General features: G+C 38.4%; 2 protein-coding genes and 1 long non-coding RNA gene across 7 annotated transcripts in view; 1 reads left to right on the forward strand and 2 right to left on the reverse strand.

Moving 5' to 3' along the window:
• Positions 1-6,892: 6,892 nt before the first annotated feature.
• On the reverse strand, positions 6,893-40,648 carry gabrg2 (gamma-aminobutyric acid type A receptor subunit gamma2). 4 transcript variants are annotated; one of them, XM_008332458.3, is made up of 10 exons: positions 40,092-40,648; positions 34,219-34,355; positions 30,864-30,931; positions 28,585-28,805; positions 27,109-27,191; positions 24,379-24,516; positions 15,359-15,511; positions 13,787-13,992; positions 12,202-12,225; positions 6,893-9,740 (listed from the first exon to the last, which is right to left on the reverse strand). In XM_008332458.3, the coding sequence occupies exons 1-10, from the start codon at positions 40,205-40,207 to the stop codon at positions 9,462-9,464; spliced, it is 1,425 nt and encodes a 474-aa protein (XP_008330680.1). In that variant the 5' UTR covers positions 40,208-40,648; the 3' UTR covers positions 6,893-9,461. The 4 variants fall into 4 exon arrangements, with proteins under 4 accessions (XP_008330680.1, XP_008330679.1, XP_008330681.1 ...); XM_008332457.3 differs by having other exon boundaries at positions 6,893-9,743; XM_008332459.3 differs by lacking the exon at positions 12,202-12,225.
• Positions 40,649-56,372: 15,724 nt separating this feature from the next.
• gabra1 (gamma-aminobutyric acid type A receptor subunit alpha1) overlaps positions 56,373-72,089 on the reverse strand; it is a 22,911-nt gene continuing 7,194 nt past the window's right edge. Inside the window, exons 5-10 of the mRNA XM_008332460.3 lie at positions 71,227-71,458; positions 70,503-70,585; positions 68,742-68,885; positions 67,801-67,953; positions 60,107-60,309; positions 56,373-59,398 (exon numbers count right to left, since the gene is read on the reverse strand). Coding sequence (XP_008330682.1) covers positions 59,078-59,398; positions 60,107-60,309; positions 67,801-67,953; positions 68,742-68,885; positions 70,503-70,585; positions 71,227-71,458 — 1,136 coding nt within the window. The 3' untranslated portion in view covers positions 56,373-59,077. The remainder of the gene's footprint in view (positions 59,399-60,106; positions 60,310-67,800; positions 67,954-68,741; positions 68,886-70,502; positions 70,586-71,226; positions 71,459-72,089) is intronic.
• Positions 63,517-72,089, forward strand: part of LOC103394956 (uncharacterized) — a 28,581-nt gene continuing 20,008 nt past the window's right edge. The window contains exons 1-3 of one of the 2 annotated variants that reach the window (XR_523213.3): positions 63,517-63,602; positions 67,776-67,882; positions 68,706-68,910. This is a non-coding gene — a long non-coding RNA (uncharacterized LOC103394956). Of the gene's footprint in view, positions 63,607-67,775; positions 67,883-68,705; positions 68,911-72,089 lie in introns of both variants that reach the window. The other variant, XR_001761627.2, reaches the window with a different exon arrangement.

A 72,089-nucleotide genomic window follows, 5' to 3' on the forward strand; every position in this document is an offset into this window, starting at 1 on the left:
CACGAGGGCCAGTTCAATGCCCTTTTCAATTGTGCGTTATTGCTTTATGTCCCATGCCTTCAGTGCAATGCATGCTTGAATGCGTTCTTTATGAAAATATTTTTCCTACGTTGCAAAGGGATGAGTCACAAGGCCAGTTCTCATTGATATGCACCAATGTTGCCACCCCAGATGATGGCTTCATTGTTCCTGTAGCAGTTTCTCTGTGTTTCATATTAATAATTCAGTGTTGAGCATCCAGTTTTAACTGAAAGGGAAAAAAAAAAAAAATCATTGAACCATAATGTTAAATAAAACAGTGTTTAGATGTGGCAGCCACTCTGGTCACGTTGCTGTTGATAAAAGGAAAAAGATACTGAACAGCTTTACTGTGTGTGTACCATTTTCAAACTGCATATTAAATTAGAAAGAAGCAAAACTCATGTCATCTCAAACGCTGACTTTGTTCTTTAAGTTGCACCAAAAGGGCGAAAGTCACTGCACACCTTCCAGTTCTGTCTCAGTTCAGTGGATGTTGAGCTGACTCAGATGTTTTCCAGGTAGCTTCAGGGCACAGGTGACCCTGAGAGATTTGTGTTTGACAAATATTGTAAAATAACAGTATATGACACCTCCTGGACTAAATATGTACAACGTCTATAGTTCGCGACTGTCTGTTTGTTAAGACCAGTTCAACAGGTTATACTGTATTATTATTATTATTATTATTATTATTATTTTTATTTTTTTTTTATGTTTAGAGTAGCAATCAGCAATTACCAATACTGATACTTGCAGATTTAAATTTCTTTCAGTGGAGAGAAAAGTAAAATGTTATTTAGGGTAAAATGTTCATTCTCATAACAAATAATTATGAAACATTTAAAACACAAACAGTACTCAGTTATAGGGTTTTCTCTCCTTTTTATAAGATATTGTGTCAAATCTGGAAAAAAAAAGTCTTCCCTGCTATGTGCTGTATATCCAGTGTCTCATCATCTGGAGAAAATGTCAGCTGAGATTTTCCTCATCGCACAGTCTGGTTGACAACGTGTCTGGATAATAGATGGATATGTCTGTGCTGTTCTGATGTCTCCTCTCACGCTGATAGTAACTCAGTTCTTTGTGGGTTTTAAGCGGTCACAGCCGACTGAGATGTTAGGCCACACTGGTGACCTACTTCCTAACATGGATCCGAGGAGAGTGTCCAAATAAGGTCAACTTTCTCAGTCCAAGAGAAAAGATAGAGCCAGGTCAGTGGCTGCAGAAACATGGAGAAGAGCTGTTGGTGCCAGAGGCAGGAGATTGATTCTCCTGAAGAGAACACACTCTGAGCCTCCTTCCTACTGTACAAACAAATACTGTACACTAGCATTCCATTCCACTCTATGTACCCTATTCTATATCGTTGTATTTATAAATTCATGTTATAGGCCTGATCTCACTAGATTTAGTTTTCAGTGACTCACATTTTTAAAGTCTTCTCCTTGAGAGGTTATGTCCAGTTTTGTAAACCAGTATTCCAAAAAAGGAATATTACATGATTAAATGAGTGGAACCTTTAAATCTTATGGATGTCTGCCCTAAACCTGGTGACATCACTGAAGTGACATAGTTGATGATGGACCTCCACCCAAATTGACAACGTATTGTAGAATCAACAGAATAATGTCCACTGCAAGTATAACTGTAGTATGAGGTACAGTAGCTAAATTTCCCAAAGGCTTTTCACACATTGTGGTCAAATAGCAGTAAAAAAAATCCATTATTTTTTTCCCAAGGATTTCACTCTATATTTGTGCGTGCTTGAAGACCACTCTTGAGTCTAGGCTAAAATCATGCAGTTCCTATTTGCTTTTGTGTCCAGCAGTAATCAAAGCATTTACTCTCAGCTACGATTACCTTAGTTACTTTGAAGCCACTGGAACAAAGCTGGAGTTACAGCAGAAAAGAGCTCTGCATGTATTCAGATGTGAGCCATTTGTTGCCCTTTTACATCTGCTGAATAATGCTCCCAGAGGGGTGGCTGTAAATGCTGGAGGCAATTTCACCTTTTATGTCTCCAGATCTTACATCCACACAAGACACCAAACCATGATGACACAGTGTTGGCGTCCACTGTGAGCTATATACAAGGAGGAAAGGGGACAACAATTTTACCATTTGTCATTACATGACTTTTTGTGGAGACACACAGAGTTGGATAAAACTGAGCCGAACCTAAAACAGCATGTCTGAAGGAAATGGATGAGGCCTTAGGGGTCGTTAGCCGCGCTTAACTGTGGAGCAGCTGTGGATTTAGACATGTTTTTAAGAGGAGAGGAAAACACTTTTGGAGGAGACACTGTGTGATTGGTCATTTAAAGACCACTATTTAGAGTGAACACGTTTAAGGACAGGTAAATACTGAGTAGTGTTGTGTTGTAGTGTTTGGTACAGACACCTGTAGAGATTGATGAGGCAGGAATTAAAACTGTATTAAAGATTACTTACTAAGAATGAAAACCGTGTTGATGCTTTTAAGCAGTATTTCCATTGGTCTATTCACAATCAGATATGCTGCTGTGTGAAACAAGTACTTAAAATACATCTGAAGTTGATACAAAGTGAAGAAAATTTAGCCTTTTGTTAGCATGAGCCACCGTAGCTGCCCCTGCTCCTCTAGGCTGGATAAGAGATTGAAGATACAGATTAGATCGTTCTGCAGTCAGGTGACAAACAAATTAGATCGTTCTGCAGTCAGGTGACAAAACCAGGAGACATCGTATTGGTCCCACATTTATTGCATTGATACATACTGCAACATTGGGTATCTGGTACTGCTACCAGTCTGATACTCTCGTTTCTATTTTACTAATTGTCCATACTATAATAACACTCATCAGAAAAACACCAGGTTCAAACTGTGCTCCAAATACTTTGCTCCTAACTTGACTTGAAGAAGTAAAGTAAATATATATAAAACTGCTGCTGTGTTACATTTCAACTTTGTACTCACTTACTGCAGCTTCAAACAGCATTTTTCGCTCGGTCAGACAGACTCAGCTGTATAATTCAAATATTCAAATAAAACATTTCAAGTGAAACTTTGTGCAAAGGTTTAAATCTGAGAAGAATAACAAATAAAATGGAATAAGAAGAGCCACGTGAAGTAAGAGACATCAAACTGCATTGTCTCAGTGTGACAGTATCACAGCAAAATATCAAAAATAGTCTTTTGGTGAGTTTTTGACTTATGGATTGGTTGGTTAAAAGTTTTGGCCCATAATGATATTGGATATTTATTAGTACTTAGCATTATGCAAAAATGTCACTTATTGTATACAGTATCAGTTGCTGATAGAAAGAATAATAAATACATCCCATCAGTTGTTGTTTGTTGTTCCATGTTTTGTTACTGCTCTTTTCCACATTAGTGCATACTGTTGGAGCTCGATTATTTATAAACATACATTGTATTCTGTTAGGGAAGAAATTCATTTTATTATCTACCAAGTAGCTGTGAGTAAATGTGTCCTTGAAGGAAACGGTGGCCTCAGAGTGAGAACTGAGGAGATGGACTAAAAAACGTTTTGAAGTATTGCAGATGCCGTGCAGGTTGTGCACTCGACGACTCTTGTGTCTTTGATTACACGAGGTAAGAAGGTTAGGCGTGTAAGTCAGAGGAGAAAGAAGTAGGACGCGTTCTTGCAGTTTGGGATCTGACTTTCTTTTAAGGGCATGTCTGGGGAACAGGGAACCTGCATTAGGGTCAATGGATTATTTGATTGGACTCAAGTAAATGCCTGAAGTTTTTTCAAATAAATAACAGGTGTCAGATGATGATGGCTGTGTGGCCTCGAGGGTCCATGTCCCGGGGGCCATTATTGGTCCTTGATCAGGTTTGGACTCGAACTATAAGGTCTGTGTATATACAACATACATATATATAACTGCACTCATTGTTGAGATACAGCACATAACCACAATTTATTGCACTAGTTCAGATTTGTATCTTTTTAATATTGTGCAGTACACAGTGTTTTGTAGAGTGGAAGTTCATATTTCAGTATTTGAACTTAAATCTATGACTCTTTTAACTTGCTAAAAGAGTCAAGTTTTAACTTAGCATTCGATGCACAAGTTGCAGTACAAAATAATTCCCTTGGCCCTGAACTTAAAATATGACTGTGTCAGTAACTTTGTCAGTAAGAAACCCTAGAACACAGTACCCAGCAGTGAGACAAGGGAACGGCTGGGGGGAAAACAAGGATAAAGACAGTAAATGAACATGGATTACTGGAGGAAAATGTTGTTTTAAGTTTAACAGAAACAGTCGACTGGACATGAATTATTAAAGAGCGCTTTAAAACAAATGTTCCTTTACCTTCCTGCTAAAAACAACACCCGAGGCTAACAGCTAACCTACTTACTTAACTACTTTTTTATTCATTTATTTATATTTTTCTTTACAAATCAGTTTGTTATATTAAATAGGAGAGACTTCAGCTTGAGTTTACTGTGTAAGATTATATCATATTCCATTTCCAATCATATGTACCTACGTAATAATAATAAAAAAGGCTGGCTTCACGCTGTTTCCTATTAGAAAAGAGTTTATTTTGTATACTCTGTACTCTGCTCACGTCCTGTCGAGGTTAAGGCTATTTTGAAAGAAATGCAACTCCTTTTGGCAGCTGTCAAAAGTGTAATAGTGAAAGTTAAGCCTGAGATATATGAAGGTGATGACTTTAGAGCTAGTGCATGTCAGGAAGATTGTTATTTGGGATGCAGCTCAGTCCTTGGTCTCTCCTCTACCTTTTGCTGCAGGGTGTGATGCTCAGTCCAGTAGTTACAGCAACTATTTTTTCCAGATTATGGCAAATATTATGTGAGAGGAGGTTGGTGAAATTAGCCATGGGCTCACGCTAATGTCAACAACTCCAAGAATAAAAAACAACAACAAAAAAAGCAGTTCAAATCAGTTCATAACTTCCGTTCCTGATTAATTTAAACTGCCATCAATGTCACAAAGGTGACAGAAGTGAAGAGTAACTGCACTGCAGAACAGCATGGGAGCCTAGAGTGCCCAGCACCGAGCATCAAGGGTCATTTAACTTAAGATGCCCATAAAACATGTGCTTCACTGAGGTTCAACTTCCTGTTAAATGAACCTTATCTAGAAAAAGACACCGTGCAAGGTTGTCAGACTGTACAGGAGGAGAAAGTGACGACGACGTGTGGGTCCAAAATCAGATAAGGTAGCAGCATATAATCCGTATTTCATGTGGCTCAATCCTCACTTCATTTCACCAGAATTTTCCAAAAACTTTGATAAAAGTCCAAGAACAATCAGTCAGGGTACTTTGTGTAAATGTTAGTCTGGACCCTCGGCCGTATGTGTTTAATTTAGATCCTGTTTGTCATCTCTCTGTGATGATTGTGGATTAACTTAAGGCCTGGGTAATTCATTTTTGTTTGTCTCCACTCAAAGATGTTACACAAACACTGCCTGTTCTCCCAGTCACTGAGCCAGGGCTCACACATGGACTCAGTCACAGTCGTGTTCATAAACATGCCTCTACAATCAGAATATAAATGAATCGAATTAACTATTAGAGAATTAATTTTATATCAATAGAGTCGCTGAATAACGAGAGTTCTAGTAAAAGGATGAAGGTGACCAGGCCCTGACCCAGTGGTCGGATGGTGTGATCACCTGGGTCAAGGTGTGAACGTGGGTTCGTACATTTGGCGTTTGTTAAAAATCCTTGTACGTTGTACTGAGACATCAGTAACATGAGGAACAGCATTGTTGTTCCATGTATTACTGTTCCCTCTCTTCTCTGGGTTCTAATGGTTTTGGTGAAAGCCCAATTAGGACGAGTCTTACAGTTAGCGCTCCCCTGACGGGTAATTGTTCCTTCACCTGAACCTCCTCCTGTGATAGACTGTGCTCAGCTCTGTGGCTCAGAGTCCTAATCCTCCAGTGGATGATGGGATCAAATAACACTGGTCACAGTATACACAGTATGTGTTTGGGAGTAAACGTGTGACTGTTGAAGATCTATTTTTTTCTTATTTTTTTAGCACAAATGATATACTGTAATGAAACAACTTTCATTTCGAGGTGTTTTTATGGTAGTCATAGTGAAAGTCTGTTTCCTGGAAACAATGTTAAAAAACAAAGTTGTTTCCCAATTACAAATCATCTTAACATCTCTGTTTTAAGTCTGTTTAAAAAACAAAGTTCTTTCCCAATTACAAATCATCTTAACATCTTAAATCAACATTAATACCTGACAAATGTGGAGTCCTGTTCTCACACACACACACACAGTACTGCAGTTTTCTCAACAGAATGAAGTGTCTCAGTTTGTGGTTTACTCAGACTTAATAATACTTTGTTGCTGCTCTGCTGTGTTCATTTTTATTTAATGAATACATTCCGCATGAAGAAGAGTTTGCTGTTGTTTCCTATTTTCTGAAGCGACTGGTTTAAAATAGGATTCTTTGATTACAGCACAGCCATCCAACTTCTTAAATACCCTGAACATTAAACATAAAAAAGAAAGAGAAAATTCAGTGTGAGTCTTTGCAACCCACACAGACTGCCACAGGAGGCGCCATTAGGTATGTTATTCCTCTGGGGCTTGAACCCAGAACCTTCTGTGTGTAAGGCAGATGTGATAATTGCTACATTTTATTTCCACTCAAAACAAAAAATCATAATTCAAAACAATAACAATATACATACAGGTAAATCAACCATTTTATTGTAAAATTCCACAGCTATGTGCAATTATTCTTTTTATGAAAATTATTTTTTCCAGTACATAGGGTAGAATATATTTTATGCTGACCCTTAACAGAAATGACCAGAGACCCTTTATATACACCCAATATTTCAATGTAAACACAAAGGAAACGACACATATGAAATCTGTTTATTTTCTTGATTACCTGTTGCTAAGTGTTGTAGTTACAGTATGCAGTGATTTTAATTCTGTTTGACAAAATACATAACAATAAAAATATCTGCATGTGCTCTTCACATAACGGTCTCCATCCACGGCCCACACACCCAAATAAAAACACTTTGTCAAAAATAAGTTGGATTCAGATCTACAGTATGTCAAAGCGAGCAAGGATGGAACAATGCTTCCATTCTGAACAGCGTCCCCAGACAAAGGCCTGATCTGCATGCACGCTTACCCAGGAAAAACCTCTTCCGTTTGCCTAAATACATATGCATTTACAGTAGAGCGCAGAAAACGTGAATATAATAAACAGATAATAGATCAACTTGAAAAACCATCATGAATAAAACATGTTTATATGTTTGTTCTCTGCAGAGTCTTTGCATGACATGCTTTGTGAATAGATATGCTCATGTAGAGAGTCAGGTCAGTTCTTCATAAGTTTCTTTTTTTTTTTCCTTCAAATACCGCCCCAGCATTTGAACAACTGTCCTGATGCTGTTTGATGCTTAAGTTGAAGAGAAACAAATTCATTTATTAACATGTGAAAACCAACGTCTGGATGGACGTGACTGTAGCAAACATTCAACTTTTGGACATTCTTCTTTTTTTTTTTCTTTGAGCATCTTTTCTATCGACTGAACATTTCAACAAGATGTAGTCGCTTCCTGGTGAATCTGTGAGCTACTACACACTGATGAGGCCCTGTACACTCTGCTATTGACAAGTTACAGACCCTACAGTTCGCATGTGTTCACATTTAAGACAGGCTGAGACTGAGAGGTGGCTGCTGGGAGCCACGACAGGAACACATGTAAACACAGAGAAGAAAAAGCTGCAGGGAACAGTGGCTCATGTGACAAATACTTTTATAATCACTGATGGTTAATTCATGACAGAAAATATTAGCGACCGGTATTTACTGATTTGGTTGAAGGGAAAGTCGTGGGAGTCAAAAACTGCCACTAAGACGTAAACATTTTCATCTTTATATATTTTTTTTGTAGTTGTTTTTTCTTTCTTGATATTATCAAAGGCTGTTACTCGAAAGCAACGCGTCACGTTGCACCTCACTAGCTGGACAGACGTAACAGTTCCACAGGCAGTTTGTGAGAGTAGTGTACATTGACCACAACATAGAAATCACAAGATAAATATATATTTCTTTAAAACTTCACTGACACGTCCAACAGAAACATACTTGGCAAAAAAGACAGTATTTCATGGTTCTTTAAAGGGGCGATGTAAACATGAAGTACACGTTTCAGAGAATAAATAGAACGTGGATAAATAAATAAACCAATAAATATCATAAATAAATAAATAAATAAACGCATACGTACACGTTACCCCTAAGTATTCTACATCAGTCCAGTATGATAAGATTAGTCTAGTATACTGTATGATCATAAACTCTAACTAGGCTGAAATTACAAAATATAATCCTTTTTACAAAACCTCAAAGGTGTGACAGATGTTTTTACTAATTTATATACAAAAAAACAACAAAAATGACTCTACCATTCATTCTTTATGAATTTACAAATGATATTTGACCACGGACTCCATTTGTTTCATGAGATAATGTGAATATTTACGCTGTGTAAAACAAGTTTGAATTTGGATTTGCTTGTCGTCGTACAGTAGGTGCTGTCGAGTTTGTCTTGTTGATGTTTCATTTCTGGAAATGAAATCGTAAGGATATGGGGAAAATTAAAGGAGGTTTCTATTTGTTACGGTGCAGAATAATGGCTGCAAAATAAATGTTTTCTCAACATTTAAAGCAAATACAAATGACATTTTTCAAATTTCGTTCCTACGTGATAACCAGCGGTGCCTGCGCGACAGTAGAAGATCATTAAGCATGTTTGTTCAGATTTAAATGTGCATGCAGTAGATGTGAAGCACAACATAATAGGAAAAATATATACAGTGTTTATACAATGGAGTGTTGTATCTAAACAGAATCACTGTTGTCTGACCACACACAAAGTTTTGGGGTGTAATTGTGCTAAAATGTCATCCAAAAAAAAAAAAAAAAAAAATTTCTAACACTGCTGCATTAAAGTGCTTTAGGTACTGAGTTCAATGTTGCCCGGTGACAGTTTGCTGATTGTTATATTTCTTTTACGTCTGAAATATTTACTTTCACTGATTAAACTGAAAATGCTTATTTGTTCCAAAGAATAATAAAAACCTTAAGACAACCCCCCCCCCCAAAAAAAAACAAACAAAATGACAACAAAAGTTGCAGTCAGTGTTGTACAAACACACCTCCAGACCCACAAACTGTCCACGGACGTCTAGGTAATAATAATAATAATGCTACAACATTTGCATGTCTGTTAAAGTTATCAAATATAATGATTAATATGTGAAGAGATTCTGAGCAGATCTTTAAAGGAAATTCCTTCAAACAAACTAAGTGCATCAGTCGGCCTCCTCCTCCGTTAAATGTCTTTCGCTGGCCCAGAGCATAGAGAATGTAATGAAGTGTTTGGTAAGGCTGGACACACGCAGGGTCTACAGATAGAGATAGGACACCCAGTAAACTAGGTTAAAGAGACCAAAAGCAGTTGGGAAGAAGATGCGGGCGTACGAGTCTATCTTTGCAACGCGGATGTGCAACCGTCCGTGCCGCCAGGCTCCGGAGCGACAGTCCTCGAAGCAGCAGAAGAAGCTGGTGCAGTCCTTCCCGTCCAGACACTCGTAGCCGTACTCCTCGTCTCGCTCCTGCATGTGTGTGGCGTTGTTCATTTGAATGGCGGTGGCCGAGCGTGGACGGATGTCAACCGTGGGTGTCTGCTTTTAACAGGACAAAATTATACAGTTAGCCTCAGAGACACAAAAACCAATGAGTTTCTATTAACACAGCAGGGCGCCTCTTTGAGCTACACTTATCTTTCTTACCTGGCTTTCAGACACTTTAAATGTCAAAACCAACAGGTCAGACCAAACTGAAACCAGCTGCAGTTGTATTTTCCATCATGTATACTATCAATCAATGTGTGTCCATCAAAACAATCTAATGTATGTTGACTTGAGAGTACACAAGTTTGAAGTACAGAAGTATTACTTGAACAAAGCCCAGAGAGAGTTTGCACCAAAAACATACACCGTAGCCCGGCCCAGAGAGAGTTTTCCATGGTAATAAAGTTAGCACCATCATCATCATCATCATTAGTAGTGTACTGAGGTCAAAGTCCAAATTACCATCAACATTTATCTATATAGTAAAATGAACAAATCCCACAAAGTCTCTACATCTTTAAGCCAAGTTTACTGTTTCCGCCTGATTTGTACTTTTTGGTTTTGCACCAAAAACATACACCGTAGCCCATCACTTCTTCACTGAATCTTTGTAGCTGAAAGAGCTTTCGGCTGCATCAAAATTTCTTTTTCAAGACTTTATTGTGTAGAGGAGAAGCTTTGCATCAATTTCTGCAGACAGGCCACCCACTTCTCTTAAATGGATTAGAAAAACAATAGAACTATGTTCTGTGCAAATCTCTGGAGTATTTCCCATGTTATTCTGACTTGAAAATTGAGAAAATTAATTAAAGATAGGCATTTATATTGCATTTTAAGGAAGTGAACCAACTTTCTGAAAATAGCGTTTGTTGGTTTTAATCAAAAATGTATAAAAGCTCTATTTCTAGTACGTGCTGAAAGTGGATTACAATGTATCCACAAGCCATGGAGGAGCTTTGAAACGTCTATAGCCTGGTATTTCTGTCACTGCATGGGCTGAAATAAACCTTCCTTTCAAACCGTGTGCACCACTGCAGGGCATGTGCCGTTGTATTTGTGAAGGCGTCTGAAATGGGACAGTGACGAGTGTGTGAACGTGATACTAAAAGGAGAAAATTAGCATTCAAATCGACAATATTCTCCAGGTTTTATCACACACTGCCATGTCACCTTTACAATAATTGGAATTCCGTCTGTTCGGCAGGTTAAAATTGCCTCCATACTGTCTTTTTAGTACAATGGGAAACTTCTTGACCTTGCTGATAAACAGGAGTAGAGCTAATGCATACTACTGAGTTCAAGAGATTAACAAATGTTAAGATGATGAAAATTGTTTGTAAAGCGACACATTTTTCCAGACTGCTGTGACTTTCATGCAGATACAAAAACACCTTCTGTCTTGTATCTGGTTCAGGTGCAACTTTCTGCAAAAATAGGTCTTAGCCTTTGCATATCAAAAAACATAACTAAATAGTTTCCAGTATCTTCCTCACGTCACGGTCCGTCTGCCTTTGAAAATGACACATGACCACATACAAAGCAACACACAAGTTAGTTTCAGCTTTTGCATCGTCGTTGTTGGACAGTTTGTTGAGTTGTTGAGGCAGACCAGGGTTACGGCTCAAATAAGAGGTCGGTCGCTCTGCAGTGCGGTGAAAGCTAAAGCAGAGGAAGCTGTAACAGCTTCCTGCCACACGGGCTGGTCAAGCTCAGTGGTGCTCAGTCAGTGTTAGCAAAAAAGGAAAAGGAAAGTGGCAAAGACAACGTTAACTGGCTGAACGTAGACAACCTCCCAGAGAAGACATGTTTGGAATCAAAGTGCATCTGACCCAGAAATAGATTATCGATGCTAACAATATTGACATGTGTACCGTGGCTCTCATCCAGCGCTCCCCTCTGGATGCTTTTTGAACATTTACAGATTAGCATGAGGTAATCCTCTGGACGGAACTCCAAATCTAATTAGACTTAAACAGTGCAGGGGTTGTCTATTTCAGTCTGTTAAGGCTCTGCTGACTCGGCAGAAAGCGTCAGGTTTGGAAGCCCAGCAAACACAGAGGTATAGATTTACTGGCACAAAAAAAGGGGGGGAAAGAAGAGGATGCTTTTGCAGCAGCTGCTGGATCACGGAGGTTGCAACAACAACAACAACAACAACAAAAAGTGAAACAGGACAGAGGGAGCCAGAAAGAATCCACACAGGGTCCAGGACTTTTCCATTATTCTGGACAGGAGAGGCTCAGGATGCTTCTTTAATTTTTTAAAAACTGTGAAAAATATATCTGGCTGGCTGCCTCCGCACTGTGCACTGCAGAGTGGCCATTTTTCTTTTTTCTTTACAGTCATCTCAGATGCCTAGTTAGTCGCTGTAGAGGACAGAGAGGAGAGGAAATCATAAGGACAGAGAAGAGAGAGGCTTCTGCTTTAGAACAGGCAGAAAGCAGAGAGTTGAGCTGGAGGCTCGAGGGGCCAAAATGCAGCAGACACATGCAGTCAGACACAGGCAATATACCTTTGAGGAAAAGAGCCGCAGGAGCTTTTGTCCAGACAGGAAACAAAGAATATGAAGAATTGAGAGAGAGGAAAAAAAACAACGACAAAAAAAAAAAAAAAAGAACAAATAAATAATGCAGAGAAACATCAATAAAGGACTAAAGGAGTTAACACAGAACTAAGGTGTAACAAGTTACAAGGACTTTAACTGTTAACTTTACATGAGAAAACATCTATAGTAGAGAAGCAGACGAAACACACAGGGGAGACGCATTAAGGAATATTTACGCATTTTTTAAGGTATATATTCTGTGATTCTTATCATTCTCGTCAGGAAATATCAAAAAACAAACATTGCACATGATTTAAATAATGACTTTATAAAGTTAGATCAAGAGTTTATAAGGTTTATAAAAAACGATTAATATACTGCTGATAATGATCATGAAACCATAAACTCTTAATTTGAAGACGTACACAAAATACACTTAAATCAACACACAAGCAAAAAATAAACCTTGGTTTTTCCATAACTTTTTTGTATTAGAATATATATATATATATTAATAAATGAATCAGGAGACTTTCCATTAAAGACGGCCAGTCTCTGCACGCGCTCACCTCGTCTACATCTTGGCAAGTCATGCAGAGAGCCCTGAAAACCACCGAGACGTCAAACTGGCATCACACCTTCCATCTCATTATTCATTTATTGGTACACGGGACATTTCAACAACCTCAGTTTCAGCGGGTGAAACTGCAGTGACCCACTTTCCCCCAAAAGTTGCAGTTCAGTCTTGTTCATCCAAGCACAGTAGACCCAGAGGATTAGGATCTAATATCTTTCAACTCTAGTGAATGCAGTCCAAAAACACGGCATGGGTTTCAAAGATGCTTCTCAGCTAACGAGAACCTTTCTTTGAAAAGAAGTTCTGCAAGATGATAAGTTGGACAAAAATAAATTCATAAAAATAAAACCTGTCTCACTGAGTAAACAAAGGGGGTTTGACTCAATAAAACTCAGGAATAGTGTGTCACTGTACCCAATTAGAAAATGAAGGAAAATAAAACTTTTTAGAAGTTTTTATAATTTTGGATATTTTTGTCTTGATATTTTTCTATAATAAAAATCCAAATAATTGGATTATTCACAGATAAAAACCTGCTGTTCCTGAGCGGTAACTGTACCTGACTTTATAACGCAACGATCTCCTGAGAGATTTTAGACTTGTGTCTGACCGTTTGAGTCATGTGACGTGGGTCTGCATCACAAATGAAGCAGATGTGTGTGGCAGATTATAAAAACGGTCGCAGCTATACATGATGTACACGCTGTCGAGACACACTGACGATTTGACTTTCATTTACGATGCTCGCAGGGAATTCTCTTTGTTTCATAAGGCTTTTCTTACAACAGCGGGTGATGGAAGAGAGTCATAAGACACTTGACCTTTCACCTTAATAAAAGACGAGGTGAACACAGGAAAAAAAGGAAAGAAAATCAAGTGAATCACACTCTGCAGGATTCAAGTCATTGGTCTTTGCAGCTGAATAATACAAAAGTGAAATACTTTTTTTGAAATAGATTTCTGACCAGTTCTTACCGGGTTTTTCTTTTTCTTGTCCTTTTTGGCACTGGGCTTCCTGTTGCTGACAAAGTAGTGCAGCGTGCCGTACTCTATGAGCGCGGCAAACACGAAGATGAAGCAGACTGAGACGAACAGGTCCATTGCAGTCACATAAGAGACTTTTGGAAGGGATTTCCTGGCAATGGTACTGAGTGTAGTCATGGTCAGGACAGTGGTGATCCCTGGTGAAGACGTCAGGGCAGAGCAAAGACAATTAGGACATTTCCAAATGTGCTCATATCTTCAATTACTTCTAGAAGACTAGCAGCAGAGATGCTAAGATCGGTGTCTGACATATTGCATGCTGCATTAACGATGGTTGTCAATGTCTAATGGCAGTGTCTTAATAGTGAGACAGCCCTGGGGACAGGGTGAGCAGCTGTTTTACTGTCCCTCTGATCCACATACTGTACTGGTTTACACTTAAAGAGCCACTGACCTCTTATTCTACTCATCCACCATCTGGTAACCCGCTACCCTTTTACTCACGCTTACTGTCTGCTTAATGAGGAAATGCATTCACGAACACTGTGAGACCAGCCACCAGCAGGATTACACAACCTCAATGTAAACAACCCACCAACCACACACACTGTTTCCGTCTTTAAATAGACTTCGCAGGTCTATTTATGAAGACGTCTGTCTACATATGAAGAGCACTGTACTGTGATTGAATTGTCATATTTCTAGGTCACGTTAACGCACTGACAACCACATCATTCCACTGCTTTTTAACTACCTGCCTGGCTGCATCTTCCTAATAACCTTTTGTGACTATTGTTACTAATTCTTGTTTTTCCCGACCACACGTATCGAGCTACAGATGTACAAGGAAACACATCAACCTATTTTTAGAGAGATTAATGACAGGCACTCTAATGACAATAGTAAGGAGGGATGAGTGTGTCTGCCTGCCAGGGTGGCTTTGCATTCTGTCCAGTTCTCTAATGATGACATCATATGGACTTGAGGTCAAGATTAAAAGCCTGTAACATCTGACCAAAACGCTGACTTCAGAACAAGGCACTTGTGGGTGAGTTTCAGAGGATGTCCACTGGAGTTCAAGGTTGAGTTCTATTCCCTGAAATCCTCACCGTGACCTTTTTTGTTAACTCGTGTCCTGTTTTGCATCAGGTGCAGTGGCCACCTGTGTTATTACTGTGCTGATGCTGCATCTATGCGTCTTCTCTGCTGCATGCACTACATAATTAATGCCTCATTAGAGCATCCAAGAAAACATATGTGCCAGGCGGGGTTTCTTTTAATCAAGATGCACTACTATTTCTCTGCAGCTGCCCAGTCTCCAAGGGTTAAAAGAAGAGAGAATGTATTTTAAAAAATGAGGGGGTGGAAAGAAGGACGGAAATAGCAAAAGAGAAAGATATCCACCCAGGGGCTGTTTAAAAATTTCAGAGCGTATATAAGCACGGAGAAACCTTCTTTATAAATATGTTTGTGTTGTGCTCATCTTAACTCAAGCTCAAGTAGATATGGAGCACAGATTAAAGAAAACATTTCAAGGAAGTTGTCTAGTTTGGCCATTTGTACCTAATGATGTACGAGCTGGTACTGCATCCTTGTTGATCCAGAATGAGACCCAGGAGAGGACAACAATTAGTGTGCATGGGATGTAGGTCTGGATGGTGAAGTAGCCCATCCTCCTGCTCAGGTCGAAGAAGACAGTCAGCACCACGTAGTCCCCTGGAGCAACAAACAACAGGACAACAAATAAGCACATTTGGTGAACTGATTCCCTCTGACTTGCTCGAGACATTTGTCGATCAGGAGAATTTTAGGTTATGTTCAGACTGAAGGTCGTGTTACTTAATTAAGGTTTTTTGGTTGCAGCCCTAAATTGACGTAAAGTCACATGCTGCATTCACAGGAGTAAATATGGATTCCACACACATCAGTGTGGTTGTCAATTTCGTTGTTCAATCCGTGGCTGTCAGTTTGATTGTTTCGTCATTATTTAGAGAGCTTCAGCTCTCCCAACAGATGGGGCTGTTGCAGATTGCTCTGGAAGAGTTTTTCCACCTAAGCAACAGCCTCTGGGTTTGGAAACCCATCTATGCCTTTGAAAACATTGGACACATTGGATACAGATTTAGGACCTCCCTTAAAAGTAGTTTGGATTTGAGAAAGAAAATCAGATGTGTGCTCCTTCTGTCAGCAGAGTGAATTTAACCCAAGTTGTAATCAGCCTCACTGCTTCCATAAATAAATAACCACCTAGTCCTTGTTAACTTGCATCTGTTCAAACTTTCTTGTAGTGTCCTTCTCTTGTCCTTGACCAATTATAAAAATCTACTTTTCCTCAAATTTGATTTCCACAAGAACTGTGTGTGTGTGTGTGTGTGTGTGTAATAGTCTGCTTGCGTAGTCGTGACACGTGTCTGTGGCTGCACAGCTGGGAAATCAACAGCTGGCTAATAATTTTCTCCAATGAGAAAAAGTGTGCAACGCAGATCAGGCCAACCCACGATCAATGCCAAATAACCAATAACTGCATGTGAGCGAGCTGATTAGGCAGCGAGTGTTTATTATGACTGCAAACATATGAAGTATGTAGGAGTGAGTCCTCATAGTGTCGGGGCAGGTGATTTATTGCAGCATGCTCCACTGTTCACCCAGCCATTGATAGTATTATTAAATAAAGTGAGTGCAGTAACCTCCAGCAGCACGACCACGACTGTTCATATCACCATGTTTGTTTTCTGCTGATGCAGGCAGGCTCACAGGAAATTACAGAGTGCTGCATCAGTTTTTGGTGTACCAGAAACATGCCACGGCTGCTATCCATGGGTCCCACAGCCCACTTTTTTGTTTTTTCATTAATATAACATGAGCATGGGCCCAAAACGGGGACCCCTGATGGCTGAAAAAACAACCCCTTAATTTGTTTGTTTGAGCTTGGTCAGCAGCCTCCCTCACACTTACTGAGACTCTTAATGATAATGGCTTTTGTACCAATGGAGTGAGGCTGACTGTGGTAAGGACCGCCCCCTCTTTATTCTAACCTCCCTGTTTATTTCTGCATTAGTTTTGATCTGGGGCACGATTGTTGTGAGGAGGATCTGAGTGGGTGTTATTGGTTGATGACCTTATTTTCAGCAGATCTTGTGCTTTTGTTGACTTTGTATAATAAATGAGTTTGTTGATGGCTTTCTGATTCCATTCAAATGTCCCCTGTTACAGAAGGTTTTTTTTTGGGGGGGGGGGGTTCCTGTCTTTTTACTGCCACTAGTGGGTGGTTTTACACTTGAGTTGATGTCTTTGCCATGTACCTGTCAATATATCCTGTTCGGGTCTTCCATACAAACATATATTATAGTGTACATTAAATGCACTTTATCTTTCAGTCATTACTACTTGTTATAATTTGGCTCTAGTGTTTCCAAACATCTCACTTTGCCTGGTTGTCAAGGCTGCATGTTGTTCCAGCTGTAACCCCTCAATACATGAAGTAATTATTTTTGCCTTGTTATTGCTGTTTGTTTAATAAGTACAATGAGATATGGAGTATGAGCCAAGCACTAAAAATAAATACAGAGGAAGTACCGGATGTGTACCGGACACATAGTTCTTGTATAATGTTTGCATAAGAATGCAGCTGTGAGGTTAAAGCGTTCAACACTTGAACAACTTTCTTACTTTTTACCCTCACCCTGCAAGAACCTTCCATCTGTCAATGCCAGCAAGTGAGCGTGTTCACAAGGCTCACGCTCCGTCTTCACAGGGTTTATACACGGTTCTGGTTTACAAGGCTGTTACCCCTAGGTCAACTTTTCCTCCTGTGAATGACTGTAGAGGAGCTGTCACTGTGCTCTCATCTAGCCATTTACTCTATATGTATCCAGTACTCGGTATTGAGTAATGATCAAATCAAGTACTGATACTACAACTTCAGGCATGATAGAAAATTTAAATGGCCATGCGAAAGAAAATGGTTGCAGTAAAATAGTTTTGAGTAAAATATCTTCTGTGAACTGATGAAATCAATGGACAGTAATTAAAAGGATGCTAATACTCATATTTTTTAAAAAGCTTTGTATTGTTCCTCAACCAGAGACAAGAAAACACAGAACAACACAAACTGATAAACATCTTTTTCATGTCAAGTATTGAACCCAAGGCAATCATTCATTTAATCAGCATTCATTTGAGTTATTAGTCGGAAAAGACTGAAAAGTAAAACGCTGACCAAAGAAAAAAAAAGGTCCATATGTTTGCAACCTCGCTATAAATCACAGAGGACAGTGATAAGAAGAGACCTGGTGCCCATGCTGGCCGTCCAGTCAATAGAGACAGAAAGGCTGCAGAGCTGCTGACAGCTTGTCGTGCTGAGGTCCTCCGCTGCCAGGGGTCATTTATATCAGAGGTGACAGCAGATGCTATTGTGCATGTCATTTTGTAGGTGAGAAAGACAGGAGCTTTGCTAATGACCCCAGTTATGTCATGGCTAGATGTTGGGGTCAACAATACCCACAGACCATTCTGGCTCACCACTTTCTATGACATGACTAGAGGCTGTTTGTGACTGATTAACCGTGTAGTAACCACAGCTTTGCATTTCCTCTCCTCTGTCTGCTGCAGCAAATACTGGCAGGCAGAGGGAAGCCAGATTATGTCACCATGAAAAAAGAGGCCCGGCGTCGTCAGGGTGAAGAACTGCAGTAGCGGCAGCAGCAGCAGCAGTATGATTAAACATCAGACAGGAGGCTACACTGTTTGATTGCCTTGTGGTTAACACTGTGTTCACTGTGACAGGGACAGATTATTATCCCTCTCTCAGACACAATAACAGCTCTCAAATTATCAAGTGCAAGGCTGTTTATAGAATTTATGACAGGTAGTAAGACACTGTCAAAACTGTTTCCTTAAATATAATTGAAGGCTTTAGAAGGAAGTGAAGAGAAGTTAAAAGATATTTTTAGGCGATGTCACATGCTGTCAACGCTGGATTAATAGTTTAGTGTGAAAGAGCGCTGGTCCCTTTTTCCAAAAATAATGTTTAAACAAATGTTTTGTGACAAGTTGGACCTTCGAGATCTTCAAAGGTCTAACAGAGATCAAGCGTATCACACACACGAACGCACACACACACACAAGCACACAGTTCTTCTTCCATTCCTCCGTGTGTTTTCATGCCTGTGGATGGTCTGTCACCTGAAGCTGTGTGCATGACATGACGGAGCAGTCACAATTCTCACAGGGAGATAGGGCCTTGTTAAATGTGCATGTCCTAATCTTATCATCTTAACTGACAGATGCATCTGCAAAAGTTAAATTGCAGCATTTAAATCCAAAGCTAAAAGGCTGTTTTGTAGGAAATTCCAAATAAAAGCCAAAACCTTCATCGCCCTTTAGTTTAATGGGCTTCAATTCGGGAATGAAACTGACAATATTGTTACAAAACTGACAAAACATAATATAAACTTTGCAATCTAATGATTATGAGAGGTTTGTTGAACAAAGTCAATTCCACAAATGGCTTTATACATGGTAAGGAATAACCATCAGAGTTATGACAAGCTGTTGTAGCTCAGTTACGGACATTGGTTTGGCACAAAATAGAGGTTTTACCATTCACCAGTCACCATCACATCATCAGGGGCTGTGGCTTTATTGTCTTTTAGAAACCACACATGTATAGAAGATGATTCTACATGTCAGAATGATGAAGTGCACACATCCTTACCAAAGCATTAATGTAATTTGAATCCAAATTGAATGGATAAACATGGACAACGGCGAATGAGCCAACTGAGTCGCTGCCATTTTCATTACCTAAGGCCGTGTGGTTTTACTGATTAAATCATGGATACTCAAATTAGTCCTATTACACATAATGAATCAAATAAACAGTACAGTCATCTATAGTGTTTTTGTTAGCTGTAAGTTGCAACATCACCCATAAAAAACAAAACAAAACAAAACAAAACAACACCACTAACTGAAATACATCCACAGTTTAATGAAGAAACAAATTTACATAATAACAATTTCAACCTATATGTAAATTATGGGCTTGGATGAACTGGAAATGTTTTGTTTTAGACACTGTTTAACAATATCTTCAAATCTTCTCAAGTTGTATATTATATCTATATATAATTATTAATTTATACATTTAATAATAAATAACTATTCTTGGCATTAACTTTTGTTTACTGACTTCACAGGAAGAAAGAATACGATGAAATATTGAATGTTAAAAATGTTAAAGTCCACTTGACTAAATTATCACTATACTAAATTGTCTTATACTCACGATTTTTACTCAACGTTGCCCTGTGTCATTTTCCTTATCCTAAAAGAGAAAATGTCCAACGCATTTACAGAAAACTTCAAATGTGAGTTCTTTTGCATGCAGACATTGGTTGCCCTGTTTGTTCTGAGTTGTTAATTATTATAAGGTCAACTAAGAAGGTATGTGTGTGTGTGTGTGTGTGTGTGTGTGTGAGTGAGAGAAGACAGGAGAGGGATTTGGTATTTAGTTTGACACTCAAATCCTGGCTGCGTCACGGCTGTTTCTTCCCACTTCTGCAAATCACAAATATCATCCAGAAACAAAAGGCCAACAGAGAGAGACTCATCAGGAGGACAGTGACCATCTCCACAATTATAAATATAAATCATTGTGTAATAGACACTTTAACAAGATATAGTGAAAGTCATCTTTTAAAATTAAAATTAAAATGGTTACGGTGAAAGGTCCAGTCTCAGTATCGGCTTATTTTTGAGATGAAGTGAGTCTGATACAGATACTGGTATAGAAATCATTGCATCCCTATTTATTGTGACTAAATAATTTTTTTTTTAATTGTGTTAATTTGACTTTTGACTTTTTTTTGGTTTGCAGTAAAAACACCATTCTTCATCCCAACTCTTGTTTTTTCTCCCCACTCACTCCAGCATATAAAAAGCTGTACATCTTCCTGTATTACCTGCCTGACATTTGTCATGAATTTTTATGACACTGAAACAAAATTGAGCACAACACCCCACACACTTGAAGGCAGAACAATTTCATTTAATATGTTTTAACCTTCCCCGGGGTTTTATTTGATCAGCAACCGTATGTTTAGGTTTTCTCAGGAAGACTGTTGCCATTTGGTTTTATTGGTTTTTGTCTCCCTTCATATTTCTTTGTTTAAACTAGGCAGCAGATGACAGGCACCCATGTCTCATTGGCACAATTTTTATATGAAAATGTTACATTGTCCTGCCTTTCATTTGCTTTGAAATATCCATAGTAAAATCACTGCTGGTTGATTTCACAGAATCACTGATACCAAAACCATGTTGTTTTTGAATTTTCTTAAAAAAGCAGCAGTTCAACTGAAAAAAGACATTAAAAGAGTGTATTAAATACAGGGGCTTTTGAATTTTCTTAAAATAGCAGCAGTTCAACTGAAAAATGACATTAAAAGAGTGTATTAAATACAGGTGTAACTTCTGGATCCACAGACAATCAATCACTTTGTCCAAGACCAATGTGAAAGAAAAAGAAGTGGGAACATTTAGGAAAAATCTTGAAAAATGGCGTATAAAAAAAAAGAATTCGTCACCACAATAACATCAGATACTCTGATTCAATCTTAGAAGTATTTCAAGTTTCCATTTCCTTTAGCGTTTGTGTTAAATTATGTTCTTGGAATATTAAAATTATACCTTTTTGTAACTGGTGTGACAAATACTCTGGAAAATACAATATATGGATTCCAACGAGCAAAAATCGTGCTACGTTGCGCCAAAGAACTGTAATTTTGGCGATATAAGTCGAGGACCCAGAGTTGAGTTGGAGCAGGAAACAGTAACACAGATGGCTCCACTGTGGATTATTCACCGTGGAGTAATAGAAGAATTTAATAATAGAACACACACGTGTGTTTGTTTGTGGGCATGTGTATTAAGGGAATGGATGTGGACGTTTTTCTACGGCTGACTACTTCCCCTTCGCCTTTACACTTCAATTTAAACATCACAGAGCCTCCAGATTCGCCCCATTAGAGGATGATCTGCAAACAGTGGTGGTAACGGGCCACTGATGTGTCCCTGGGCTTCTCTACTCAAAATGAATCACACAGGCTGAAGCACACAGACAACAGGAGCACACCATAGCTTTGGGAAGGTCATTCTAAGAATAGCTGTAAATACATAAAAAACAAACACACGCACAGAGACAAGTACTGAGAGGTGCATGCACGGAAGTGGTCAAATATGCATCATTCATGACAGGAGGCTTACCCTTACCAAAGAACTCTCCTGCCAAAAACACTTCGGCATGTCCCATTAAAAAAGACAACAAATAAACAAACACATGTCCCGTCTTATAATTGAACAAATAATTAATTGCTGTCGATTTCCTTATATAAAGTAATATTATTGAGTAGTGTCAGAAATTCACAGGTACACATTGTTGTGCTGTCGTTATTGAAAAAAAACATCTTGGTTGACCGTTACTTCACTATGAATAAAAAATGACCTCAATGACTGAGAACTAACATGGATTCATTTATAAAGCTTATAAAAATAAATGTCATAAATTTCATCTCAGGCCTCAACCTCCCATCCTGCCCTCCATTACAACACTCCGCCCCCCAGATTGGAAACTACTAGACTATACTAAAAATAATGACACAAAAGAATGGCAGCTGTTTTTTCTTAGATTTAGGCTAAGTGAAGGCTTTTATTGAACAGATGTTGCGTTCATGAATCTTGAAGCATGGACCCAATTTGACTGCAAAGTGAGACAAGAGGTCCCCCAGACCCAATCAAGGTCGAGCTCCCAGATAAGAGAGCAGATGGCAGTTTGTGGAAATAGACTGTAACACAATGTAAGAGGACATTGTGAGTTCTATCTGACAGCTCATCCTCAAACGACTATTTCCTTTTCATGCTGTCACTGGAAACATTTGTGATTAACACACACAGAAAAAAAAACAAATTATTTACAGGCAGCTTGCAGCGCTTTGAACTAAGCTTTAATTTTGTAAGGCCGATAACCACACCGAAAAAAACCCCACTTTGTTCTGCCTTTGGTGTGTGTTTTGAATTGGAGTGCAGTGACACTCTGTTGAACTGTGACAAATAACAGCACGGCTGAGTGAATCTCGATACTCCAAAGACTACGTTGTATTCAAACCAGAGATTGTGTGTATATATATATATATATATATGTGTGTGTGTGTGTTTTCATACGTGTGTATTTTGTATAATATATTATAATACAGAGGTCAGCGCTTAAGGGTCCAGTTTTCCCAAAATGCATCAGGTCCAAATACAGATGGTTAATTTGTTTGTGGCACAGTTTGGTTTTAATGTTTTTTTTAAACATAATTATGCAACAGCCTTTTACACCCTCAGTAATCACTCAGTACTACCTGCAACATAATGGTTCATCATTGCACTGATCATTAGTTCCACAGTTAACCAAATGGTACAGTACACACATTTTTTGCACATGCAGATGCAGAGTTAAATAATCCCCATTAACAAAACCTGAACGTGTAACGAATGCTGTTTTTAAACTCAGCGACTCACAACAAGTCTGGGTTCTTACTGTGATAAGGAAGCAATACGTAACTATAAATATAAAAGACCTACTGATCTTCATTTGACTGCCAGAGTAATTACTCTGCAGCCCAATTCACTGGCTTTACTTTAGCAACTGGAGAGCAGCCAAAACAACATGCGACTCCCCACAATAAATATCTGTACAAAGATAATTGAACAGCTAATAAAAGTGAAGCAGCGTTTCATTTAAAACAGAAAGTGGCCAGAATCTTGATGCTGGATAAACAAAGTGGCAGAATTATCGGACGGTTTGTGACATTGATAATGGTTTAAAGTTTTTGTTTGTGTTGTATTTGTACAAGTTGTGCAAAGAAGAAGGTTGTCTGGAATGGATATCCATTCATAATATTTAATAAAATAATAAAATAATAAAATACATAATTCATATATGTATATAAAAGTAATTTATACACAGAGTTAGAGATTTAATGAAAATACAGTTTCAAATAAAATATGAAATTTTATTAAATTAATATTATTTTATGTGTGCTATGTATGCATATATGTATGTATGTTGCTTTATAAAACATCCATTGAACTGAAAGGGTACTGTACATATTAATCATGGTACGACTTTATTTCTATTAAATACTGTAATGTGGAATGAAGTATTTACATTTATACTATCTTCTAAGTTCAACATTTGACCAGTGAGAGTGAATGATTTGTCTCTATACAGCACCTCAAATAGACTGGCAACCTGTTCAAGTTGTGCTCCACCTTAAAACTGACGACAGATGTGATTGACTTCAGGTCCCCCGTGTCCGTTAACACGACACAGTGGTGCGGGTGAATAACTGAATTTGAGCTGATATGAATTACCAATTTTCTTAGACGGAGAATCACAGGTGTGTGCTGCAACCCTTTGGTGTTCATCACTTTTATGGCACACGGTGACCGTTATCACACACTGACAAACGACTCAGCCTTTACTGAATGAACATGCTGACCTTTTTAACTTCAAAAGAAATAGATTTATTTCCTACCGGAGACAGTCCTGACGACCTCGGAGGTGTTCCTCAGACCCACAAAGGAGAATTGGTAGAGCCTCCAGGAGCGAATGTCCCCCACCTCCACTGAACTTCTTTTCCATTTGTATACAATCTCCTCCCTGGGGTAGCCATCTGAGCAAGAGAGAGGGGAGTAGGAACGACAGGGAACTCAGCTGAGAGTCAGTAGAGAGAGGTAACGCTACAAAAATAAAAAAAATCTATTTTTATTGCCTTTATAAAAATTCCTGATTGGTTAAATAGGCTCTAATGTGCTCTTCTAAACACTCTATTGGTAAACAACAATTTCTGAAACAACAGTTTTTATTTTGTGTCAAGGTAAAGTGAGACATTTGGCAATTTTCTATTTGAAGAAAATCCCCTTCTTTTACTTTGAAGTTTTAAAAAAGGTGAAGACATGTTTAATATTTAAATACAGAAATATTGATGAAAAAACACCAAGATGTTCCTCTACATTTCCACCATTGAAATCTGGACACACTACCAGCTGCTTTGACTCAATTCAAGATTCACTCACAGAAAAAATCTAAGTGAGGTTGACATCTCTAAAGGACTAGGATTTTGTTCAAATTTCAAATCTTAAATTCTAAAGCTAAAAACCTGATTGTCAAAGATGTTGAAGACATCTAAAATATCTTTCAAATAATGTTTCACTCTCCCTTGCATCACATTCTAGTATTAAAATAACTCAATTATTCAAATTCAATATTAAGTGCACATTGATGTAATAGTTGACCCCCAGGAATAACTATTTGATGTAAATAGATCAATCTAGAACAACAGGCTCGGTCAAGTGTGGATGTGTTCTGCCAAACCTCGAACATGTCATGGAGACATCCCACTACTGAGTCTGACATTGCTGCAGTCAGCATGTTGTCTATACGTCTGCCCTCACAGCTGAGCACCAGGGCTGTATTGTAAAGTCTGAGGAGATGTGACATACAGCAGAAGCTATTTATTACAACCAGGCCCAGACACTGCAGCCCGGAGATCCTGCCGTGTAAGCACCGTCATAAAATGTCACAGCTTCTGGCTTATTTTAGCAGAGCATTGTTGCTCACCTCCATCACACAGCAGTGAATAACGTACATAAGAAATAAAGAGCATTTTGATGCAATTGTTTGAAGAATGCCTTAGATGTAGAATTATATTTATTTAAATTAAAGACATGTTTTAATGTTCAATACTGTAGTGATTCACTGCTGTAGAGGGACTTTTATTTATTATTTCTTATTATTATTATTTATTATCATATTTATTTTATTACTAGTGCTAATTTATTAGTTGTGGTCAGCAAACCATGGTCGCTTGTGAATTTTTGTCACGTAGCTAAATTTTTAAAAAGGGATCAAATCTGTGTGAGGAAAACCTCAACATTTTAGTGAACTCCTAAATTCGTCTTGTGACTGGACATCACTAAACATTTATCTTTACTTTAATAAAGTCTGACTGCTACATTTTTCAGCCAGCTCTCTTCAGATTACAGTCTGGTGTCATCTCCACTTTTGCGGTAAAAAGCAAGCAGCCGATGAGAGAGCAGCTTGAATAATGCACACCAACTTTCCTCACTGCAAACTTTAAAAGGCTTTATGACTAAAGTGCTCTCAGACATCCGATATTACTGGACCTCGCAGGAGTCGGGAATTGAAGGATCTGCTCATTTGCACATTACTGCCCGGCAGACAGACAGTCTGCTCCCCTGCCGACAATACGCAGTGGACAGATTATTCTTTAAGCATCTTTTTGGGAAGCCGGTATGTTGCCGAAGTCGGGTGTTAGGAATTCACTCTGGAACAACTGTTGTAAGTTGGAACAGTAATTAAGGTGTTTAAATGAAGCTCTTACATTGAGTAAAATGACTGTTCTACGACTGAACACTGTGTGATTTGGTTAGAGCTGAAGGAGGCGGTGCCGTGTGACGAGGCTCTTTGCTCTCTGGCATGTGTTAAGACAACACGCCATTTGACAAATTCAGTTTTGTTAACACTGAGCTCCCGTACCATGGTTTAAGTGAGTTCCAAAGTCGTGAAAACAGACACTTTCATCAAATTCTAAATTAATGGCTCCGTTTCATTTTTCTTTTTCTCTTTTATATTTCTCAGCAGCACTCAAAGGGGAGTTTTTTTTATCTTTTTTGTATTTCAAGAATATCCCATGGTGCACCTCTCAGTGGATCCATTGCAGTACCATTAGCATATCAAACACACTCACAGAACCTGAGACAGAGAAGCTAACTCATTTGGTTTCATGTTACTTTTTTGTTTTTGTCTTGAATCAGTCACCTCTTCAGCTTTGGTAACAGGACGGTCTATTATTAAAGCCTGAAATGATGACTGTACCTACTATGGTCGAATGAATGAATGAATTATTTGGATAAAAAATATTAAACACATACATTTTTTTTCATTAATGATGTATAAAACTGTTTTAGATGCAAAACAGTAGTTTAACAAGCAGTGACCAATCAGTGGTGTACAGTCAAGATGCATTGTTCAAATGATCCAATGGCTGTATCTGCCTTTTAAACTTCAATGACATGTTCCTGTCTTCTTGGTCAGTGTGTCATTTGGAAAAACTTTGACAGTAAAGGTTTGGATTAATGGTGAGAAATACATTGTGTCAACCTCAAGGGCTCACAAATAACATTAACCAGTAAGGGTGTTTGTGTGTGTGTGTGTGTGAGAGAGAGCATATGGCCAGACTTACAGCTTGAAAACTCCAGGGGACACGAGTGCTCATCCATAGGGAAGTTGTTCAGTTTGAGCTGGCACTCGGCATCAATGGTCAGCCTGCAGGCACACACAAATGTGTATTTAAAATTGACATTTCAAATATAAATATAATATGCATTAATATTCTGCTAAATTCCAGCCATTATCAGCATTAACACCAGGCCTCACTGAACGGAGGCAGGAAATTAAATTGACATCTTTCACATCTGTCCCGTCTGTTTAAACATGGGGGACGTTGAAGGCAAAGTCATTAAACTCGTCCTAATGAGAGAATGACCTTAAATGACTTTATCCAGCCGCGTGCTCGCTTTTGTCATGTATCATTGTCCTCCAAAACACAGCGGTCATCCTAATTAACCAGTGGTTAAATGCAGAGTTCCTTAACAAATTAATGAAGCGGAGAGGGTAGTGTTTTGCTCAGGAGAACATCCATCAAGGCTTGATTGAGTCCAGAAGAGTTCACTTTTTCTCCCATTATCACCGATGATGTATTGTGGCGTCTGTGTAAACGTCAGCTCTGTTTATGATGGGATGCAAAACATGATGGAAGGCACACTTAATATTCCCCTTTAATCAACTCTCTTGATTAACAAATGTTATACAGTTCTCATTATACCCATCTGTTTTACCCTGATAACTTCTCTCTCTCACACACACACACACACAGTTACTATTGTACAAACAGTAATTTATAAAGAGGCTAAAAGGCAAATGTCATCTCCTTCCTGCCCATCGGAGCATCCAGACTCTAAAATCCTCTGGCAAGAACGGGCCATTAGACCATCACTAGACTAATTGATAAAATATTAAAATATATCTCACAAATCATATACAACCTCAATTAGAAATGTGTAAGAAGCATCACAGTTCAGAGCAATTTATTTTAGAGAATAGCATATGAAAAAAAAAAAAATAGCTGGAGGCGTTGTTTTTGCAGCCTTTCCTTTCTCACATGACAACTTTCAGCCCTTTTTTCAGGAAGACGGATTTCCCATATGCTAATTAATGTGGAAATGGAAATGACAAAATTAAAATTGCCCAGGGCCTCCTCACAGTAATCAGTTTCATGAATCATTAATGCAGAGATGCTGTAAATGGTCGAACGCCTCATGGCCTACACTTGGCTTGTTGTTTGTGATGGATTCTAGTGAGAGGAAAAGAAACAAACAAACAAAAAAAAATACTACAAGTCAAATAAAATAGTGATCCTTGTCAAAAATCTAATATATTTTATTATTTTTTTTTAATTACTACTGAGGAAATAATGAAAATCCCAGGGTGTAGAATAATCAAGAGGCACTTAACCTTTAAAATCCATGAGATGTGGATTATTATTCAATAATTTCACCAAAGTCTTAAAATTCATGAAATTATTGATCGAGAATCAATGACCAGTGCTGACGTCAGCTCTACTACTAATTCATTATCCCAGTCGTCCATACTGTTTTACCTGAGGGTGTAGAGTATTCGACCGTCGTTCCAGATCCGGAGCATTCTATTTGGTGTGGTTATCCAGTGAGCGTCTGCCTTCTTAGAGTTGCGGAAGAATGTATCGGGAATCCAGATTTTTCCGACCATATTGCTATTAAGACGCAGAACCTTCATCGTACTGTTAAATTTCAACCTTCTGTCGTACCAGGTTTGAGCGAAGAAGATGTCAATGGTGTATTCCTGAAGAGAAAACAGACGGTCATATTCATGTTTGTTATAACATCTTTGATCGTCTTCAGAAAAACCTGACTTTTCCACCACTGTGCTGTCTCCAACATGGCTTTTCTTTATGAAGTGGATTTAGATTGAATCAAAAAGTGAGCTCCAAAAAAGGTTTTTTTTCTTCTTCCTTGTTTTCTATCCCAATAAACACTGAATGCCTGAGCTCGTTTTAGTTACTTTTTCCCTTCAGACCAAACAGTGTCTGTTCAAAGTCATTTTCTCTTCTAAAGACTTGTGCTGACAACAGACCGTCCATACGCCCTCATCCTGAAAATTAAATGTTCAACAGTGCAATTAACAATTCCAAATGTTTAACTCAGGTAATAAGAAAACCTCATAACCAGCGGCTTTTGTTGTAAGCCGTACAAAACGCAGTGTCTCCCATTTAATACCTGTCAGAGCTGCGAACAGTTAAATGGTCATTTACATTTACACATAAGAACAGAGGCAGGGCCTGAGAGCCGAAAGCGACTGTCAGCTATGGAGGAGAAGCAGTGACTTGATTTTGCAATTTTGAATGCTGGGATGTGTTGTTTAAAGCTGTGGTTTCTGAAGGCGGGGGAAACAAACCCTAAAAGGGCCATAGCACGTTAAATAAGTAAGCATTTTTGCACAATGCAAAAATATACTGTATATACTATGTGTTTTCCCCAAAAAGAACATGATTAGTTCAAATAAAAATAAAAAATAAAAAAAGTCAAGGTTTCGGAGCCTTTTAACAACTGTAGTCAGATGCTAAAAAGCTTCGGTGTAGGAGGGTTGAAGGTCTCACTTAACAAACCTTGAAGTCTTTTGCAGCTTAATTTAATAAAAAAATGTGCCTTTATTTTTCCAACCATATTGTGAGTGTTCTATTTTTGAGAGTGGGTGTTTCAGAGTAGACTAAGTAAAATGGAGTGTCACCTCTGCATACGAGCAGAATTGACAAAGGAAACTGTTTCTGTGAGAGCTTTCTGGATTCATCAAACCTTCGTCCCAATCTTATTCCACATTAGTGAATCCATTCATCCTTGAGTCCAGTTTCAGAGGGAGATGAAGCTCCGCCTCTTTTTCTAATGAGTTGTCATCAGACCAGTTAGTCTGTTAGCTTACTTCTTTGCCACTCTATTACCATTTTTGGCTGCATTCTTTGTAATCAGTACTTTAAATTCTAAGTATTAGAATTAGTATTAGTTATGTTTTTTTGTTTAATCTCGTCGTCCTGAGAGTAGACTGTATCCTCTTGTGGCCATAGATGATATATGGTATATTTTGATATATGAGTTGCTTCAGAATAATAGTCACAGGACCAGATAACCTGAAAAAGCATGATTAATTTTCTGGAGAATACCGTAATATATTCTGGTGCTCAGATACTTCAGAGAACATCTAACAGTTAACAAAAAGGCTTTTCAAATTAGCAAATAATCCAAAGACCTCGTACAGGTGACACCTCAAGTCTTGGCGAGTACAAGGTGAAAATAGCAAATACGCTGGCACCGTTCAGAGCCGTTTGCAAATATGTTACTTTGAATTCTGGCTGCCGTTTGCTGCCACACAACTGCTGGGGTGTTAATTAGATTTCCAATTTAAAATTAGAGGTGTCTTGCAGCAGTCGAGTGCTTGGGACCGATGAGCATATTTACCCGTCGCAGTGTAAAAGCCTCTACAGTAGTTTAATGTATGTACTGTAGCTGATTGACACCTGTGCTGGTTTGCCACGCTAGGGCAGTGGGGCAGCAGAGTGATTACACAGACCTACTCTCAATGACAGCGAGCCTCTGCACTGCTGAAGTGTGTTTGAGCAAAAACGCTAAATCTCTGCCAGCTCCACAGACAAGAGCGACTGTTCTCTGGATCTTAATGCCCTCACTTCCCACAGAGCTGGACGCAGGCCAAGGAAGTATACCTGTGATAAATACACCCACTCCTTCTGCCAAGTATGCATCTGGAATAAGTCAGCCATGCAGAAAACAACAGCTAGTTGCGTAACACAATTGTGGCACATTATCTTTCAATTTTGCAACTAGTACTTACCATATTGATGGCATTCACTGGGCCGATGCTGTTGACAAACATATCTGTGTGTATCACTGTGGGTTTGACTGAAAGGAAACACAGGAAAACGCATTTAGAGCAGGGAAATTATCCATCACCGACACAGCACTAGCGGCAGGTTTTGTGAGAAGTCAATATAATTACTAGTGTTGCCTTCACTGAGGAGGATAAAGAATTTACCACCAATAGAAACATTTCTATTCAGTCTGCATTCAAGAGACGCAGCAGCAGATGGAGTTTGATGCTGCAATTAACTCACTATTTAGTCAATACAATTTTTATAAATTAATATGACATTCAATGCTAAATAACAAAAAAAAGTTTTTCCACTAAGTGCAAAAACACTGAAACACAACCATTGATGATGTAATTAAATGACTAATTTTATTTTATCAAACCATTTTTGGCTGCATACTTTGTAATCAGTACTTAAAAATAACTAATTTTATTTTATCAAAACTGTGTGTTAAATTTGGAATTAAGTAGATAATTAGATTTTTAACTATTTATTGTTTTTTTGTTGTTTTCCCTTGATTTGTTATTTAATTTAATTAATTAATTTTAATTAATTAATTAATTAATTTTAAACCAGGTCAGTACTACTCAGACAAGTACAAACAGACCCATGGCTTCGTTTTTCTCTTATACAGTACATGACAACGCTGTATATTCCACTACTTTTCTAAAGAGTTTCCGGCCAGCCACACACTTCTGACCCATTTAACAGAATACCTTTGTGTCAAGTACAAATAATCCATTCATCTCTTTTCCTGCTTCTCTGTGCTGCAGGCCTGTGAGCTCCTGTTGATTGTAAATCATTTGCTCTCCTCTCTCGCTGACCTGCTGTTTTTTTAAACTTTATATATTGAAAGAGAAGCATGTAGACAGACCTGGGCAATATAAGGTCGGTGGGCCAGATATGACCCACTGGGCTTTAACCCTGGCCCACCAATCACTTGTAGCGTATGGTAAAGACCAATGTCAATCTTTCTGTTTCATGCATTACAACAAATTGACTATAATTATAATTGGCAGTCATCAACCGTTTTTTTTATTATTTGACCCAGCATTCTACATTTAATCAGTACTGTCTCAGTTCTCCAGTTAAATTTTGGACCTCATTTTGCCCCAATGTCAGTTTGTTGAAATGGGATAATTCATCATCCTGTTTACTTTTCAAATCTGTAAACACCTTTAAGAAGAAATATGTCATGGCATATGCCACTGCTCTATGTCCACCTCCGTCCTCTGCCGTCCATGACACCTCGCCGTGTCTGCTGTCCTTCTTGGTTCAGCGGGATGGACAGCCAGATGTAAAACATCAGTACGGCTGAGTAAACAGGGCAGTTTGGTGTCAAATAGACCTCCATCCACTGTCTTGATGAGCCACTACACTTTGCTCTCTAATGTGCACGTTTATGGATGAGTGGACATGATGTTCTGAGCGTGGGAGCCAGGTTTAGACTTGCACAGCCTGTAGGCTGGATGTGGCAGCCATAGTAAGTGTGCGAGAAAAAAAAAACAAAAAAAAAAAAAACGAGGGAAGTTTTCATACATTTTTCATGCCACTCCTCTGCATAAATGCATGTGCACTGAAACCTCGTCCTTTTTCATACATGAAATCAAGTGCTAAAGGAGGCGGCAGCTCTAATACATTTGGCAGCTATTTATATGTTTAATGCAGCCAGACGTAGGTTTGTCATGACGCACCGAGGTGCCAATGAGCATTTAGTGTGCCTGTGTGGTTCTATCAGAAACAGCGTATCACATGCCAACCCGCCCACTGTGGGCATCTAGATGAAGCGCTAACTGAATTAGTTTAAAATCTTAAAATAAAGCTTTGTCTGTAATTAAAGTCGAAGCAAATACCTGGATGAACACCTCGTACGTGCACATGCACAGTATACACACAGTATAGATGTATGTATTCTTACAAGCATTGTCAGTCTGCGGAAACTTCCAATTGCTACTCTCTCAGTTTGACTTTTCGATATGCTTCAGTTTTATATATACAGCCACTGCAGAGTCATTAAAATTAAATGAGCATCACAAAGAAAAGAAGTGAGGCACAATCAGAGATGAATCTAAATCCAACACACTTCAACGCCCTGTAGAGTGGTGGGAAAGTTCTTCCTTCCCTGGGTTCGGTTGGTTGTTCAATTGGTCGACGTCTCACACGCAGCTAATTATAACTCGGCTGTAGCTACGAAGCTTGGCAGGGGCTTGAAGACCAACGTGATGGCGCAATTGAAACAGACGGTCGAGACTCAGTGGTCCTCTGGATCCAAGCTGAGCCTCAACAGATATGAATGCTGTTCTTCTTTTACAGCCCGGGGGGGAGAGGGCAGGGTTAACAAACCACAGCCCTGTGGGAGCTGGGATTTAGTTTATTGTTTTATATTTCCCCTTTTATTTACCCACAGGACCCACTGCTCCCATTTTGAACTTTGCCATTAAGTCTATTAGAATGTTAGTTAAATTATTAGATGCACAAAAGAAATCCATAAAAGTGACACACCTCGTATGTTAGCACAGATTAGCAACGATCATGACAAGGTAATGCAGAAACCTTAGTTTACCCTGAGCGAACAATTTGTACTTTGTCCTAGTCCATATGGCATACTCTGTATCACGAGACATAAACTTAAATTAAACCTAAATAAGACAAATGTTAAGTCTCCGCCCTAGAGTACACGATTGACATGAGTTCATAAGAAAAAGGCTCTTTTCCAGGCTACGTTAGACAGATTTCAGCCTGGGTACAACACTCGTTGTCGTTGCAACGTGGCCCTTTGAAAATTTGCTGCTTTCGTGCACGGGGCTGCGTCTTTATCATAACATTAGAATATGTGACAGAGTATGACTTAAAACTGTCTTTGCAGACGTTAAGTGTTTCAAGACGCTGAATATATTTCCTGCTTCTGTCTACACTCCTGCCCAGCTGTCTGTCACAGAGTGAGTAACTTGTCTAGTTTCCACAGTCAGATTGAAGGGAGAGACTCTACAGACTCTCATGGCAGATGAATTCTCAGAATATAAAGACAGGTAAACAAATAGCTTCAATAAGCCTGGCTGACTGTCACACTATAGATATTGGCCAACACACGGACACTTTGCGACGCCTTCGTTGGCGTAAATCCAAGCTAAGCTTTCCACCTGTCCTTTCTTGAAATGATCTGACAGTTGTTGTTGCATTTTCTTTCTCCTCAGAATTATAAGAAAAGGACATGTGACACAACATCTCTCAGTTCTCCAGTGTTTGTCGGTTGATTTACATAAAAACCTGACCAGGAAACTGAGTTTTTTTTTACAATTCCGTAAAGCAACAACCCACCTCCGATGTCAGGTCTGAGCTTGTTGTCATATCCGTCTAGAAGGCTGTTCAGAATGTGTGTGACATCACTCTCGTAGACTTTTGGAGTCAGCACCCACGTCTTGTTAGTCGCCTCGTCGTCATCACTCTGAAAGGAGCTGTGGGAAGAGAGGAGAACACAAATCAACCAATAAAGCCTGTCTTTGTAGCAGCAGAGAAACCACTGTGTTTCCTTGTTTGTTCTACTTTCTCTACGGTGAATCACCGGAGCGAGGCACAGAGGAGTCATAAAGGCTTTTATCATTACTAGCCAAGGTCAAAAGATAAACTTGCCAAAATCTCCTTCACTAAAAAGTAATCTTCCTTCCTCATTCTGACTCTGACTTTTTGTTATACCATTCGGTAATCCTATAAACACCTGCAGTAGATGAAAAATACATTATATACACATATTTTATTGGAATAAAGTTTTAACTGTCAAAACTAATTTTCCTCATCCAACGCTCAGTTTGCATATTGTTGTTGACTACTTTGTGTGTGTGTTTATATAGTCTCCAGCCAATTTCATGAGTAGACAAACAGAAGTGGTATATCTAAAAGAAATGCATTACTGGCAGGGCGAGGATTTGACTGACAGCCCAGACTATCTCAATTTGGAAATGCTTAAAGTACCGTGCAATTTGCAAACTCATGTCTTTGCATAAAACGGAGGAAAAAAACACCATATGTCAAGGTTTACAACTTGATTGTAAAACAACTTGATTGTTTGTCATAGCCTTAAATAACGGTTGTGTGAGTTGGTGAGATGACATTTTCAGGCATTCTTTTCCCCCAGTCCCAGTTATCTCTCAAACCGTAACGAAACAAATGTTTATTCCTCATTATTTTTATTTAGCACATTTGAGATTTGTTTGGGAAATAGAGATGGAAGAAATTTGATAGTAGTAGTAATTTATATTCTGACAATTCTGTAAGATGCAGACATACTGTAGCATTAGGATATAGTTCCGTGTAGAGCATGGGGCTAATCTTATTTGATGACATCATTTGAAAAGATGATGGTAACTTTTTTATTGTCTTCACATTTCAGTTTTTAAGTACATGTTATTTTTCATAGATAATCTATGAAAAGCAGAAAATTGGATGACATACATTAGATATGTGGTTCCCAAAGTAGGGGATGTACTCCCCAGGAAGGCCAAGAGCAATTAGAGTTTGGACACACTACAGTTAATGAAATTCCATATCAATGTTTTCTTTATATTCTGTCACAGTAGTGAGTTTTCAGCAATTTTTACTTTTATTTCCTCTGTTTATGAATAATTCAGTTTTTTTAATTAAAGTCTTTTAAATAACGTTTCTTGGAGATTTCAGTTAATAGCTGTAAATGTGTTGACATGGGAGGGCTTGAATGTAGTCTAGTCCAGCTACAAACCTTAAATGGTCAGTGTTATTTTTATTACCATAACATATCTTGCTGTGGCTATTACCACTATCTATGTTGTGGTGCCCCCAATGAAATGTGGGATGGGTCAGGGGAGAGTGGGGGGAGTGGAGAGCCTGCTTGGCCCTGTCCAGTGTCCAGAGGCAGTATGTTTCACACTGTTGTTCTAGTTCATGTTAGGCTTGTATGCAGCTGCTCTGCTGTGAAATCCCACGTCATGAAGATTCCAGTGAACAGTCATTGTGCTGATCTTACACCAGGGAGGGAAGTTGCAAGTCTGCATTTATTGAGTCAGCAGTGTGTGTTGGAGACTATAAGGCACTATGTCTCTCATTGCTCTGTAATTTACATGGTCTGCTGCATTGTGGTTCCAACTTACTGTATGGGTCCATTTACATAAACCACCTGCAATTGATAGTGCAATATCTTGGATGTAAGGAAACAAATGTAATGACTTCCTGCAACGGTGCTTCCCTATTTTAGTACGGCTATCGACTTTTTTTATTTGCCTCATTTAGGGACATGTTGGTAAATGAATTCTGTCTATAAGCATGAAGGTAGTTAGTAATGGGTGGATTTAAATACTTACGCCAACCAATGGATTCCCTGCTCAAAAACTGTTACACAAATGTAACCATTAGCATTGATTTGCTCAAACGAAACTCTACGGTCTTTAAATTGGAACTGAACTGATATTTTTACTGTTTATCTTTATTTCTTTTTAATCTGTTATTTAATATTATAAATTAACCCAGCGGCGGGCGAGATGGGCTAGGGGGCAACATTTTATGTTCCCCAAGTGCTGGTCCCAAGCCTAGATTAACGATTATGTTTCTGTGCCTTAACTCTTGCCACCATATACATTTACGTGTATATTTATTTTATGCAATTTTTGTTTATTTGTCTTACTATATGTACAGCATGTAAAACAATGTTCTGTTCATTGTATCAGTACTTTATAATGGAAATCCTCTCCTTGTACAGTTTAATGGGAGACCTATTTCTCTAATTGCGTGCAAGTTGTGTCCGAGTAACACGAACACCTGCCTTGGTGTCAGGTGTTTCATAAAATACCCCATTTAGAACCTACAATTAGATCAGTAACACTGCCCACGGAAACCAAAGGAAAACGCATAATAGACATTGTTAATTTGTTTTGTCCTGCCACAGTCCTATATCACACTGATGCATCATGTAACCGTGATACAACAACACCTTGAAATGGCCCTGAGATTTCAAAAAGAAGAAGAAACATCAGAATGAAATAGAATGGTTTATAAGAGAAGAAATGGGAAGAGAGAGAGAGAGAGAGAGACAGAGAGAGAGAGAGAGAATCATTTCCATGGTAAAAGAAAAAGGACAGAAACCCTGATTGCTTTCTTGTGTTCTTGAACGAGATGTGCAAAAATGATGTTTTGACCTGCACTCCTTCTTAGTTTTCTTTAAGTGCTTTCTGTCTCCATCATCAAGTGTGTCTAAAACATTAAGTCACAGTTATTTAACCAGACTATTCTGGGAGAAAAGGCATAAATGAAATAGACACGCAGAGCCTGAAATTACTTTTTTTTTAAATCAGAAATACTATTATCTATATTCATTCTGCAGAGTTTCTCTGAATATATGGTAATATTCCTCAGATGAGAAGATCAAAAGGAAGAGCCATGTGTTCTCCACTGCCGGCAGATCTAAGCCTTTGCTTACTAATTTGGTACCTGAAGGCCAACAGAGAGCTCTGCATCAGTGCATGTGCAAGCTGTTGTGTATTGGTGTTTATATTCCTGTTGGGTTGTCATGCATATGCATGTCCCCATGTCTGTGTACGTAACGATGATGACAAAAATGATGATGCATTCAAGCCTTCATATCATGAAGAACCATGGGAAACGACCATATAAAGAGTGAAACATTCAAACCCTTCCTGAGCTCATGGTGCAGATCTCAGATCCTGCAGTTTTATGCATCTGTAAACGTAATGCAATGGTTCAGTACAACACCAGTTCTAGTGACGTGCTAACAGATGCTAATTGCTGCATGATTTGCATTCGGTTTTTATGACATAAAACTGAACCTTTGGCAACAAGTGCAAAACTTTCCCAGACTACCTCTCTGCATTTGGTACAGAGATAAACAAAAGTGTAGACGATTAAGCAAATTACTAAATTACAGTCATTTGTTGTCATTACATTTTACCCTGCTTATTATGTGTTGTTGTCAACATTACCGTAATGCAGTTGTGGTTCTCACATAATAGACTGTTATTACTAATTACCTAGATTTGTGCACTCTCCTTATCTGATCACAGACTGACCAACACAGACACCAGTCTATTCCCTGTACAGATGCTGAAGATTGGCTAACAAAAGCACAAAGGGTTGACCTGGTTTTATGAGCCACAAACATAGGACAAGGGTGGATTTTACTGGTTAGAGGTCAGGCCACTGTATTGTTGTTTGTGTTTTACTACACATTCTTCCTTGAAAACACATGATACACAGTATTTAACATGTAGATTAATGGACAAACAAACAGTAACAGAACAGGTTGGTTGTTCCCTGATGTAGAAAGCTTTAACTTTGTGTTTTAAGCCTTGGTATTTTAACAAGAGTGAATGGAATCATGCCTAGTTTCAGTTCCAGAAGGCAGATAACTGAAAGAATATACTTTAGACAAGGTAATATATTTTCATGTGCTTAAAAAAAAGCAGGCAGAGTAGCTTCCAATTACATTTTTATTACCTTCACCTTAATCATTACAGATTCAGAATATGGACAATAACGTGTCTATATATTGTTTGTAGCTCAGAGATAATAAGCTATGTTTCTCACTATCCACAAATCTACTTTCCTCCAGTCTGGTTGTTTAAACAAATGGAAATATAACCAGTAGATTTTAAGCTTTACACCAAGCTAAAGCTAAGCTAGAAAAGTAGTAATTCCATTTCTTGTTGAAAATAAGAACTGACTTCACTTTCTGTTGTCATGTCGGTTAAATTACCCTGACTTGTAGAAACGTTTGGCCCAGAATCTTGTTTACAACTTGGACATTGTGGTTTCATTGATGTAAATATGGTAGATGACAAATGTAAAGTGATTCAATCATGCATCACCACACAGAGGAACTGTCAATGAGTCACAAAGTAGCATGTAGTGAAAGCATACCCCGGGCCTTGGGTTGTCTTATGTAAGCAGTGTCACATATGTCTCACGTGTGACTTTTGTTGAGTATTGTTCAGTATTGTGAGAAGCCTGAAGGCATTTGTTGATGTTTGAAAAGATTAAATATTTTGCTGGCACCGGAGAACAAAAACCGAGTTTGATGTTAATAACACGACCTTGAAAGCATCTTGATGCCAATAGCCTGCTCTTAGATGTGTTGTTATTATTCAAAAAGCACCCAGGTGTCACTTGGCATTGATCTACCTCACTTCATTGTGTGTCAGCCACTCATGCATTACTTGTAACATCCATAACCTGCCCATACATCTCAATTCTGGACACAGTACATTGAGGCATAGAGCTGTGTTTACCCAGGCATGTAGTGAACTTTGCTTGTGCATACAATTAAAAACATGCAGAGACGCAACATGGTTAGGTGGTGCAGGGAGCGTTTGCTGTGACGTGATTGAATGTTGGCTGATTTATCTGCCTCCATTTTTCACCCTTCAGCAACACAAGACAACGTGAAGAATCCAACCGTCCGCTTCTTCCTGACTGTTCTTATCTTGGTACAGACAAACACTGCCTTGACAGGGACAACCAAAGTGTTCCTGTCAACAAATCTGCAACTCAGTCAGAGCTGACATGGAAATGAAGCCTCCTTTGTCTGCGTGAAACACAAGGAAAACTGCACACTGTATGTATGTAGCATCCCTGTATCTCTCTATTGTGCCTTTACACTTGTATGTCTGCCATTTTGATTTTTTTTTCTCTCCCCAAATTTTATATGCATGGAATAAAACATGTTCTTATTTATACTTATGTTGTCCATCACACATCTAAGTGGAGTTCACCTGCAGCCGTCTCAATAATAAGGCTTTGGCGCTTAAAATAGAGCTGATCCTTGAAGACAGCTTAGCAGAGACTATATGTGGTCATAGCTCCACTCAAGCTTACAGCTATATGCTATTTGCAACACTGGGCAGATTGTGAGACACCGGACGAACGGTCTCGTTGGAAGAGTGGTTGATTTGCAGGAATAAATACGTTGCAGTCACAGCATTATGAAAACCTAAACCTGTTCTCGTTTACATGGATACATTTTATCTTGGTTTGTGGCATTAAAAAAAAAGAATTTACACAAACCATTGTGCAGTAAAGAACTCGACTGCAATAACATCGGGGCTCGTTTGATACAACACGGTTTGCAAAGCGAAATTGGAACTTAAATAAAGAAACGCGCTTTAAGGATGAGAGAGGCAGAGATGAGAAAATATTAGGCACCCTTATCCTACCTTGTAGGCAGATTGACGATAATAAACACCCAGAGAAACAGCTTCAGGGGGAGGGATAGCTTCGCCATGGCTGCCGAGCATTTGGAGAGTGAATTGGGAGAAGCCATCATCACCATCTTCGTTTCCTCCGTCTGCAGATGGACGACTCCGTCCTTTTTTTTTCTTTTCTTTTTTTTTACTGTGTTTCCTCCCTGCGATGCATTACGCACACTAGCGGTAGCGCATCGGCTAAATCTAGACCCAAAGCAGGCAGGCAGACAGACAGACGTGCTGTGGAATGAAATCAGCCCAGGCAGAGATCGATGCGAGTGGAGAGCTTAATTTCGTAGCGCTGCTTTTTTTTTTCTGTCTATTGCTGAATCGACAGCCTGACAGCAGGGCCCTAAAACTGCCACAGATGACGAAGTCCCCCCGTAATAAGCCACTCTGTAGCGAGATGCTAAAAAAACAGAGGAGCCGCGGTCTGAATGCAGATTAACAGTAGGGTCAGAGAGGAACTGATGCACGCTGCTGCAGCAGATCAACACATGCGTGGTTTCACCAAGCGGAAACTGCTTTAGAAAAAAAGGGCAAAACTAGCAACTAGTACTATGACTAAAGGCATGTAATAAAGTGTGTTTTAGCAATGACATTAAACTGTTATTCAGGTAAATAACAGCAAATAAATAAAAAAAAATCACATTGTTGTTTGAAGTTTAAAACGTCATCTTGGTTTCCAAAAATATGATATATATATATATTTGGAGACCAACAGATTTGGTCCCTGTATTACTTCGGTTTAGGCATCTGTATGCACGTGCGTGTGTGGTGATTGTGTGTGAGGGGACATGGCCTGCAAAAGGGTGTGGGTGGGCGTTTGTTAATCCAGTGATATTTATTTATTATTTTCCTTTGTGCTGTTAGGTCACTTTCAGCACCCTGGACAGCTCCATAGAGTTACTACAGGGCAGTTTGTGTATGTAAATGGGTTGTCGTCAATAAGAAGTGTGCAAGAAAAAAGGCTAGACACTGTCATATTTTTATTTTTATTTTTATTTTTATTTTTATTTTTATTTTTATTTTTATTTTTATTTACCCATCATGGTGGCCAAAGCCAAGCACTGCACACTCTGAATCTGCTGTTTATCATCTTCCTGTTACAAGCCAGTCCCCCTCCCCCAAAATTTCCTCATCCTTCTTTTTCATTTCCTACCCACACACAAACATCACTCAAACGTTGTGTTTCAACTTTCATTAGATGATATTTAATAAGAGCAACAACATGAAGGTAGATCTATGCTTTTGGCATGAAGGACGATTTCAAATGGGGACAGTTATCCACGTCAACATTGTTCTGGTTTTCTGTGTCAAGTGGCTCAGGTACCCTTTGGTTCCCCACTCAGTTGTGTTCATGACACGTACTGATTTTACCTTAGCTGCTTTTGTGTGTAATATATTCATAGATTTCACGAAACCACAGTGGGTTACAAATGTACACTGACGCTGAGATGCTGTAGAACAGCAGAAAAATAGATTTAAAATAAAATTAGCAGTTCTTTAAGAGCATTTGACAATGGCAGCCATCTTTAATCATGACTAATTTCTAATTGTGGAATGCAGGAAAGTTACAAACAATCACTTGGAAACACATCACATCTTCATTGGTGACAAAGGCAACTGCACAAAGGATAATCATTAGGAAATTAACAGCTGCTTCATCAGGTGTGCAGCTTAGCTGAGCTGTCAACATTTCCTGAATAACAAGAGCTCGAGCTGAGAAAACGTCAACATTTCCTGAATAACAAGAGCTCAGATGATATGAAATCTTTGCACATTGCAGACATTTCAATATCAACAGCTGTGAAAATGGAAATTCAGACCTTTCCCACATTCTGGATACAAAGCAGGTCTTGACACGTGCACATTTGATAAACGTACCTCATATTATCCACCCTCTGGGACAAATGCTGCTGTTTGCCCTCCAGTCTTGTCACCACAACTGACCACTTGTGCGGTCATACAGGTCATGACTCAAAATGTGTTACCAGTAATATATTGATTAAGCTGATGGACAGTATAAATATGATAAATCCAAGTCTCATTCTCCCCAAACGTCAAGAGAGAGGTTTCATTATCCGTTACATATGTTTGATGCTCAGCAAACATGTTCTGTACCTCCAAACAAATACTAAACCTATTGTATCTTATAGTTTGTGTTGAGTCGTTCTTGAGGCAATAACTTGATAACATTGCAGATGTAATGTGAACATTTTTTCCAAAAATCAATCCTCTGTTGGCTTCCGATCTTCCCCCTGTTTTTCACACACACACACACACACTAAGAGAGTAGGAAAGAATGAGGTCAGGCTCGACCCCCTCTTGGATGATTATTCCTAGCAGAAAATTGAGCTAAATTGCTGCATCCTCAAATCATGGCTGCACCTGGTCTCTCATGCACTGATCTGACTATGAAAGCCTGTTCAGTTGGGCAAACATAACATGCAGTGACTTTAAATTAAATACAGTTTCAGTTCATAAGAGTAACATGGGTTATTCAGGACTTTATTCATTATTTATTATTATTTGGATTCTTCTTAAGATGTGTTTGGTGTAAAACGCCATGTGTGACTTCACAGTGTGCTTCATTTCTGTTAGCGATGACAGTAATGGTGATAGGTGAAGATCACTGTCGTCATCTTTTAACCAAAAGTAATGGTTTCATCCGTAACAGCACCCAGGCTCTTGATACGTGTTTAACTGTGGTGAAATGTTGTGTCACCTTTAAATAAGAACTGGGGGGTGGTCCTCCTCCTCTATAATGTGCATCACTGAACACACAGATGTCCAGTTCCGCTGTTCCAGTTCCACAGCCCACTCATATGCAACCAGAGCCTCTGTGGGTTAGCATCATGTTGTGGGAGCTGTAGTGGAAAACTAAAAAAAAATCTGGCATTCTCAGCAAAATGAAATATTATCAGATGCAAAAGAATGTGAAAAAATGTAAAGGAAATACAAAAATCATACATGATGTAGTTTTAAAAAATATATACAAACAAACATCTTTGGATTTCTGAGATTTAGTTGAATCATATGTAGAATTTGGGTTAAGTAGTGTGTACTTTCAATGCATGACCGGATGTTTTATACTCTCTGAGTATTCAGATGTGACAAGCTTTGTGAAAACAAAGCCACTTTGTTAATTACTGCTTCTGACTGAGGTTTGCAGCATAAAATATAGTCGCCCTGAGGGATAATAAAACATAAACATTGACTGTCATTGTGAGTTTTCTGTCACATCAACTCTCTGGCATCATGTGAACACCTGAGTCTTCCAACGCCGTCTGTACGCCGTAATAACTCAACAACTGTTCGAATTTTGAGTAAATGACTCTTGAAAAATGAACTTTTTTATTGACTTCTCTGTGAGTATTCAGATGTGACGAGTCAGTGTTTCAGATCAGAATTTATGGTCAGGTTTCTTTGAGTCTATTCTGACTCAAATAACAGACTTGTATGTTGAGCAACTTTTGTTATACTATACTCTTTTTCACTCACAGACAGGAAATCACAGGCTGAAGAGGATGATCCAAAAGAAAGATCTTTTACTGGTGTTGCGCTCTGTCAAGTCTCGCCCCCAGGTCCAAACCAAACCTGGAATTTATTGAAGCTACACCTTAAATTTTTACATTTTAGCTCTGCAAATAACATTTTTATACATTGATTGACTAAAGCCCAGAGGATCTTTCAATAATTATATTTGCTATAAACTTGTGAAAGCCACACTTTCTTTATTCCTTTCTCAGAGGCCGGTTTATGTGTCTGAGTTGTAAGCCTTCAGTATTTTAACCACATCAAACATCTGTGCTGTGTTAAAAGGTTCTGTTCTGATCCCACTGCGTTTCTTTGTGGTATTAAGTTTGCTTGACTTTCAGCAAGTATAATCTTTATTCCCAAAGGTAGATCACGTTGACTTTCTGCTGCCACCTATATTATTATTTTTAAGGCACTTTCATATTCGTCTCAGGATCACAGCTTTATCAAAAAACAAACCACCATTAAAGTTCAAGGTCACTCAAGCAGGTTTTACAGGCTGCATATGAAATTAGAGTTTCCAGAATAAGAGCAGGATGTTACCAGATGGGAATGATGTTGAGAATCAGACCGGGGGGGAAAAATTCTCTGATAGAAACGTGACTTGCAGAAGTTTGAAGATGATTGGTATAGAATAGAAAAAATAGAATTTTATTTTTTTATTTTAGAATTTTTTTTCTTAAAACCTTTTGACTTTGATTTTTTTACATGTTGCACCAAAGGAGAAGAATGAGCTAAATTGCTGTACCATATTTTCTTTATCTACAAATGCACAACGGAAATGAATGGTCATTGGTAAATATCAGAGCCATTGACTACAAATCCAGAAATTATATATCTCATTTGGCTGTGACACAGCGGTACAGATGGGACAGCAGAGCGCCACACTGATCTAATCAGCTGTTTTATAGCAGGGAGTGTAATACTTCCATATAAATATCAATTTGAACCAGTGGAACCCACCAAACGGCAGCCCAACATTTGTTATACTCATCTTGCAATAACTGAGAATAACAAAACGGCCAGACATTATTCTGCACTGTACGGTGTTGCGTCACTTTAAAATGATCATGACATTTAAAATGAGACCAGACATTTCAGGACGATAGTTTCATTTGTACCGTAACGAGGCCTGTGTTGGAAGGTCATTTGAATCCAATCATTCTCAGACAAACGTTCAGTGGCCAGGTTGGCCTGAATGGTTCAGCTTTCAAATGAGAAGTCATCGTAGGTTAATACAAGCAGACACCTTAACAATTAGTATTTAGTGGAGGAGGAGAAAGGACAGTAAACCAAAGAGACAAAAACAGTGTTTTAAAGATTTAAAGAAACTAAATTCTGTTTTTTCAATGGACCACAGCAAAGCAAAGTAAAAAGGAAAGAAAATTTGTTCATTTCTTTTGTCTAGTGTTTTTTGAGCCACAACAAAATATATTTTCTTCTGTTGTTTGCAGACAGATGTATTGTCATTTGCACACAGAGGCTCCACTGAGCTGATAATCACCAAGATGATAAAGTGACATTTTCAAAATTTGAAAATTCAATGTGATAACAAAGCCACAAAAACCGGAGATGATAAGAAATTAAACTGACACAAAATTTGTCCTTTAGATTTAAAACCATATTGGTCACTTTGATTTTCCTGCACGGCTCAACAGTATTCTTGACAATGAGTCACACACATCATACAATCAAAAAGCATAATTCTATGAAACATGACTCATGTTCCAGCTTTTCTGCTCTCAGAGTATTTTCGACTTTCGTTGTTAGTGCTAAATATTAACTGTGCTGTCTAATTTGATGTCAGTGTATTTAAATAGTAGAATCCAGCATTTAAGAGATAGCCACCGCAGGTGTCAAGAATAATAATACTGAATTATATATATATTATTTTATTTTAATTTCATCTGAAAACCAAAGAAATTAGCTATCTCTGTCAGACCAGAGGATTTTGTCATGCAGTTGCAGAATGCAGAATCCATTGGCGTTACAACAGAAATATGTCCACAAATATGTCCGACAGGTCGGCTCTCTGTCTGATCCACAGTGAAGTAGTAATTTGGCTGAAGTTGCCAAAAATCCAGAATCCACTGATGATATATTAGTCCCCTTCTGTATCTTTTCTAAATTGAAAGATGATAAAAATCAATGTCAATTATACATTCTAAAGATTTTCAATTATGCACTTCTACTTGGTGATAGGCATCGTGTAAGGGTCAATTTGAGCTTCACACATTGACGCGTCGAGTAATTCATTTGCCGTGGCAGAGTAATTTTTCTTCCTTGCAGCAGAACGAATGAGGACTAATGTGGTGTCTCTGCGAGTGTTCTAGAATTGGCTTTGTGGGAGGCATGTTAGAGGGAGTGTGATTTTGTATTATTATTATTATTATTATTATTATTATTGTTATTATTATTATTATTATTATTAATAATAATAATAATAATAATAATAATACAAAAACATTATAATTATTATTATTATTAACAATAATATGAGTATTAGCATTAGTACTAAAATCAAAAGCATCGTGAAAAAAAAACATTGTCGTCCTTCACCAGATCAATAGTCAACTGCTGACATCCACACCAGGTGTTTATTACATTAGTAATATAATAGCTAACATCATCTGATTCATAAATTACCCCAGGTCATTCGATTCAAGCACCCCCTCCTCCCCCCACACAGGCGCACACAGCCGACTGACGTTCACAAGCATTTACGATATGGGAAGCTGGGCATAGTTTTCCCTGATGTGAGGACAATTACCTTGGTGTATAATCTGATTTAGAGCACAAGGGTTGCCACATCCTGAGAGGTCTAATAGATTTAGCTAAGTAACTTCTTAATGTCTTTCCTGGAGAGCATTCAAAAATCTCTATCGGATTTTCCATACCCCCCGCTCTAACTTTTTTTGCTGCCTCTGAGATTTCCTCCATCATTCTTTCTGCAGTTTCTTCTCTTCGCTCTCTTGACCCCTGGTGCAAACTTCCTTGGGCATCTGCAAGGAAGCGTGGAGGTGTCACTTGAGAGACAGAGAGAAATGGTAAATGAGACAGGTGTGAACTTGATATGCAACGGCCAGTAGTGAATCTGATGCTCTGTCAATCACAGCAGAGCCTACTGAGGCTCCTTATCACTGCTGCATGAGTTGTTGTTCTTATTTTTATGATTTTTTTTTACATCCAAATAAAAAGAACACCAATAAATCTGTGTCCATAAAAATCAAATTGTAGTCGTAGAAATCGAGTGTTTAAATAAACTAGATGATTTATTCATAATATTTATTTAGAACATTTACTTCTGCCCAGTCAAAGTGAGTGATTCGAAGATTCATTTATCAGACAAACTCATCAGCAGTAAACTCGTTTAGATCTGCATTAAATAATAATTTGACTTGTGTTTATGTTAGAAACTATTAATACAGTGAATACTAAAAATAAACAAAAACATAAAGCACATGGTTCATATGCCCTGATTGGCTGGTTGCTGTTTAAACCCCTGCTTTTTGCATATTCCCTGTCCTGTCTCCTGTGCAACTGTCCAATAATAAGAGACAAAAGGCCTGAAATAATTAGATCAAGTTTATATTTCATTATTTACGGCATACAGTCACGTATCTAAACACACTTACGTTAAATTCAGTTGATCACATGAAAAGATTCAAAGTCACGTTTCTAAGCATTTTTGACTTTGCAGATATGTTTTGTTGTCTATCGTCTGTACGGTGGAATGGTGGTCATTGCTTTGGCCTTACAGCTACAAAACTCACTGGTTCTAACTAAAAACGTGTTAATAATGGCGACATGATGATACGAAAAATAACTTTTTAATATTTACACACTATAACTCAAGCAAAACTAAATCTTTTATGTCTGGTGTAATTGATCGACAACTGAGACAATGGGAAATCTTTATATATATATATGGAGAATATATGGAGAAAGTCCAGGATATGTCCTTAACTGTCTGCAGTCTACACTGGCCTGCAGTTACCTATTGACAAAAGCTATCAGGGTCTTATTAGAAACTGAAATTTAACCTAAAGCTATCTCACTGGATTGGTAGATCTTTCTCTCCCTCTCACCTTCTCATTCTTTCATTGTGTGAGAATGGTGATAAAGTGAGACAGTACTCTCTCTCTCACTCACTTCCCCCTGTCTTCTCTGTGCCACAGTCATTGTCTTCGAATCAGACAAAACGTCTGAATCATCAAACTGAGGGGAGACGTGCCATTGTTTTCAGCGGTTATTTATATTCAGCGTCTTTCTTTCGGAATTAGTTTGACTTCAGCAGGGGGGAGGGAGGGAGGGAGGGAGAGAGGGGGAGAAAGAAGAGCCCAGTGTGAGCCGATATCAAACCAGGAGACGTCTTCAGTATCCTAGGACCCTGTTAGGACTCCAGTGATGTTTTTCTGTAGCTCTGACGAGGCCTCAGCAGATGTAAATGACAAAACAGGGCATGAATTAACCACTAACCTTTGTGAAGTTTAGTTTGTTTTTCCCAACAGACGCACAGACTAACCAAATATTGCAACACCTCCCCCTACTGGATCTACTGCAGTGAGTTAATCGGATGAATAATGGGACTCTCTCTTTCTCTCTGCCTCTCTGTCGCTCTTTTTCTTTCTGGCTGTAACTCCCTGTCTCTTTGTGACACCACTGGGATGTGGCAGATTATGAGATGACAACAATAGTGACAAAAAACATGAAGAATAAATACATAGAAAAAAAAAAAGAAGGAGCAAAACCATGTTTCCTAAATTCATTCCTGAACGTTTTCTGCTCTCTGAATCGACTTCAGTGGAACTGCAAATAATATATTCCTAATATTAAGAATCCTGACTGATTTGTTCAGACAGCTTAAACCCTGAACTGTAATATCTGACCTTTAAATTAATTATTATAATTGTGTGTGTTTTTGTATTGTGTAAAATTATTATTTTATTCAGCTTCTAGGTTGATTTTAGTAAAAAACACCAACAACAACAACAACTAACTGAAGAAACACATATTCAGTAGTGATGGACCTGGACCGCAGGCCGGCCGGTCTTTATTACATCTAGGAAGTCATGCTTCAGCAGTTTGCACAGAATAAAAATCCAAACCAAACATTCAATTCTTCCAGCAGACTACTTGTATGGACCTTTCTGTCCTTTTATTCCCAATTTTTGGAAAATTGTTGCACACATACCTTTCCAAGAATATTTTTTTTTTTTTGTAAAATTATTGCGCACACACGTTTCTAAAAATATTTTTTTTTTTTGTAAAATTATTGCGCACACACGTTTCTAAAAATATTTTTTTTTTTTTGTAAAATTATTGCGCACACACGTTTCTAAAAATATTTTTTTTTTTTGTAAAATTATTGCGCACACACGTTTCTAAAAATATTTTTTTTTTTTGTAAAATTAAAATTAGATTCTCATTCTGATTTTAACTCCAGGCCAACAGCTTCCTGAGGCCTGGGTGTGTAGAATATGGTTCTATTATTCCTGCAATATCCTTGAAAATAATGATTTGACCACAACATGTGACCCTTGCCTACACTCTCTTGTTGTTTAAGCTCACAGTCCAGCTATATTTTTCTCTTAAAAAACAGGCGAACATCTAAATAACGTGGTGTTTCCTTGGTCACGCACCAGGTTATTATGTAAATCCTTTATTGATTTATGCTCCTTGGCCTGGAGGAGCATTAGCCTTCAGAGGAAATTGTATTTCTAACACATACAGTTATAGTCAATGCATCCAAAGAGTGAATGATAGTCACCTGGACATTATAGTAATTTAAAGGAAAGCAGTTTAACTTTGTTTGATATGGTGTAGGTCAAATGTTGCAGTGTAAAAAACTTGTTTCCTTGTCCAAGGACTAAAAACAAGAGAAAACATCAGTAAGAGCTCAATCAACACAGGTGGCAAAGGTCAAGTTTAGTTTAATAGTTTAATGCGTTTTGTTTTAATACATTTTATGTTCAATGTTTCTAAAATTTTCAATTTTAGTTCAAAATTAGTTCATAATGAATTGACAAACATACAATGAGACATTTGGTCAGAGCAGATGTGATCTTGTATTTAATAAAACCAAAAACTTTTTTAAAACCTGACTTTTTGACCCGTCTACTTTTGCATATGCACTTTCTGCCACTTTTCTAAGCACGCAACACAGATGTATTCAAGGGAACAACCCCTGGGAACGAGACCTGACTGAATGTTAATGTGTGGCTGAGGAGAAATGAGCTTCACGCTGTGGCTTTTGAACCTCGGTGCCTGTTAGACATATGCATGGAATGTATTCGTTTTGACAAAGAACATCCAGAAGGTGTGGGAACGAAAAGAAGGTTAGGAGGAATGAAAGCCGGTGGGAAAAGGAGAACACAAAGAGCAGCACAAGTGAGCATTACGAGAGAAGAATGAACACAAGGGACACCTTCAGAATCCCTGTAGGGTGGATCAGTGCTCGGGGTGAACAGGGCACAAGACAAAGGAGAAGTGTAACCAGGTTATGCCTGCACTCACTGCAGAAAATGTAGGTTTACAATGTGATTTTATATGAGCGAAAGGGAGAGGCACACAAGTGTGGGAATATATCTTCACACACACACATACTCATTTATGAGAATACGTCGTCTACATCACTTAAAGGGGCCATGTCCAAAAAGTCAGTCCATTTCAACAACCAGACCTGTTTTATCATCTGCCTAAATCTGGACGTGTCTCAACACAGACGGTTCCCTCTCACTGGGTAGCTCCACCCATGCTAACACTCCTACCTGGGCAAAGATCTGCTATTGGCTTCACTTGTATGTGAAGGCCAGACCGCTATAATGTACAACAAATCGATAAGCATAGCTGCTAATTTAGTACGATATTTGACTTTCCATTGGAGCTTCTTCTGGGTCTAACTCTGAAATGTGTACAGTTGGATTTACTAATGAACAAACATGGAATCAAATAATTGAACAGCATTTCCTCGGTTCATGCTCAGCCATTATTAGATAAAGCCATCCTTAGGTCTAGCCCTGTTAAAGAGATACAATGGTTCATTACCATTTAAAGGTGAAGGCACAAGACATGGCTGTTAAACAGGTCTGTAAAAAATCCAACACCATCAGATGTGTTCATCTGGTCTTTTTCTAACCCTCTAACAGCTACAGGTGCAGTACTGGGGCAATACTACACACATGGCTGTTGGGGCCTTTCTCTAATACCCAGAGCTGACAGCACACACATTCTTAAAATGCACTGAGGAGGGGGAAAAAAAGTAATTTCCACCTGAAACGTTTCCAAAAGCTGCATTGTAACAAAACAAACATATTGTTCGCGTCTGATCAAAGAGTGTTTATTCTTTGACCTTCTAGAATTAGGCAGCATTTACAGACTGTGGTGCCAACCGGCTTACTGCAGCGAAACCGAAGCCAGAGCTATTGTCTAGAATAAAAAGGATTTAAATTGCAAACAGGTCAAAATTGTTCCATAAGATCCATTTTGTACTACTACAGTGTGTGCAACAGATAATGTTGCTGGATCCACAGGCACCTGCTACAGCTGTACACAGGCATTAAAGCAGCAGAAATGGGACAATTTATAGAGTAACTCTGGAGGAGGAAGTATTGAAAATGTAATGGTGTTTTCCTTTATTGGTCTGTGACTCTTAGCTCCTAAGTTTGCTGTGGTCTGTTTGTAAGAAGTGGGAGAAAAAAGGCTTAATTTCGCATGAAAGCCCTGGTTGGCAATTAATGAAACAGGCACAAAATGAGCTGAAGATTTTTTTAATCTGAGATATTTGGGCGAACAGACCGAAGTTATTTAGTGTTAATAAACTTTGATTATATCACTTAGAACCAAGGGGTGGGAAGGCGTTTTGAAGAGAGCAAAAATAGTGTCTTTCAATTATGATAAAATGAAAATAAAGTCATTTCAAATTAGGATTATCAGACTGACCAAAAATGAGAGGAAATAAAAATAATTACAATACTAGTTTCAGAGACTTCAGGCCAGCGGTTTCTCGAAATGTGGGGCGGTGTCCCCTAGGGCACAGAAGTCAGTTACACTGATTAGTAATGATGTTGTCTTTGTTCCATGAGAATAGCAGTTATTTCTTAAGACGTTAGAGTGTTTTAAATGAATTCTAATGGAAAACTGAAGTGGAATGTCTGGACATGGGGGGCTTGCAGTTACCCCTGATCTCTACTGAGCTTTGTTTGCCAATTTTAGTAATGTTTTTATAACTTCAGTCTAGCGACTTCTAATCTTCTTGTTTTCGCCTCCGTGGCTTGGATTTTCTCGTTTTTTCGGTCGTCACTTTAACTTATTGATCTTCTCCTTCTTCTCCTCTGTTGTTTGAACCCCCAATAACCTTATCTGTCTGTTTCCTTGACACCCTGGAAACCTTCACCGTCACCTTCAATTATTGTGTTCTCCACCTTTCGTGCTTCAGTCAGAGTGGCACTCTAGGCTGATTCAATTGCTGTCCTTTGAAACGGTTCGGCGAGGTTGAAGAGTTTGGTTGATCCTCCCAAAACAAGTTGAGTTCAAAGAAATTAAAAAAAAAAAAGGTAAAGCATTTCAAATGGGAGAAAAGAAACAGATAATAAGTTATTCATATTGTGATAGCCTGAAGAATATGTTCTGTTAGGCCCAACATCATCCGCTCGTTCTTTTAGACTAATGAGTCTTGCCTTTAGCTGCCTCTATAATCATTAGCAGTATTTTGCTGCTTTAACTTGGGTTTAACGACTTTCCTATCCAGACGAACCTGTCACAACGGTGACTCTGCAAGTTCCCTATAATAATCACTAATATCATTCAAACTGCAAAAGATTAGCATTTGTTTGAACGCGTACAGCTTTTAGCCTTCACAAACTGCCCCGGCCAAGTCCTTTCTACCGTATGAGGAATTATGGATGCAAATGACTGCATTGTCAAGAAGAGTTTTGGGTTTTCCAGCAGTTGCAGTACGAGTGATCCTTTCATTATGCAGGATTAGTTTTTATCTCTGTAGTTTGTGGACATCTCATGCACTGGGATACAGCTCTGGGCCTTCCTCCAGTAAAGCCTCTGTGAACAAAGCTTAGTTATACAATAGATGCCTGCAGTTCAATGTTGGGTTAAATGTCACAAATTTCAGAAAATGCTGAAATAAATTTTAAATAAAAAAACCCTAAAGCTACAGACTAAAAAATGTTGATGGATGTCTGCTTCATTACTACATAGGAGCAGCTGAAGCTGATTTTACAGATCAATGGAGTCTTGTCCTATTTAATAACATTAGAATTGGACCTTGGGGTCAGTGGCGCTTTGGCCCAGAGGCAATGTCTCTGTCATTGGTGTGGAACCCCAGGGTTCACCTCCTGGGCAAGTTCGAATCTCGGTTAGGGCGGTTGGTACCTTCCAGTGGACTCACCACCCACAGGAAGGTTTGGGTACGGTGCAATGTGATTTGGGTGGTGACTGCTGCCCCCGCGACCCGGTAACGGATAAGCGGATGAAAATGGATGATGAATGAATGAACCTTGGGGTCATGACCCCACATAGTGTCATTTGGAATTCACAGAGGGTCACATGAAATGTCTTGTAATTGATTAAAGACATTAACTAATAACTCTTGGATCCTTCCTCCCTCGTCCCTGTGGTCAGTTTAAGACGCTGCAGCAGCTCTTTTTTTCATTGTTTGAGAGATTGTCTGTTCAGTATTCATTTTCAGCCTTGCAAAATCAGGCTGACCTAACTGTGCATGTGATCAGAGAAAACAAAAAGTCACTCTGTGCACTAATCTGGCTGCTCTCTACTGTATTTGGAACACAGTATAACAAACGTGATCAGAAAAAAAAATAATTCTAGAAGAACAGAAATGTTTTTGGTGTTGCATGAAAGTTGTAAAGTCAAAATAGGGTCAAGAAAGGTTGGGAACCACTGCATTAGAGACATTGTATAATTTCTGAACAAAATTTACTGTGCATATGTTTGAGCATTTTGTGACATGTCATGGTCATACATTATGAGTGCCCTTTTGTCTTTATCTATTGATTTAATCGGTGTAAGAAAAAACAAAAATTTAAAACCCTGATGCGAGGCCAAGTCATTTGTAAGCCTTCTGAGAGGTAAGAGTGGAAAAAAGAGACAGCAGGAAACAGGACGGAGTGTGCAGCTGAAGCAAAGAGACATGAGAAAGAGCGAGCACAGTGATAACTGATAGAAATCTCAGGAGATGTGAGTTCCTGACGAGGCCGAGCTTGAGAATTTAGAGCTTTGACAATGAGATGTGACACGAGAATCTGGGGCTTTGAGCAGAGCAACGACGACTCACTGCTCTTCAGCTGATCTGAGACCTGGGTGTTCCTGCTGTGAAGAATATGAATTTACTAAAGGTAGAGTTTCATTAAAGATTTTGTGCAATTGTTATCCTCAGGGAGATGTTTTGGGTCTGATTCTAATGAACAGATTCTGTCTTACATTAATCAGTCAGCATAGGGGTAATCTTCACACTGTTCCCTAAATAAAACTTGTGTTTAATTTTGACTTTATATTAAATTAAAAAAATATTTTGACTTGCATTGGACCCCGCCCCCCACTTTAGAACCACTGGGCCAAACGACGATTTAATTAACTGATATTGAATAGAAGCAATAGTGTAGATATTTATTGACTCTTCCAACAGCCAAACTAGTTGATTTATTCATGTTTATGATAATGTTTGCCTGTAGTTGGGTTCTCATGTCTAAAGATATTTTATCACTGCCTACTGTTTTCAATTACAACCTGTGGTTGAATTTGTTATTAGGGGGCATACTGTTAAAGGACCCTCAAGATGGAATTTGCGGGCTGACTGAGACTATTCTGGAATAATTGCAGTTAAGGTGCGCATGTACTCGTGCCTATTCACACACCGCTGTGAAATAAAACGTGTAAAATTCTTATCAAAAGAAAACATGGTAATCCTTGCCCAGGGAGGGGAAGGAGAGACCAAGCAGAGAGAATGAGAAAAAGCCTCAACTCTTTGTTCTTGTGCGAAGTGAGAAGCAGCTTTGTTACATAACAGTCTCAGGCCTTGGGAGCTCATGCTTTAAAGGAAGAAGCACACCTTCCCCCGCAATGAAAGTCAGCAAGATGAAGAAGGTGGAGATGAAGTGGAGGCTTATGAAGAGTGGCGGGGAGAAGAGGGTCAGAAGTGATGAGAAAAGTAATGAGGTGCAGAACCTACAGTTGAGTGTGCCAGTGGAGGTCGTGGGGCAGAAGCTCTACCTGGACATTAAGGCAGTTATACACAGAATCAGTTGAAACCAGAAGGTGTCAATGGTAGGTAAAATACAAAACAAACATGATGTGATTTTATGAGTTTAAGGATTGTATATTAGCCTATTAGTCATCTTTAATTCACCATTTCAACCTCTGAGCGCTGTGTTGTAGCATGTTTGCTAATTTTAACAAATCACAGCCGAGGCTGTTAAAGCGTTAGTGTAATTAATCGTACATCTAAATTGTAATCACAGAAATGCACAGCTTTTCCTTTTTCCTGCAGGCCCGTGTTTTTACACGTGTTCATGTTAATACGAAACAGCCTCAGTATTTGTCACTGCCATTCGCAGCACTATTCAAATCATCGGTTTTGTTTGTGATTGTAGCATTTACTGTACGCTGTAGCAGAAGGACGGAGAGGAGGCCAAACCTTTCATTTGTTCTTTTTATTTAAAGACTAATGCAGAGAATTGGATCCTACAGGGCCATATCATAACCAAAAGAAAGAAAATAAAACATTTACAGAAGGTACACCTTTTCATTTACATCCATCAGAACCTTTAGAGTATTTTACTGCACTTCAAACACATTCCTGTGGACAGTATTTGGGTCGTATGCTCGTAAAAGTAAATGGATGTTGGTTATTCTTGTCCACGTGTTACACAGCACATTTTTCTCTAATTCTTACTCGTCAACTGTTGTGCTTTAGAAAATTTGTCTTTTTTTTACACGTCAGTGAAACTCAGAATATAGTTTGCTTTGATAAAAATACAAGAAAAAACAGTAGGTATATAGAAATAACAAAACAAACTCGGTGTTAAAATCAAGTGCTGCAAAGAACTGAAATGGTCCTCGCACCAAACATAATCAAACGAATGACTTGTGGGCAACAAATGTACTATTTACATGTGTATGAGTTTGAAGGTAAGGGTTGGAAGCTCATGATTGCACCGTGCCTCATATTTTACATTCCTTCTTTCTGGAGCATTAGGTGTAGATTTTCAGTAGAATTAGTTTTGATCCAGTTTGAAAGTATATCAAAAACGTTCAGAGGAAAATAAAACCCTGTAGAAATTTCACTTTGTCTTTAGTCCAAATTTTAAACAGTATTTCCGACTTTGGGAGCAAAATAATAATAATAAAAAAAAATCAATTTGGCAACATTTTTACGTGATGTCAAAGAAGCTCCAAAAAAAATATATAAGTTTTTTTTTTTACCCTTTTCCCCCCGTGTTCATCGTTACAGTTTCTGTATTGCACAGTTGTTGAGAAAAATCTCTAAAATCAATCAATCAATTTTCTATTTCTCCACCCTTCACAAGACTTTTACGTGCAAATAGAAAAAAAAAAAAGATGATCAACCGTTTTCTCCATAGTCACCCTGTATAGTCATAGAATAAAATCAAGCTAATGGTTTGCACAGCAGAGATGGATGACAGGAACTTCTTATCACACACACACATATATATATATATATATATATATATACCATTGCTTGTGTATTGGAAACAACAACTGGGGGGAAAATGGTGTGGTTCAAAGCTGTCCTTGCATAGCACAAAGCTAACTATATAAATGTAAATGCAACTGTTAATTCTAAATGTGCAAAATGCATAACAACAGGTTGATAACGCAAACAATATTAATTATCATTGAGTTAATGTCTTCATTAATATAATCAAATTCTGCATACATAATATATATTACATATGTATACATTTTTATATATATATATATATATCTCCTTTCTCCTTGATAATAAACATACATACAATAGTTTTGGAATTAGGATCATTTGTAAAACTCTTCACCCTGAACTTTGCTGTTTCTTGACCCTCTGTCTGTGGCTTTGGTGGATTTGAATGTTGTACTTCATGCAGATGATTGCAACGATGTCAAAAAAATAGAGGATAGTATCAGTTTTGCTCATAATCTAATTGCAAATCAGAACAATATCAACAGCAGTTGTTGTATTTAAATCTTATTACCCTCTCACCTCTGGGTGCAAATACACAGAAAGTTCTTGTTTTTCTTCTGCCAGGAAGTGCACATACTGAGAAAAGCCACAGCTATAGTAATACACAGAAAATGTCCAGAGTGTGTGTACAACGATGTCAGACCCTGCTTCATCAGGGATGCAAAACGCAATAAATAACAACAACAACTAAACCCCCAAAACAATAGTATTTTTCTAGATACAGCATAATAGAGAAATTACAAGTAGGAGGAATCAGTGTAAAGCTACAATGAATACAACCCCCCAAGAGCTAAGTGTCATGTTATGTTCCTAAGAAAAGCCCTTGCTAATTAATATTGCTACATTAACATAATTTAGAAGGACTGTCCAGAAACCGTCACATGCCGTTTTTACAGAAGAGGCAGGTGATGAAAGTATCATTTCTAAATTGAAAAAAATAAATAAATAAAAAAACAGGGGAAAAAAACAGCAAGCAAGTTCAAGACAAAAACAAAAGCATTCTTTTCACATTTGCCTTACTTTTGGTTGTTTTGTTTTTTTTCTTCTTTATAGAGGGTACTGACATCATGCTACAAAAATATATTAATCTTTATCACTGTGGTAGAACTGCAAGACAAGTCTGTGCGGAACACAGTACCAGCTAAAGTAAAATTACAGTGCCACCTCAACTCAACGTCTATTCCTCTCCCTGTCTCCCTCTGTCTCCTTCCCCGTCTATCGCTGTTGCTCACCAACAAACAACAACAACAACAGCAAATGAATCCAAACAGGCATGTGATACTGAAGGCAGTGTAGCTGGTACTTTCTGAGTGGGTATATATTTCAATTTTCAGCCATAGTGAGAGACACGATCCAGGACACAGCGTCATGGTCAACATGGATGTTTCATCAATCAACAAAGTAACAGCCATCACACCTCCGCCTCTGACACTGGGAAAGGCACTTCTTCTCAGAATGCCCCATCTTTCCTTAAGTGATGTGAACTGTACTTTGCTAGAAGTGGTGTTTTGGCAAATGAGGTCATAAATCACGTCAATCTCACCAAACAAACCATCTAAGTATTTTTTTATTATTATTATTCTAAATGTAAAATGCTCTAAAATGTTTGAGATGTCTTTTTTTTATACAATCTTACTCATGACTGGTCAGTTTGTGTTTACACTAGTGATGGTGTTGTTGTCTTTGCTGTCATTGTGTACACACAGACGCACAACTGACCGATATATTACCCCAGTGTGAAAGCAGCTTCCAATGGAACACTAACTTGGTGAAAAACAGTCACTTAAGCTTGAAGAAGACCAGTATATATTTATATATACTGTATATATATATATATAGATTTATATATATAATAAGGTATAGATATCTCTTTCATATAAAACGAAATGAAGTGAAAACACGTTTGGATGAAATCAACAAACATAGCCTTTAGGTAAAATTTGCGAAGCTTAAACAATGTCGACACCTCTAACACATGAGAATATTTACAGTGCCGTGAAAGCAAATTAGTAGTTCATATGCCGAGCACAGCTGATTGACTTTTTTTCGTACTTCTTTTTTGATCCCCTAGATAAATGCTGTGTCCACTGAGACATGTTTTATTGCTCTTGCAGGAACCCTAAAATATTTTTTCGAAGAATGATGTAATACTAAATTGCAAAATCATCTACATAGAATGGAAGAATGGGAGGTGACAATGACTAGGTGGATGATTTTACTGATCTATCTAAAATGTTAAGCCATCTGAAAAATATTTATCTGTAATTCTATAAATAAATAAACAAAAAAATAATGTTTCATTCGTGCATACCAGGCTAGCTCGGTTTCCCACATGTCTGACACACTGGTAAAAATAAATGTAAATGATAATAATTAGAATAATAAATATTTAGTACAGATATGGGTTATGAGTGGTTGTAGAATAGCATTCTCTGGACTATTTATTTATATTAGTATTTTCTCACCGTGAACAACAGGCCTTTCAAAGTCAGTACTGTTGTAATATTGTTTTTTTTTTTCTCTGTTTAGTTTTTTTCAAAATCCTCAAAATCTTTAAGTAAACATCGAAGCAATGCAACAACTGGGAGTTCAAACCAGCATGGACACCATGTTTGTTTGAAAATAAATATCTTTTTTTTAAGGAGGAATACGAAAGAAAGAATGAAATAGTTACATTTAGAATTTCAAAAGATTAAAAGACGGATTAGTGTGGATTCATCCCCTGCAGTTTGGGCTTCTTATTCAAGTAGGTTGCCCAGTAGACCAAGTTAAAGGTTCCAAAGAGCAGGGGAAATGCTATTCTGGCAATCCTGTCTATCTTGCTCACACTGTTAAATGTTTTCTTGGCCTCTGGAGGCTTGGGTTTTGGCTCCTCCTTGGGCTCAGTTGGAGGTGGTGGTGCACTTTTGGCAATAGTGGCCAGTCCTGGGTCTCTGGCAATGTTGGGTGCGAAGGCTGTTGCAGTGGCAGCTGGGTAGGCTGTAGTGTTGTTTTTCTTCAGGAGGGAATCCTTCTTCTTCTTTTGCTGATTTTATAGATCAAGAAAGGCAAATGTTACAGCTATAGGTAGATAGTTCCTTTCCACAAATTATTAATGGGTCCGTTAAAATGAATGGGCAAATCACCTTCCTTTTTTCCACCAACCATCCACATATGTTGATTCAAACACATGTTTTTTTTTTTTAGGAATGCTGATTCAGTTCTATTTATCGTGACTCATCTTGAACTATTATGACCACAATTACTCATGATTAATTGATAACTGACAATAAATCCACAGTTATAATTAATTGGTTAAAAAATGTAATCTGCCCCTATTAAAAAAATAAATAAAAGTAAAGATTGGAGAAATAAATAACTGACTCTGCTTTGACCTATTGTATTAAACACAGTCCTGGTAATATATATTATTTTTGAATCTTATTGCAGTAGTGCACCACCTTCTTTTCTCCACACTTATTACCATTGACAACATTTGATATAGTAAAATACAAAATGTATATTATAAATGACTGTTCAACATTTGTCCACAGTGTATATGCTGACAGAGAATGTTACTCTGCTGACTGAAGCGTTTTCATAAATGGAGATTAAAGCATGAGGCAAACACTGACTATATTGATTTTCTACAAATGTAATTGTGAGCTTTTCAAGCCTGTCTATACGGTGGTAAATCTTTTGTCTTTTAAAATGATATAAAAACAATGAAAGGGGATTAAAATACGTCAAATACCTTCTCTGGCACCACACTTTTTCCATCCCAGGCATAACCTCTCTTGGTGAAGTAGTTGACGGTGGCGAACTCGATGAGAGCAGAGAAAACAAAAGCGTAGCAGACAGCGATGAACCAATCCATGGCTGTGGCGTAGGCCACTTTAGGTAGAGAGTTCCTAGCACTGATACTGAGCGTGGTCATGGTCAGGACAGTGGTCACTCCTGCGGGGAAAAACAGAGGCAGGATCAATACACAATTATGATCTCAGAAGAAAATACAACTGGCTTGTGCTCGATAAATATATAGAGAGAAAATATGCGAGGCTAACGCTGCATATCAGATAGATGGTGGTAATGATAATGATGTAATAAAACTATATTATGCATGGAAAGTTATTTCTGCATTCATAAACAGAATGGATTTTCTTATATCACATATTAATCTGTCTTTGCAGCTTCGACCTGGGCCTCACAGACACTGCTGCTCATAAGCAACAGTCATTTGGACTTCAATCCTGAATGTGATCTGCAAACTTGGAGTAATTATAATACAATAACGATAAAGCGTTTTTGCCATGCTCTTTTATAGACGTAAAAAGAATCTAAGACTCTGGACAAGAAGACAGTAAGAAATTAAATTCTTTGAGCTTTACGAAAAGGAATCCAGCTTCGCTTGAAAATTTGGAGTCAAACTGACTAACTTCTGAGTAAAGACAGGGTTTTTGTGATGCCGTATATAAAAGGATGGGTGACACATGTTCCTTTGTGTATCATAGATGTGTTTATCAAGAGTAGATATAAATTCAGATATCATTAGAATCTACAGTAGAGATGATTCTGAAAATTCTGGAGGTCGAGATATCTGTGAAATTTTGAAAAAAAAAAGATCCTGGAAATTCAAAAACCCTTCCTTAACAGAGACGTTGTGTAAGCCGTCAGGCACCAACAATGAGGATCTGTGATTTCTCTCCTAAACTCAATCCAGCTCAGAATCATACGGTTCATTTCCAAGATACACACAGTAACAGTCTCCTAGGGCATTTTGATGACCTCAATTTACACATTGACTCAGGTAAACATCCAGAAAGTGGGTCAAGGAGTGCAGTGTGTAACATAATGATCATCTATTTAGGTTTGCAGCTCCTAAGGACTTAATACCTGGTCTTTTCCATTAATTAGATAGAAGAGAAAAAGCCCTTTGGATGTGAGGCGATATTTTTGTGATAAAATACAAAATATCTAGATCTTGAACTAGCTTCTAAAGTATAACCAAAAAAAAAAAAAAAAAAAGAAATTGTATCTGCAGCTTTCTTTGTCTTTTTCAGACTGTTTTTTATTAAGAGTCTAGTCCTTGGAAATGTGACCATCAGAGCAACAAATGCTGCCTTCAGCAAATGGACCACTGAGCCTGATTACCTGCTTTTTACAGATTCAAAAGAGCATAAAAAGAAAATTAAATAATTTCATTCGAAGGTATGGCTTCGGTGCAGGCTTCACAAAGACACCTTCCAGCTGTTGTTATTTAGTAAAATATCCTCCAGATTTGTTTTTGTCTTTTCAACTTTGAAGATGTGAGATTAATTACCCACTCTTCAGCCTCCTTTTTGTATAATTTTTGCCAGTGTGCAGTAGACTTGGCTGACATGATATATTAAAGGTGATTATTATGTTCTCAAATGATGCCTCATTAGCTTCAGGAAAATAAGACAGCTCCAATGCATTTACTGGAGGTAGAAGTAAGTACAAAGGATGTCTGGCTCATTGTGTGGTTTGTGAAATAAAAAGGGACAAAAAAAAAGAAGCAAATGGCATTTGTTAATTAAAAAATATTTGTTCTTAATCTTCATATTCTAAATATCCAAAACAAGATGTCTCATTAAAGATATACGCAGATGATGAGGCAGTATATATTCAAATATTTATAACAACTTATTATAATACAACATAGGAAACTGCTTATGTTTGTTGTTGTCTGTTTTCTTCGGTGGCGTCGACGGGTCAGCACTAGATGTACCTCAGGTTTGACAACTGCAGTCCCTAGGTATCTGGTGGAGCGTGACATTTGGTTTTAGGTGTCGCAGCTTACTGTGTGTCCATCAGAATTTATGCAAACTCATGGCTACAGCAGGTTGCCGAAATACAAAGCAGTTCAGCTCCACTTTCACTGCTCCATAACAGTTAGCTACTGTGAAGGTTGAGGAAGGAGCGCTTTCACATCGCATCGTGAGACATAACTGAAGAACGTAAATGCAAATGTGTGAGGAGGATGCAGGTCTGTGCATTTTGGAGGATTAGTGGTTTACTGTGGAAAGCAGCGGACAACAGGGAGGGAACGTGGACGGACAGATGGGCTGCGACACAGGGGTCTTAATCTGTCAGGTTTTTAGATGCCAGCAAATCAGTTAATTTTGTGGAGATGGATGAAGGCAGCACCACTGGGTGTTACGCAATTCCCTACAAAAGAACCCTGATGGTTGGAATCATATATCCTTTACTTTGTTTGACACATTGCGTTGTCATGGAAACTAGTCTTCCAGTCCCTCAAACGTCTTTCATGAGAGAAAATAAATAATAATGAAGACAGAGATGTTCTACTTAGACATTCACAGGATGTGTTTGAATTCTCTTTATGTTTATGTACATTTAATGTAAATATATATATGTTTCTCTTCGTAATACAGCCAGACGTGAGGGTTCTATACCACGGAGGTAGAACAGTTCTCTGTGTATCTTTTCAGTGACAGTTCTCCTTAGGAATCACAGCAGGACTGTTTAATTAGAACAAATCTCTGGCGCTGACTTTAAATGATTCCATTTGACTTGTTGTAACTTAATAGACTGGAGGCTTTGAAGGCAGTCACTGAACAAAGTTGCTCATTTGTATTATTAACTCGGGTCTTAACCAAGTTATTTCCACTCAGTTTAACTCAGTCTGCACATTCTTGCAGACTCATTCTACTCACAGAGGGGAAAATAACTATTTACAAAAAGGGAGAAAAGAGAACGGATAGCATTATTTTATTAAAAGCTTTTACGGAAGATGTAATTATAATTAAATTTGATATGACTGCATTGACATGTAATCTCAATATGCACCTGTTTCATAGGTTTCAAATTTCAATCATGTGAAACTGATTTTAAATCCATTGAATTTTCCCTTAACATTAACTAAACTAAGGCTACAGGTTAAAACAGTTAATACATTTGTCTTCAGGTAGCATAATTTTACCCTCATGTTTTATACATGATGCGGCAGAAAGGTGTTCACTATACAACAACCTTGACCACCAACACAGCTTTGTTTTAAGTGGCACCTTTCATATTCACCATATGACAGGTGCCACTTAAAACAAAGCTGTGTTGTGTGTAGCAGCTTACTACCTTCATTTGGCAATAACAGAAACTCAGAGCACACAAACAACAACAAAAAAAAAAAAAGGGAACCTTTAACATTTTCATGTTCCCAGAGGGACTCTTTTGCCTGAACACAGGAAGAACAGCAAGAAGAAAACAAAGTGAGTGAGTTTCACTGTTTCTACTTTTAAACTATCTTAACTTCCTATCTGAGGGCTCTGTCAATGGAGTCATATGGTTATATGACTATACAACTATGAAAACTGTATTTGTTTACCCAGAGGTCTTTGTTGGTTTAAAAGAAAACATAGGAAGTTCAGCTAACCAAGCCAATGTGCTATGTGCAACCAGGTTCATGGGCCTGACTAGATCCAAACCTTTACAAGTTCTAATGTTTTAAATTACAAAAGTTATATAAAAAGGCTTAACTGTAGTACTCCAAATGTATAAGTTGATACTTAAAACAAAATTGATAAATAAATGTAACATATACTTCTTGGTAATGTTGTCTATACTAGATGCATTATGTGTATTTGAATAATGAGTTCTCTCCAGCTCACAGCAGTGCTCAGCTGGTTGTTATCATTGTTTGGTTCATAGCTAATATTTTTTTGTTCGAACTTCTAATTGCACACATTTGTTATCAGGGAACATTAGAAAAGGGAGCTGTTAATCAGGAAGGAGGAGGAATGTGTTTGTCCTGCAGCCTGTTATTCATTCCTCTGCTCTTTGGTTTAGAATGTAGTTGTTGAGGTTTTTGGTGTCAAACTGTTACTACTGTGCTGTAGTTTGCTGTACTTTGCTGTATATCCTGTTTTAATAATTATTAGTAACAATTCTGAGGTCATAAAAAGTCACTGTACATGGAATTATTGACATTGGAAACTAGAAAGATATGGAAAGTCTAAGTTTTCCATTTGGAGGTAAATATAGAGAAACTGAGGAATTTAGTTTATTTTAATTTTAGTGGGAAAAATCTTTTTTAAAATTTCAATCTCAAGCCATAATTGAATACATTTGATGCTATATCTTTAACAGTGGGTTAATGAATGTTCCCTACAATGAATGCTTGTTGTTTTTTTAATCATGCTCTGGGAGTGCAGCTGTGCTCGGGCCATTTATGTATCAATAATCACATTTTCAGGAGGTTAAAATAAAACTGAGAAACACAAAGTCTTCAATTCATCATCCATTTAAATGGACTGAAGCGTTGATTGGCAGACTGTAATTATCAAACAGCATTACTGCTACACAAACATTCCACTACATCATCATTAACACCCAGTGGCATACAACCAGCAGGAGCATATACAGGTGTGGCTGCAGCAAAATGCATTGACTCCTACAGACACATTGTTGGTAAACACAACAACTAGTACACACACACACACACACAGATGCTGTTTGTTAATGAGCAGATACATTAAAAAGCATTGTGGGAGAATCGATGAATACCCAGGCTATGGCTCTTTAAGGAGAACAGGAAGCGAGTTAATCTTGGGAGTGCTGTTGTCCCTGACGTCTTAGACACACAGTAGGATGTTGGAGGTAAAACTATCAGTACCATTACGGGTTCCTCTGTTTTGTTCTTGGCAGTAGTGGCATAGAAATAAATTAGCAACAGTTTCCCAGCAGACCAAACTGGCTAGCCATAAACTAATCAGCCATTTAATCGGCACAATGATAAATAAGATAACTCCACACACCGCTGTGCCTTTAAATTACCTATTCAACTACCGGGCAGGCTTTGGGGAAGAGATTTAGAAGAGAGGCTGTGCATCATTGTCACATAATGTAATTTAAACATTGGGCGCTGTGTTTCACTTGTACATTTTTTGGCAGTTTCTGTTGTGGGCTTTGTAACATAAATCTGATTACATCTGTAGAGATCATCCGTAAAGGTGATTATTACTAGTTGTGCAATATATGGTACATGGGGACTCTGTTCTGAAATGAAGCTCAGAAAAATCCCAGCTGTGAATAAATGTCTGCCATCATTCTAGTGCATCTCTGCTCTGACAGAATACAACAAATGAAACGCAATGTTTCTTCTCCATTGCCTGTTTTGAGGGAAAGAATGAGGCGTCACTGGAGTCTTTTGTGTGCGTGATAAAATAAAACCTTTTTGTCATTGCAGCATAAACAAACGTGCTTATTTAAAGCGTCACGATACTTGCACGCTATCTGGCACCTGGTAGGAACGACTGAGTGATTATACCGCTGCAGGATAGTGTCGACAACACAAGTAACAATATCAAGGAGGAAAAGAAATGCTGCGTCATTTATAGATACTAAATCCTGGCTTGTTTTTGATTATTTAAATAGAGCTAATCGGATTTGAATAATGCCTATTTATTTAGGATGATTCCCCAAATGGAAACAAACCTTTATTTTTCAAAAATTCTGCTCTTAATTTTTGAGCATCTTAGAAGAAGAACACAAGCAAAGAATTAAAAGGCATTAAGTTGTGAATCTTATCAAGCATCTATTTATTCACTTTCAAGTTCTGAAGGGATTTTAAGGAAATTATGCAGATAAGGAAAACAGATTGACGTGTTATTGTTTATTATGGGGTTCACTGATTAAATTTGAATCTATAAAAAGAAGACAAAAATTGATTGGTTTATAATTTGAGTGTTATATAGTACTGTTAAATGATTAACATTTTTATTCAGATTAACCACAGAGTGGTTGGTGTAATCACGATTAATCATAGTTATTTCTAGAAATTACCAACACCTTTGCTTTGCTAAAAAAAAAATCCATTATATTGCTGGAACAAGAAATTGGTGGATTTTACTCATTGCTGTGCAATAGCACATGTTGAGATGTACATGAAGATATTTGACTAAAAGAAAATATTAAAAAGTCAAACATAAGTGTCATCTAAAATTGAAAAACTAATGCCTTTCAACATTCTGAGCCTAAGACCACGGACAGACTATTTTCTAATTTATTTTATACTGACTTAATATTCAAAGCCCAATTTACAAATCAGGCTCACAAGTCACGAGGCAACAGAGCAGCTCAAATGATTCTCACACAACCAACAGAATCACAAGTGTTGGAAGACTAAAGCTAACACCTAGCACACTATTGTAGGACCCAACCTCAACCTACAACTCATGTATGCCAGCCACAGGATTAAAATGTCTATGAAAGATCCCAATTGCCCTCTGCATCTTTTAAATGATTCATTTTAAGCAACATTGACACTGCAACCTCTTGGGAGAACAGGGTCATCCATCAGTTTTCAGTAAAGCCTGTAAAACTGCTGCAGTGATCTGTGTCTTCATGACATCCTGCACATGCAATTATTCAACTGTGTGTGCATGTGTGTGTAAATGTGTGTGTCTACATCGTCTGCATGCACACTTGTAATCTCCTGAAGCAGAACCAGCAAAGATAGCATGAGGGACACACGTGCCCTAGATAGTAGTTTAACCCCAATCTAGGCCATCCTCACTTCCCCTCGACACGTGACGATCGCTGCAGGTAGCCCGCTGTGGCGTTCACACCCAGCCAAAAAATACACTCATAAACCAGAAGGACAAAACAGAAGATAAAGAACAGAGAGCAATCTATCTGCATGTTTTAAGTTGCAGGGAGACAATGACATCTTTGAGAAAAGTGAGAGGAAGGAGAGGAGGAGAGAGGGCGGTGTGGGTGGTGGTGAGGAGGTAACTCAAGGACATTTTGCCTGCTGCTGGTCTCTGTTGCTACAGATCATGCTGCAGACTAGCAAAAGCTGTTGTTTTAGGCAGCATTATGTAAGACCTGAGTGTGACAGACAGACTCACATCAGACACACTCCTGATGACAATGCACGTAGGTCAACCCCTGCAGCTGTACATACATTAAACCAGAGTGACAAACACATCAGAGAGAGGCACGAGCAGAACACACGTGCACACACACGCACTTGTTGATGCACATTCAGAGCACGTAAATTCAAAGTCCTGCTGTGCTTTGTGCTTGAAATTCTACTGCAGCAAGCCACAGTTGATTAAAGCTCATGTTCACCTCACTGGTGCAGAGACACAGCAGAACAACAACAGTGTACAACAGTGTTTGCATTGAGCATGAAATTGTTGAATCATTCTTTGGGAACAATTACTTTGCGTTAAAAAATGATTTGACATTGAGAAGAGTCTGTGTCTCTGCATTCTTACAGGGACACAATGAGAAAATGAATATCAACCACGTCCACAGACACACAAATGACGCCGAAGTCACTTTCATTGGCCTTGATAAAAATAATGAACTGATTAATCCAATGTTCCTTTTATTTACCCACAAGTTTTGTTGATAGGTGAATTTATTTCTACCAACAGATTTTAAGAGAAGAACGTGACTCACCAAAAACAGTCCTAGCAGGGACGGACTCTCTGTTGAGCCAAAATGAGACTTGGGAAAGGATGACAGTCATGATGCAGGGGAGGTACGTCTGGATCACAAAGTAACCAATTTTCCTCTTCAGGTGGAAATGGGTTGTCATCACCACATACTCTCCTGTGGTCCGTAGACAAGTCAGAAAGTCGAGAGATTAACTTTTTTTTGCTGCTGGAGGAAAAATTGAAGACATCCATCGCAGCTGTCCCTATAGTGTAATATGTTTTTTTTATTAGTTTGCTGTGTGTTGGGCTTTAACTTGTATTGTGGTCAGGATTTATTGCCATAGTTATGGGAGCCATTTGTCAACCAACTGGTCTACGCCTGGTTGCAGGGAGACCACTGCAATCACATGAACAACACTGAGGTTTCACTGAAATGTCTGCGTGTCAATTCTGTGTTATTGCTGAAAAGAAACACCAATGTCCATTAAACTGTCTGTTGCACGGTCGAGAGTTTTATTTCAATCAGAGTTAACACAGTGCCATGTGTGCCATTAGTTTCACTAATTAAGAAAAGTGTAAATTTGTCGGAGAGGTCTGTCTTATGCAGTGCATTCAGCCTGCAGCTCTAGCTTTAGTGCAAGCAGGTCACCTTTTTGCAAGTATCAATGGACCAAAAACAGAAGGTGTGGAAAAGATGTAGTAGCCTGTAGGGAGATGATGAATCTGGGACATTTCTTGTCATTGTAAAACAAAGAAAAAGGACAGCACAGATGGGGTGTCTGAACTTTCTGCAGCGTGGTAAACAACTACACAGATGATGTTTTGAGGAGCAAACTGCTGAAATCAGAAGGGCTAAAAATGCTGTGTAAACACTGGGAATTTTAAAATGTGTTTCCATTTCATGTCTTTGCTTTTCTTTCTTTGCAGACATCTGTTGCACATAAAACAAACTCATTACTGTACCTGTGCTGGACTGCAACACCCCAGAATCCACACTCTGTCCCATCAGATCATACTGGTTTAACCTGGAACCGTCCTCTGCCACCACCACAGACTGGGCAGCTCCTCTGGTCCACACATACGCCACCTCGGCTCGAGTGTAGGCGTCTAATAAGGACAAAAACAGCAAAAGGTTAGTGCTCTTGCATTGTATTCATTCTTTTATAACAGTATACAGTGTATCTGGTCTACCTGCCTTCATTGTTTATACAAAGACTCACACATGGGTATATATAATGGACTGCTGGGCCCTCATATATGTCCTCCTATATGTCACACAGTCATGGCAGCTTTAACCTGTGCTCCAGGGCCAATGTTTTCTCAACAACTGTGCTACTGTGCTGTGAGAGATTCACTGAAAATTATTATTTATTTGCTGCAAAATCATTTGCCTTTGTCTACTCAACTGTGACAGAAAGGGCAATTATATATTCCTCTTCCTCTTTGTCTTTCTTTGATTCCTGCACATATATCAGCAATGTATTCAACTATAGACGCCCACATTGAGTAAACCACACAGTAGATGTTTCTGTCTTCAGTCCTATGGTCTGCATCAGTTTTGTTTGTGTCTCTGTCTGCAACTAAATAATAGTTTGTTTGTCGTATGTCAGTCTGAAACGCTCTTGAGATTGACACCTGTAACATTTGGGAAAAAAAATATTTTGAGATATTCTAGTTATACCATGTAGGAAAGTTAATTCAAAGTTTCTCCCAAAAAACGTGTCTTTTTTTTTCGTGTCTTGTCGTCATCCCTCAGTGCTGCTCTACCTGCCTCGTCTCATTTACTTTTCAAGTAAATCATTCTTTTCTGCCTTCTCACTCAATTTGTCTCCTGCCTGTATTTAATATTGTTTACCTGTTTGAAGTCATTCTTTTTTTTTAATATTTGATGTTCCTTGTCAAACCTAATAATGTGATTCAACATCAAGCTGCACTGCTTTGTCATTTATCAGCTATGAGATAATAAACAAACTGAACCTCCCATGAAGTAAAAACTGCCAGATATATATTTTTTGCCCCCCTTTAGCTACCGATCCTGTCAGAGCTGGATTGGGTTTTTACTGTTGTAGGCGTAAGAATAGTGTAACTGCATGTTGCAGCATGAGGAAAAATCGCTTATTGCTGAAATATTCAGGCAGTAAGTTCAGTCTGAGGACGGTTTGAAGCCGGATTTTTCTCTCACACTGTGCAGCTGTTCTGCAATGCTCACTCCTCCGTTTTAGATTGGTTACATGTTGCTTACATCCTTACTACCTAAACCCTGCTGTATGCCCTGTCTCTTTCTTCAATTCTTGTCTCCAACTTTCATCATTCCATTCCTGGTTAAGTCCTTTCTTTCAAGGGTGATGCAGAGTGGGAGGTAGCTGTCAGCACTGACCAGCTGCTTTGATGCTCTGGACATATTACAGCCAGCGCTGGCTTTGATAAACATAGGTTGCTGTGCAGCACGCCTGCTGGGGTCTTGCAGGGTCCTGCAGGGCTCAGCAGGGTTGAATGGGGGGAAACCAAGAGGGCTTTGGAGGACAGCTCCTCTGAGAGAACAGCTGTTCCCCACACTCTTGTTCCTTATCAGGGACTAGTGCAAGGTCATGCTTCCAGTTAGGTGAGGCGGGAACAGCATATCAGGGAGGCAGGTGTGTGTGTGTGTGTCTGTGTGAGTGTTCATGGTTATATATACAGTACATATACAGCACGAATGAACATTTTAAATGCAGGGACACTTACAGCTTCCAAACTTCAGTGGACATGCATGAGCGTCCATTGGGAAGTCTTCCAGGTGCATAGGACATTCTGCTCGCACCGTAAGCCTGGATAGATCACATGGTGTTAAGCAGTGAAAATATTGAAAACAGCAAAAAGTAGACAGCGACAGAGGTACCGGTAGATGTGAAAGACAAACGGAAACACACTAATGTCCATAAGACAGAAATATTACATTTGTTTCAAGTATTAAACTGAAAAAAAAAAGTAATTCTTTGAGCGGCGGGTTTCTATTCCATGACAGCATTCCAGGCCATGCACCCATGACATGCTAATCTCCCTTACATCCCTCATCTCACACATCTGTGACAACAGGGTAGACCGAGCTTCCTCCCCTCCCCCCACCGCTAAACACACTGAAACAAAGGTTCACGGCTTTTTACTCAGTTTCTCCAGATGTAAATCGCTTTTGGTTTTGTATTAAGATTACAGAGCATGCTATCAAGAGACATCTATTACTATAAATATACAGTATATATTATGGTGAATTAATCAAATGCTATATGCTTTTTCTTGTTGAGTAAATATTATATGTAGATATAATTTTATAAATTCAGGCATATTGATTTTGAAGACACGTGGATGACATTAAGGTGCAAACAAAATCTCTTTAATTTAAAAGAAATTAATATATAACTCTATGAATAATGTCTAGGTCATTCTGTAATCCGTTCACATGAAAGCCTACCTCATAGTGTAGAGCAGAGTGCCTTCCTCTTCAATTCGCAGCATTTTGTTGGGCATGGTCATGTTGTGGGCCACTGACTTCTTTCCATTGTGAAAGAAGGTATCTGGGGTCCAGATCTTGCTGGCCATCAGGTTGTTGAGACGAAGCACTGACATGGGGCCTTTGAACCTCAGTCTCTCATCCCTCCAACTCTGTCTGAAGAAGACATCAATGGTGTACTCCTGCAGGTGGGTGATGAGGAGAGGAGAGATAAGGATAAGGATGTGGAGGAAGAAAGTGCAGCCGTGCAGCAGGCAGTTTAGTCATTCATTCATTCCTGTGTGAATCTTATGATGGTGAATATTACTATGGTGTGGTTGGTTTAATGCAGTATTTGCACAGAGAGTCTCTTTTTGGTTAGCGGTCATGTTGTATTACATTAGTGGCAGAAATGACCACTGTTAGCCCTTATCTTTGGGGAGAAAACCTATTTACCAAGTCATTTAAATTACATTTGACACAAAAAAGGCCCCGTGCCCAAAATTAGGTGGACAATTCAAATTTGAGACAGCTTTTTACTGTAGCTGAGAGCAAATTTAAAAAGTTCCACTTGACTGCCCGGCAGAATAAAGGAAGTGCGTAAAAATTACCCTACTGTCTGTTTTTTTTTTTTCTTTCTTTTTTTGATTAGTTTCCAGGCTTTTCCACTCGACCTGCATGAGATAATTAGTATGAAAGGAAATAATGCTTTAAGGTAATAGAGAAGGATAGGAAGAGGCTAGAGCTGGAGAAAATATTCCCCAGCTTTCTTCTGGCCTTAACACAGCAGCAAAATGGCCTGCATGTCAACCGGCGCAATTAACTGAGATTATGTCAAGTAGAAT

Source organism: Cynoglossus semilaevis, chromosome 19 (assembly GCF_000523025.1).
Source record: "Cynoglossus semilaevis isolate Cse_v1.0 chromosome 19, Cse_v1.0, whole genome shotgun sequence".
NCBI lineage: Eukaryota > Metazoa > Chordata > Actinopteri > Pleuronectiformes > Cynoglossidae > Cynoglossus > Cynoglossus semilaevis.

Excerpts from the sequence above, each read along its gene's own strand:
- gabrg2 (XM_008332457.3), bottom strand. The coding sequence starts at position 40,207 with ATGGTGATGATGGCTTCTCCCAATTCACTCTCCAAATGCTCGGCAGCC. Across the intron at positions 27,192-28,584 it reads CGAATACTCTACACCCTCAG|GCTGACCATTGATGCCGAGT; the intron begins GTAAAACAGTAT and ends GTGTGCCTGCAG. Across the intron at positions 15,512-24,378 it reads GGTCGTCAGGACTGTCTCCG|GGGACTACGTGGTGCTGACT; the intron begins GTAGGAAATAAA and ends TTGTTGCTCCAG.